The following is a 67,999-nucleotide window of genomic DNA, read 5'->3' as shown; positions in this document are numbered from 1 at the left end:
CATCTCGAAAACTGCGTATGACTGCGAAAGAAGCCTTGGCTCATGCTGAGAAGCTCTACACTGAAGGTAACGAGTTTTTGATTAGGGCCGTTTAGTTCTCGGCATTGAGGGAAGGAGGACCTTCCAGGTCCCATTCCCCCGGAAGTTCTCTCTGGGTTTTGGTAGCCGTCGAGATGCCCTCAAACAGCCAGGTCGTATTCAGCAATGATATGATACGCATTTTCACCCATCCTATCCTAAGTCCCGATGTTCTATCAGCTTGCGCTGGCTCCTTCTATCCTGGGATCTCGAGGGAGCGTCCCAGCTGGGAAAACGCAAAAGTGCTCCTCGATTGCCTCCTTTCAAGAGCGAGTGGTAATGCGCACTGATGGTATGGGATCAACTGAAGTGGAGTCTTATCTGCCTTAGCTTATCCAATGGATGGCTCCCGATGCAAGCTATCGCATTTAGATCGATATGTTTGTTCGGATCCTAGCTCGACTGACTGAGTCTACCTCATGGGATGGACGACCATCGAGGGATGAGCTCTCGATATGACTTTTTTGATCAGAGTAATCAAACGAGCTCGATCTGGGAAATACCGCAGCTCTTCCCTCTGAAGGGTTCGCCCCTGGAGTTTCTAACCTCGCGCGGGGTCGCCCTCCCATCGGAGCATGTCATTCAATCAGAGCATGCTCACCAAATCTTCAACGCCCCTAGACGATGCCCTTCGTAGAGCTTGCCTTATTATGGAGCAAATACATGATACGGTTTTGGAAGAAGCAGCGATGACCCCTCTGGAGAACGCCCCGTTCTACCCAACTAAGCTATGGAACGCGACCTTTTTTAGGTTTGATCAGTTATCCTAGGACAGAAACAAACAAATTCCCACCGGAAATTCAACTGCTGCCACTTGTTGAAGCGCAATGCCAGAGTCCTCAATGGGGTGATTTTGCGACGAGAATAGTCAACGAATGGGGCGGACCCCATCCTCGCAACGGTAACAAATCTGATCAGGCGCATCCGCCGATTCATCCTACAAAATACGCTCAACTTAATTTACAGGTAAGCGCAATCTTCTTTCCGAACACTGGTCACTCCGCTCACCAACACCTGCTGAATGGGTTGGAATTTCTTGCAGGACAACAAAGGCAAAGTATACGAATTGGTAGTCAGACATTTTTTGGCCTGTGTGTCACAAGATGCAAGAGGATCGGAGACCAACGTCAAGGCCGCAATAGACGAGGAACATTTCTCTCTCAACGGTCTTCAGATCATTGAAAGAAATTATTTAGATGTTTATCCTTACGAGAAATGGTCCGCCAAAGTCATACCGTCGTATCGAGAAGGAGAAACATTCACGCCGACGGAAATACTCGTGAGTACGCCATTCAGCTGAAGGCTCGACGGGGGCTCGGGCGGTCAGCGATGACGCTTGTTCGACCTCCTCAGATGAGCGAAGGACGGACCTCGGCTCCGAGTCTCCTCACCGAAGCGGATCTGATTGCTCTAATGGAGAAGCACGGAATCGGTACGGATGCTACCCACGCGGAACATATAGACAAGGTCAAACAAAGGGAATATATAGGGATGGCTGACCAGGTTCGTCAAGTTGTTTTCGTCACTACCTATTTCGGTTGACCGATTAGAATGCGAGGATAGCTTTTCGCTTCCATGTGGCGAAGACACGATTCCCTCGCTTGAGCCAGGACAAGCTGAATGACCTTTTTCGACAGATACATTTCGTTCCGGGACAAATCGGGATGGGACTCGTTGAAGGATACGATGACATGGGTTTCGAGATGAGCAAGCCGCGCCTTCGAGCATCACTCGAAAACGACTTGATGGACATCTGCGAAGGTCGGAAAAACCACCAGGAAGTCCTCGAGAATCAAATCCAAATTTATCGAAGGACCTTCCTCAATACCTTACAGCAGCTCAATAAACTCAGCGACGCCATGGGGAAGTATCTTCAGGTTCGTAGAAAGGCTCGTGATCAGTCCCCAAGGAAAGAGAGCGCATTATGGTTGGATCGGAGTCCGAGAACGCTGTTGCGTATCTTCCATCGAGATAGAGCTTGGCAGGCTCCACTATACGACTGGCGTCAACATGGGACCTCACATCGAACTGGAGGCATTTGCGGAATTTCAGCAACCTGTGCAAGAGATGCTCCCTGACTCGGTAGTTCGAGAAGTGCTGCCTTGTCCTCTGTGTCGACAGGGCAAAATGGGGCTCCGGAAGAATCGCGCCGGTGACAAGTGGTTCATCTCATGCATGTCAGGCTGCCAGGTCAGTGAGGCTGAGAAAGAATTCTCTCGGAAACCACTGGCGACCAGGTCTACGAGTCTAGTCAGACGAGCTAATACATTCTTTCTCTCAGGCTGTGATGTGGCTACCCAGCAACGCGCTCGATAATTGCGAAGTCGCTGCAACCCGCTGTCCATCCTGCACGGACACTTTCGAGATAAAGTTCTTCCTCAAAGAAGGGTAGATTGAATTATTTCCCCGGCTTTCGGGCTCGTTCTGACGCATCATTGTGGTTACCGGCAGGTTCGAGTTGTGGATCCATGATCTTTTCTATTTCCTCTGCACCTGATTATTTTTCCGTTCTTCCCTCAAGGAAGTACACATCCTTGCCCAGAGAATATGTTGCCTGTGTCTCTTGCAACGATACCGCAACGAACCTCTTCAACCTTCGAGTAGTCGCAGGGAACCCTCAAGCTCAGAGCAAGTCAGTATTATTGGTTTCTCCCATTGATGTCTCGAGTGCTTCTGGGGGGAAAATAGCGAGTTTCTCGAAAATCTGTTGCTGCTAATCAGCAACATGAATATTTCAGCCAGCAAGCTCCACGAGGAGGTGGACACGTCGCGAGAGGAGGAACGGCGATGAGGGGAAGGGGCGAGGCGGCCGCGAGCGGGACAGGCGGGACTGCAAGCAGGGGAAGAGGATCAGCGAGGAGATGTGGACTCTGCGGGAGACCGGGACACACGAGAACCAATTGCACACAAAGATAGGCGAGCCGCTGGATCGGAAGAACGTTTCCCCGCCTTTCGCTTGAGGGCGCGAAAGTCGAAATATTCTCGATTGAGAGTGACCTTCAGGGAATGCGGGTTTTCCTTAACTCATTGTGTGGGGAGCAATGTCTGTCGCAGCAAGACCGCAAGAAATCTTTGCCAGATTTCCAGTCAATAACTCGATCTCACGAATGAGAGTTCGCAACTCTGCCGAATCCGAGCACAAATGAAGAATCCCCCTACATGTACATATATCCTCCTATATAATGAAATCGCCATGTCTGTCTGGCACCGAACCAATTTTTGGCGCTTCCCTTCTCCGTACAGACCCCGAACCTTTCCCGATCGATGCGGAATCACCTCAGTGAGATCGAGGTATATTTCTCGAAGTGTTTGACCGCATGTTTTCCGTGAGAATTACGTTTTTGTCCAGGGATCGTTATTTTTTACAAAACGTAAGCCGCTTCACCATGATGTCATCACTCATCTCAGCTCTACTGGCACGACCCACAGGCTACATCCAATCGCCGGTGCCAACGGAGGATCCTCTACTTCATGTGTTTTAGCGTTCGGCGAGCATGCCGATCACCGATGTGGAGGCATCCGACCATTTAATTTGGGAACGTCCGACCCTTGATCCGAGAACCACCGCGACAGCGCGTGCGAGCGACCTAAGACAAGCATGCAACTAGGATAATCATGAATATAAATTCATGCCGATGAATTCGTCGTTCCCTAGTCACGGTGGAACAGGCGCCACCGGCTAGCAACCTTCCATGGTGACTGTGCCCCGTCGGGAGCCTCAATTATGAAGTCTGCCAGGAAGCGGTGTCGCTGATGGGTTCTCAAGGAGACGACTTCCACGGAAAGAGCTCTGATTCGACTATTCCCATCATCAGACTCTGTAAATCCCAGTGCAGAAATTAGGGTGGGCTAAGGATTGCTAGTTTTTCCAGAAGCCTGTCACCAAGAGACCGCTCCGAAGCTCAGCCAATCATCGTCGCATGTATCATTCCTCTCTCAACTCGTTGCGTAGGGATGATCTTCTTGCTCAGCACGGACGAATCTTTGTTGAGATCCTCAACAGGATTGGCCCCTGAACCTTATAGCAGCTCGAAAATCTGTTCACCGGTCATGGTTTATCGACGGAAGAGTCGGTTGAGCCGGTGGTCCTGAAGGCGATAGTTCCCTTGAGAGTGAACAACGCAAGACCCCCACCCTCAGAGAGACGACTAGACAAGTCGTGCTCCGACGAAGAGGTGGACGATACGATGGTAAGCGATTCCCGACTGTCTTGGGGAATCCAGACGAGAGAAGCTCCGGACTCGCTCATAGCGGTAGCGAGCTCGCTGACATGTGTGGTTGGAAGCGATTCGTGTCTCTTTGTCTCCGCTGATGGAGACGATGCTCACGGTACTTTCTGAACGGGGAACTCCTGGGACATTTCGAAAGAACCATTCCAGTCCGCCGTCCCGACCCGACGGAGTGCGTCTCACAATCAGAGATGGCACCTCGGATCTCTGCTTGGCTTTGAAGAATAATTGCTTCTTGCGTACAAACATTTTCATTTATCCACTTTATTTCCAATCTCAGGTACAATTACATATACTCATCAATTAAACAGGAAGTGTGAACTCGTTTGAACCTAAACCATGGCGTCGTCACCGGTATATTTGTTTGTTTCCAACGATCTCATTGTTTTTACATAGATGTTGTTGAACATTTTTTCATATAACTTATCGAAAGTCGCTCGATGCGAATTTTGATTCCAACGCATCCTGAGCGGCTCTCGTTGGCTGTAACGTCCGTCTGGTTGTAATCCAGAACAATAATATAAGTCGACGACTCGTGACCCTGTAAGAGTATTCGGTCTTCATCCCGAAGAACGCGTCTTGCCCGAGTCTTCCCCACTCGAGTCAGGATGTTTGGATTCACCGGAAATAGGATGCTAGACACCGATAACTAACCGTCTTTCTGGTTCCTGCGGAGCTCGAAGAAAATGGCACCCAGAAAGTTGGGTTTCGGCTCCCGCACCTCCGCCTCGAGTGCCAAGAGGGCGGATGACAAATTGAAGTCATGGAACGAATAGTCGCACCATTTTTGACCGGTCGTCAATTCACCTGCGGATATCCACCTGCCATTAATTCCGGGTCGCAATAAACTTCGTCCCGGAATTCTCATGGAGCCGCTCCGAATTCCGGGATCTCGAGAGAATTCCATCACCTCCCTGCGAAACTCGTCGGGACAAGCGTCTGTTCGGCCTCTCCCAGTGGCCTGATTCCATCGAACATGAAACGATGCAAGACTTACCGTCGAAAACTTGCTGCATTCTGCGCGCCATTCCTTGAAGCAGATGGAAGCCGTAGAATGGGGAGAATTCTTCTATCACTGTGTGATATGCGAAATGATAGAACTTCTTTAGAGCTGCCTCATTATCGGTGAAAAACTTGGGTTGTGGCAGACCTTCGTAGACGTTTGAAGTGACTCCTGCAACGGGTACAGCGGAAGGAGTCAGAACCTGGCGTGATGATGTTCATGCTTTTCGACGCCATGATCTCAGCTATATCCGACTTCGGATCCGGAAACCTACGATGGAGTTCGATATCGGACATTATTGCGCGGACAGTCTCCCCGGAAGCCTCGGCTCCCTGAGAATCGTGTGCGGAACACGACGGTGGAATATTCTACGGCGAAGTGCTGCCCAGCGCTTCCGCGTAGGAACCCGATAAAGTTTATCGATTGAGCCGCCGCCGTCGGCTTTTTCATCGATGTCAGTGCGACTAGCAAGAAATACGATACGACATCGTATGGAGTTCGGGCAACCGTAGGCTCCGAAGCATGCCACCACGAATTCCGGGCAACTAACACGTACCCATGCTCTCCGAGATACAAGATATATTATATATTATATGATTCATTGGCTACCGAGCGAAGTTCTACGAGGGAACGAGTCACGCTCAATTCTTCACCGGTGTCCAATGAATAGAGGGAAGTTGAACGGCTACAATTCACTCTAACTTCCGCTTGATAATCTGAGACAGTCTTCCTTGACCGAGCGTCCATCATGTTCCACTTTTGATTCGGGGAAGCCGCTTGGTCCGAACGCACCCGGATGTAATCAGGGCAAGAGCGCAGAACGTCATCAGTCATCAGGGAAGGTTGCGAACGCATGATTCTAGGGCGACTTATTCTCGACCAGGTTACACTATTTATGGAACAAAAATCGGTCGAAATACGACTCGGGTAGATATTCAATCCGCCTCTCCGCCTGTTTCCTCGTTCTCAATCAGCGCGTGAATTGAGCTTGAGGCTCCTCGCACAGGCTCATCATGAGGCCAGACCAGACTGGAGACGCAGAGCGAATCAACGATTGCGGATGCTCCGGAGCTCGTTCTGAGATCGAAAAGCCTCGCTTGTCCAGAGGTTCTCCCTTTAGTTCCATGAGGTGTGAAAGAATCGTGTTCTGCGCGAACGAATCCGAACTTCAAGATCTCTGCATCGTATTGAAGGGGAAGCTCACGAGCGTTTTGTCAACGTTTTAGATTCAGGGGAAAAATCCGTGGTATGAAGCGCCCCACAGACTCCAAGCTTCGCCGACATTCTCTCGTGGCCCACCGGGAGTCTCCCCTGGCCCAGCAAGGAAAGGTGACCCACTTCGAGATACACTGCGTTGGAGGAGCGATCTCGACGCACCTCCCGCGCAATTGGGAGTGAATCGCCTTGAGTTGCATCCACATTGTCAGCTAGAAGCTCATGAATGATAGCATTCAGCGGAGTCGTTTTCGTCGAATGATGAGTGTAGGAAGTGATGATTCTCGCGGTAAAACACCTAGCGCTTGAGAACGGCCCAATCTAGCTCGGGTTGACTGAAGCCCTTTGTCTCTCCGAAAATATCCACGCTGAGTGCGACATCTGATCCGGGAATTGGATCGACTGTCAGTGACCCCCGGGCGGAAAGGTCAAGGGTCCTCGTCGTTCCGTATGGTTGCCTGTTCCTGCCATGGAATGTCACCGCGATGATTGAGAAACGCTCCCTGAAGATCTTGTTACTCTTGTTATTCTCTCCACTCGGGCTTCTGTCGCTGCTGGCGGATCTAGTCAGAATGCCTTACCGCGGCTCCCGGAATTTGAGTGAACCGGCATTGCACTCTATCATGTACCTTACTGAGGAGACGATCGGCAGTCCTAAACACGGGCAACTGAAGACACTCACCGTCGATATAGACGAATGCATCATACTCGGAAGCATCCGGAGCCTTGAAGCAAGTTTTGATGAAGTCGTGCAATTCACTAACGGTTTTCGCGTTCGCAGAATTAGCCTCAAGAACAGGCTCCTGTCGAAAGAGGACGAGAAATTTCGTGACGACCCGCTTAAGCAACTCTCGTCGTTCGATGTCGACGAGGGCAAACTGTATGTTTCTCTCCTCCGAAATAGGTAGATCTTTCTCAAGTGATTGGTAGGTGACATAGATTCAATAGAGGAAGGAGATCACCTATTTCATCGAAGAAACAGCTAGGTAGAGGGAAAAATACGGAATTCGCGAACCTGGTAAACTTTCCTCATCCGAGAGCTGATGTCTCCGTCGAATCCAGCACAGGACACATACTTGTCGTATCCAGGTGGGGGACTGTAAATTGGTACGAGGTTCAAACCCTCCGGCCCAGAACTGAAGAGCGCGTGAAGTATCGCCGATATGGTCTCATTGCACCGAGGACTCTCCGACGAGCGAACGAATATCGTTCGATGATCAGACCCATTAATGTGCTCGGGATACCAAGAACGCCATGTCTCCGCTAGAATGGTGATCGAGGGTTAACATTCAAGTTCCGAAGCTCCAAATATCAAGCAATCGCGGCTTGCCGTTCGTCTGAATAAGACACTTACCCACGCTCAGACACAAATCGATGCCCCGTCGTGTCAAATACCCCGCTCCTCTGGGATACGATTTCGGATGAATTTCCTCGAAGTTCGGCGCATAATACGTAGGTGCTCGCACTGAATGTCTGTGAAGCACGAACACCGACTCCAAAGCAAACTCCGAAGTATCCAGATTGTCCTCGCTCTGAAAAGTCCAGAGTTTCAGGAAACTGTTCAACTTCATTTTCCCGATGGTTCGCGGTCGCCGCGAGAACAAGATAAGAGTTTCGAAGCTCAGCGGTAGAATCCTCAATCAAAATTTTACGATCGAGGCTCTAGAGGCGTAGGAACGGGTTAAGTTTGGAAGGTCGCCTCCATCCCGCCTCCGATATTATCGTTCGCCCTCAATATCGGAGTTGATATTACTAGTTACGAGCGCGTAAGGGAGATACTTTCGTTGTCGACGACAAGAACGGGTCTTTCTATTCAGAATCGGCCTCGCCGCCTCAGACGGGGGTCTCTCTGCAGCCGATGTAGTAATCAGAATTTGCTCCCTAATATTCGAGCAATATATCGATTTTGATCACTTAGATTGCGTAAGCGCGTATTCACGGAGCCCACTCAGAGGAACAGAAGTCGAAGAATGCGACGATAGCTTACTCGCAACGTGGGTTTTCGGCATGATAGGCTCTCAGCGGGAAAAATGTCTGCTAATCTGGCATCGACAGATCAGAAGGACCTTCTCTGTGGATGGCCCGAATACTCGCTATGTCCGCATCTTTAAACTCAAAATAAGAGTCGCCGTATTAGATGGAGATCGCGATCTTGGTTCGAGCCCACTGTACCGGTCTTTCCAAGAGGGAATCCTATGCTCGTATTTCAGAGAAAAATCATCAAGACTACGTTCACGGAGCCGACCTCCGGCCGACACGGAATCACTGCGAGGAACTGCATGCTACTCTCTGGTCGCGGAGCTGTGAAATATTCCGCGATTGACATCGATAGATGGGTCGAAGTCTCGGCGCGGCTTCATGTATCGAGAGAGATACGGCGAGACGTCATGGTCGGGAGTAGGAGGAGCGGGCTCCTCTAGACTCTAGATTACCAAAGGTTTTCAGAAACTCATGCACTACCTCGACCCGTGACATCTGACCTAATCGAACGATTTCCGTAAAGGGAGAGAAGCCTCATGGACCGCTCCTGGAGCCGTCCTTCCGGGCGAGCTACGCTCCGCTTCTCCTGGGTCAGATAATAGGCATAGTCAGAGACATAGACAGAGTTAATCTACGTACCATGATTCATGTAGTCGTTCGCTCTACGACCGTCCTACAGTGCGGCAGTGAATGAGACGGAGCTCAGTGTAAAGCAGACGATCTCGAGGGAGAGAAAGGGCGGCGCGACACCACAGCTCGTGGGCGAACCGTCGAGAGATGCTAGAGTCAACAGATTTTGCTGCTGGGGTAAAATTCCAGTCTACTCGATCCGTCAACACGGTGACATCGATGTTGATAGCGGAGAGAAGATTCCACAAGACGAGATTAGGAAACCTTCCTGTCATATTTCTCTACCCGTTTGCGGGAACACCGCAGCGACTATTCGATGGAGCAAAAAGGACCCCGGGATTCACCCTTTTCCGCGACAGGCCCATATTGGGATCCAATCCGCCCACTTTTTAGATTCAGATTCTCCTCGCTCGTCTCAAATTTCCGTGGTATGTGTTCGGTCCCACCTCAAAGCTTTCAGACATCGCGGCGCACCGCCGCGCCGATTGTTTGCGGAGATTCGGGCTTTCCATCGGCTATCGGGCTTTCGTCGGCGATATATGAGTGTAAAAGCGGTTTCGTCGCCAAGGCCAGTCGGTACGAGACAGGATTGAAAGACACATATGTCGTTCCGGAAAAAAATCCTCAAAAGAAGTAGGGTGGGAGGAACATCGACAAGGGCTTCTCTTTCGCGACGGACTTTCATTTCCGCTCAGAATGGATTAAGCGGGAGAAAGAATTGAGTGCCCGGCGTACCACCCGCCGCCTACCCTCGATCCTGAAGATCTCGTTTGACAGCTCACCATCGTGAACCCCGATCCCGGAATCAGTTTCCTACAAACGTCTTCGTTTGAATTACGTGCTGAACGGGGTACCGGAAAATTGGGTTGATTGACCGCATTCGACCCTATCCATATCCATACAGATGCCTCGTCCATGCGAAGCTGAGCTCAGCCTCTACGTGTTCTTTTCCCTCCGCATTCTCAGTAGGTATACATATCATATTCCTCCAAACCTTTTCTGAATGTCACGGGACACATGATAATTCGATATTCTATCGCGGTCATCACCGGATGATTCCAAGAGCACCGAGACAGCAATCGAGAGAGGCTCCGTCTTCGCTCCATCCGAGAAACACGGGATGGGCCACGGCTTCCCCAAAAAGTCAAAGAATGATCGTCATCATCAGGGCTTCCTGGCCCGAGGCCAAAGAATCGAGACTGGAGGATCCCAGAATGAAGGTGTAGTCGAAGTGAATCGAATCTTGACTAAAGCAGGGAATCGCTCTACTCTTGCTTGCTTCGTCTCGATTTTCGAAAGATCGATTCCGATGCGAGCCTCGGTCGTTAGCGAGAGTTTTGCGTCTCCTGACTGAGCCAGCCGTATGCTGTGAGAGTCTCTATTTTTACGCCAACGATACTCCTTCCGACATCCAAGCACATTTCACGGGCTTCTGGAACTCTCGAGGTTCCCAAATCACTGACTTCCCCTGTTCAAACCTGCCACTTGAGGCCCACACTGTTGACTGTTGGTCAAACGACGAATCGTAAAATCCTCCGAGAGACCTATAATTGCGTCAATCTCGTCCGAAGCGTGCTTGAAACAAAATATATCCCCCCCCCCCCCCGCGGACTTTGGCATAAGCTCGCATTCCGGACAGGGGAAGATAATTCCGTTTTTTCGAGGGTTATAGGGAATCCCTATGTGGAAGAAGCAAGGAGCAAAAATGTTCAGGAAAAAGGGGGAAGTTCGCTCCCCCCTTCCTCCCCGCTAATCTTCGTTTGTCTCACCCTCGACTGCTCCCGCAGGATCAGAAAATTTCACACCCAGGTCACCTCTGATCTGATGACTATCGAGTGGTCGGGCTGCGGGTGATGACTTCCCCTCCAGGCCTTCTTTGTTTCGAGGGTGGCTTTTTCTTTCAGAAAAGAACTACTATATTCATTGGGACCATCTGATGCTGTACTCTCCCAAATATTGGAGCGTTTCACCCGCTTCCAGTAGGATATTGAAGATTCTTGGTGAGTCACCGAGCATACCGTCCGACCGTGGCTGTTTCTCCCGCGAAGCTTACTTTTCTCTGGAAACTCTAGAACTTGTACGTAGCGCTCTTGGAAGGGGTTGGAAACCTCGGCACCGCCCTCTGGGAACATTCTTTCGATCATCGGCATTCGGATTAGACGTCGCAAACGAAACCGCACACCGTCCAATTTGTGATGACTGATTACCGGCACCGCTGACCCGCAAGCCACGAGGTCGCTGACGGAGGTCTCTTCTAGCTGCTTCGGAACTCGCGCGATTTGTGGTCGAACGAGAGCCGACCTCTCGGATTTTCCTTCCTTCGGGATCCCAAGAGAATGCCACAAAATGAAACATTTCGCATAGGCACTGAACACGTGTAGCCCATCCCTCACGACGCCGACGGTGAATGATATCCACAGTAAACATATTCCTGCTTAATTGATAACTATCTCGTGGATATGTCACGTCTGTTCCGTAATCGTTCACTTCATTTGTTCAGTGGTTCACGGGATCGATAAGGCATGAAGATCGAGATACACGAAGTAAACTTTGAGAAACTCTGTTTCAATGCTTACGCCTCACGCCCGTATTGGAGGTTCTTACCCAGACCGTTGCGTTGTTCTGCGGCAGCGACGTGCCGCAACCAGTGCCGTCACGCGAGGACGAGCTGCCAAAAGCAGTCGGTTCCTCCCATTCTGCTGTTTCGTCAGGCTTGCTCCGAGGAAAAATTCTCATAAAAGCAGAGACATGACGACCGCTCTAGCTATCGTTAGTCTGGTTTCCATTAGGATTCAGCATTAAGAGCTACGCCAGCGGTTCCTCGATCATTGGCGTGGAAGATGTTGCTGCGTTTCCTGACAGAGGATTTGGATATCCCCGCGAGGCTAACTTATATACTGAGAGATTCACGAACCGTTCTTGTGAACTCCATTGCGAGGAAAGATCCCCCACCCCTTGTCCCGAGACGGGTCAATCAAGAAAGACGGAACTCAGATTTTGATGCGAAGATGAGGATGCGACTCTTTGGGGTGCATATGAACGTTGCTCGGCTTACGCGTGGGTCTGCAGCAGTACATCACGGCGCAAGGTGCCAAAACATCGGGGTCCCTATCAAGCAATTAACAATCTTCTCCCAGACAATCATCGGCCGTATTCAGGAGAGCCATGAGTGGCTCCTCGGGATTACGAATAATGTTCTTCGCACCTTGGTGCTGACCCCAGGTTTGTGCGAATTCTTATGACCTGAACCGCGGAGTGCCCGTCATATATCATTGCGCAGTCTGGTCAAGTCCAGTCGGCCCAAACAAGTTTTCCGATTCGCAGATTTGGACCGCTCGAGGAGCTTCGTGAAACGTTGGCAAGGTTCCTCATGGGACAGAGTACGGGGCGACGTCGGCGTCGGTCTCAGCAATCGGGGGATGGGCGTTCTGGAGGTACGACCTAAAGAAAGCTCGGTGACTCCGCTTCGCATCTCAGTGCACCTATCACGGCGAGAATGATAGATACTCGTATATACGCGGAAAGAGCTCCCCTGGAAACTTTCGGGAAGGTTTTCCGCAGGCTCCCCAAATCTGTAGGCAGCGAACGAGCATACCTCCCCTGATCTTTCGCTCTGGTGAGTATTATTTCGCACAGCCTCCTTGAGCTCCTCGGCGGGGCAAGAAGAGCAAGGATGCCCAGAGCAATGATTGGCGATCGTTTGCAGCATCTGCGATTTGCGAAACCCTAATCAAGTATGTATAATGCATGAGCTTGATCACGATCTCCCGGGGGAAGAGAACCCAGGCGCCATCGCCGTCGTTCAAGAGGTCAACTACGAATGAACCTCGGAAAACTCAGCGGGAATTGTGGGCGTCCTGGGCGACGGTAAATCGGGACTTCTAGGTAACTCGCCTAAAATCAGTTTTTCCCGATGGTCCGAGTTCAAGAGTTCTCAGAAGAGAGTCGGAACTTCGAAATTAACCAAGGGAGCACTATAATTATTTCTTTGAGCATTTCGACGGTAATGTTGTTCGATCCTCGAATGAAGAGACGGTCTCAATGATGACGTTCTCGGGATGTCTTGCCTTTGTGCAGACCGACGTTCTGTTCAAGGAGTGAGGAGAGAGAGACTCCTGATGATTTATCGCCCCGTATTGGCTTCCGCGATAAGTCTGCGTGAAACGGGGGGAGCTCAATTGCCAGAGGAACGACCTGACAATATGATAAAGTCTATGCGATCTCGGGCATGGCGCCAGTGAGCGGAAGAGTGTTTGCTCCTCCATGTACTCCTGAGACAATCCCAAATCAATCTTAGAGTCAGTCATAACAGAGCTCTGATCATGGTACGGACGAAGGAAGGAGTGCGGATGACTCCGGCACAAGCGTTGAATCCCTAATTAAGTACGTTTGCAGAACTCTTTCGGACGACGTACTTGCGAATGCGTTTTCGTGGAGACGCCTCCGAGGAGAGCGCAGAAAAAGCTTCCACCCTCGCGCAGGAATGATAAATTGTAGATGCAGACGCTCCTTGTTCGTCGGGAGATGAGGGAACTCCGGCTGATTGTGTCGGAGACGGGGGTTGCTGAGTCGTTGAAAGTCAGCGCAATCAAGGTCGTTAGACATTGCCTACACAGCGGATCGCTGGCTATGCTATTTCCCAAACACGCTCGTCCCGAGTAATCCTCTATTCTTGAACGGGAAGCGGATTCTCGCTCGGACCCGCGACGCTTGCGGGTAAGTACCTAGGTACATGTCATCGATTAACATGACTGAGTATCTCCACCTTGATCATATCGCAGTTCGGCCACTCTGTAATCCGGCAGTGTATCCAACGTGTCATATGAGCCAATTACATGATGCGATGGCCTCTCTAAGCTGGGGGAAAGAGCTATTTAGCGCGAGCGTCTCTCCTACCCCCTTTGCCGATCGAGTGGACCCCGGAACCGGGATCGTCATTAGCGTTGGTACGGATCGCTCCCTTTAGAGGCTTCTCTATTGATGAATCCTTGCCCAACATTCTCCCTCATTACTTAATTGAGGCTTCTCTTACATCATGTTCGAGCCCAGTCTTAGAGGACGATGTCTGCAGAATGATTCCCCTCGCACAAGATCCAACGACCGGACGGATTCCGCCCGATGCGGTGGAATAGCGAATCACGGAGATCCGATTCGCTCGAGCCATCTCGCTCTGAATATCGCCTCTCCACGCATCCCGTCGAGGGCAGTGAGACATCACTCTGCATCTCTCGGGTAGGGCGATGCATCATTAGCAGTGGTCTCCGAACTTTTCTCTCGCTCAGAGCGCTAATCATCGAAACAGTGGACTCCTTGGACCCCTGTCCCCCGGATACTGAGGAAGTCGCGGCACGCGCCGTTCTCAGGCATACAGGCCCCTTCGGGAAGCACGAGTCATAGCGTCCGGCTGAACCATATCTGATGCGCCTACCACGACGTAAGGACTATCGGTCGGCTGCGCTCAACGCCAGAACACGTCGACGGGAATCGAGCGCTTCAACGTTGTGGAGCTTCACAAGAAATGAATTCCAAATATCAGAATTCTTCAGTCCGTAAGATTGGAGGAAAAGAAAAAGTAAGAAAGGAACGCCTCTGTTAACACAATGACGGCGCCGGAGCCTCGGGCTCCGGGCGCTGTCGAAAGGGAAGAATGGATACCTCTCACGAGGAAGGGTAATTAAATCTAGCGGTATGGCCTTCACTCTTTGAGCAGCCGGGCCTGTGTTATCCTGAACAAGTTTTTTTGACATCGTGCGAGAATGTTCCCTTTCGGAGTCGGTGATCCTCGACAGCTCGGCGCCAAATCACACGTCCCAGAGTATCGGTACTGACTGAGTGAGACTAAGCCTGCCAGAGTTATGGGAAGGAGACCGAAACTGAGCCCGGTTACGGAGGCGGGAATCACTACTGTACGTTTCGCGGAAGGAGGGGCGGAATCATTCGTGATAAGATTAATACATCCTCGTTGCTTTCCAGCGACTTGCCTCGATCAAGGAAACCTGATCGGCCCGCTGTTCGGAGCGGTAATCAATGACATGTCGACGTGATTTTGTTTCGTATCGTGAGCGCCTGGCTCCGTCTTGGCACACCTGTGACCGTTGTCTCGCTACAAGATTGATGACACGATGCCTACCGTCAACCGAGAACTCGCATGCAAGGACGAATCCTGCGACTCCTAAAACAGCTGTTCCAGTATCACGGTGATGGATGAAGCTGTCCGCGTCGATTCTGTCCGAGCCCAGGAAGGGAAGCACTCTCTTGGCGCCAAACGAAGCTACGTAAATACTGTTCCTCTCTCTCATCCGAGCAACGGTGTACGCCCGTGCCCCCCACCTCCCGAGCGAAAACACATCCTCGAGCTCTGGCGATCTTTGAGCCGTGACTAGAACCTTCAGCCTGTGGTTCCCGCCTCGGAGGTCCACTCGGCTTCGTGGAAGGGCAGTGGGCCTGGAAACGCTCCGATCTGCGATCGATCACTCTCAATCGTTTCGCAGCATCACTGGATTTCCGATTTTGAGCGAAACTTCTCGACATCCCCATACGTCGGTTTACTCAAATATGGATTAGAATATTGTTCTCATTTCGGCCTAGAATTGACCTGAGAAGGAGGACGCCACACAGGCGCTCTCTTCGTTTCGGCCCTAGCTTAGTTAATTCAGATCCTTACATGCCGTCGGCTCTTGTACCCGATGTCTGCTTTCACCGTCGCACTTGCTGCTCCCGCACATGTCCCACAGTGCTGTACTGATGAGATGTCAGCGAAAAGCAGATCATATGGCTGGAGAAGACAGGCGGCGCGAAACCTCGGTCCGAGAAAAGCTCATCGAGTAAGCCTACCGATTCTGCTGCTGGAAAAAAGTTTCAGTCGACTCGATTCGGCGGAATCTTGACATGGGTGCTGATTGCGGGAACGAGGTCCGGCAAAACGGGATTCGGGAACTTCTCTGTCATTGTTTCTTTCCGCAGGGACACCACGGAGCGTATACAGTGGCGAACAGTGCGTCCGAGAACCCAGAACTATAGCGTGCTACATAAATAATCCGATGAACTATGCTCGTCGATATATTCATGGCCGACCTGGCTCTGTAGAGTCTCAGATTCACGAGCTCCCTTTTTCTCGTTTGGTATCCGCGCTCCGACCGTTTTTGGACTTTTCAGGGGCGGGCCGGGGTCCGACGGGGATCCGGCACTTGATCGGCTATCGAGCTGCCGCCGGCAGATAAGAGAAGTGTGATCGAAAGAGAGAGAAAGAAACGCCTCTGCCGCCAAGAGCCGGTTCGAACCATCATTGTATGTTTACTACGCAGAAATTGAAGTTCGAAGACCCCAGACAAGCTCTCGGAAAAGAAGGAGGGCATCGACGTCGATGAGAATGTTCCGATCGAGGGAAGACTCGGGTCCAATGAATGCTTTGCGCAACTTGACCGAAAAATAAAGTCCTGAAGAGGTAGTGCTCAAGCACTACCGTTGGTGGGGCGTGAAAACGTCCCGGTTACGCAACAAACTCTTGGAAATCTGCGGAATAATTGTGTTGCCTATGAAGAAATAAACTCGCGGTGATCTAATGTGATTTATGCGGATTCTGTGATTTTTGAAGCCTTTCTGCTTCGGCATCGCCTGCCGCTTCACGGATGATTGTGTTTAAGGTTGTGGACAGTTGTCTTGTGCCGTTGTAATCTCGCACTTGGAGGTTCTGTAGAATGACTGCATCACCTTCTTTTCCATCTAATTTGCCGACAAACTCCGACCAGAGGCCAAGATTCACCATTTTCATACTGTCGTCGAGTACAGTAACCGTTTGTTTTTCGCGGTTGATACCATCTCGACTGTTGAAAGTTTGTGGTAGCCTCACGTCGAATACCACTACAGGATATCGACCGTCGTCTTCACGGGCTTTGATAGCAGTTCAATGAGAACTGTGGTTTGCGCCTGAGTCTTCGGGAGATCGTTTCCCACGATCGGAACGAGTTTACTCAGCTTGAAATAGAGATTTCGATTAAATCCCGAATTTTCTATTGGCCTATGATGATTTTTGCCCTGCGATTGTTATTCATGATTTCATCTGACCAATGATATGTGGAATACCTTCGTGAGCTGAAGCTTGCATTCATGTTCTGTCGCTCGGTACTGGGGATTCACGGCTTCGACCTTGTATGCATTTATCTTGTAGCATTGTCCAACCGTGATCATTCCAAAGATCTCCTCCGTTGAATCCCCTACCTAATCGGATTAATTATCGAGAAACATGTGTCGGAAGTGTTGTGTCGCGCGCCCCCATACCTGCTCATACCTGGAACATCGCACTATCTCCGGCTCCATTTCATGTGAAGCGCCGTGGCTTATGTCCTCAACAGATCCGAGACTCCCACTCTTCCCATTGCGAGCATGGTTCGTAGCTTGAGAATGTAGCAATGAAGCCTCCCGACGTCGCTTCCGATACAGAGCAGATAGCTCAGCTGCGCTCTTTGGCTTCTTGGCTGGCCCACAAGCCGAACTTTGGGCTTTTCGCTTGAGACGCCTCCTACTAGCATTTTTCGGCCTCATCTGGACGGTCGCTTAATCAAAGTAGATCAGTATGCGAACGCAGACACCGCGATGATCAAAAGGGATATCGCTGGATAACGACGCCCGCAGAAGATTTGATGAGTTCTGATGATCGCCTGAATTCTCCTGAAAATCTCTTTCGCGACGGCTCCTCAAAATGATATAAGTAGCGTCGGTGACGGCACACATCGTCGCCTTTGCCGGGCAAGCAATTCCGATCAATCCAGCGTCTGAGCACTGAGAAAAGCGATTATTCATGCAAGAATCGAGGTATCTCAGAGGGTTGCACGAATTACGCTGAACGGGAGCTCTGAGGACTCCAATCGGCTCCAAAATCGCGTGGAAGCTCGTGCCGTGAATTTTCGATACTATGGCACACACCGCGAAGATCTAGGTGTTCAAGGAACAAAGTTATGAAGCGTCAAAAGCGGATCACTTTCGTGACGCTGAGGACGAAGTACCCTTGGTCTGTATGCGCGATGAACTTAAAGACGTTTTCACGTCAAAAGCTTGAGGAAATTGATATTTACGAATTTGTTGTTCTTCTTCATGGCTTTCAAAGAACTCTGAGGTTCATTTCCTTCGAAAGTGAAGTCGCTCCGGCGCCGTAGTACGTGGTGTTAGATGCAATGCATAAGATTCCGCTCGAAACAATAGGCCGAGAATGGCGGTGGCCTCGTTGTGGGTATTTGCGGCACACAGACGTTTCCCGTCAGACTCCTAAATCAGACCACGTCTTCTCGGCACTCTGCTCAGGAGACAGGATAGTTTTCCCTCGAGGCGGTCCAAGCCCGGACCCTGTTGACGATTCAGAAGTACCCCGGGCTATTTGACAGTCAGACAGCCTAACCGAGAGTCGCCGTTTGTGCTGTCTGAAAGACGACACCGAGTTTCCGCCAATTGCTCACCCGCTTACTTCGTAGTGGATATCGACGCTCGCATTTGACTTTCCCCATATTATCCTGAAGTATCGGTTAGAGAAGCTCCCCACAGATAATAATATTAATATGCTGGAGACAGTTCGGCAGATGTTACGCCGGTGCCGCGCCGGTCTGACATTCGTTGTTTCGGAAACTGTGTCACAGCTTGCCGAAGCAGAAGGAGCGAATAACAAGGCTCACATAAAACAGCACTACAAAAAAAGTACTTCATATTCAGAAGATACCACTCTGGGCAGGTGGAACAATAACTCTTATTCTGTCTCCAATGAGTGTGGCTCACCGCAACGCGACTTTCGTCTCGGCCCTCCACGGCACGATGCCCATTTGTCACACGAATGCGATCTATAGGGAAGTTCTCGCTTCGCTTTCGGTTCTACGGGCGCCATCCCGAGCCTTGGATTGACCTCCGTAAATAATTACGCGGACAAACTCGGTAATATACTGCACCCTCCACAGATTGTGTGTCACCTTGAGAAAAAGGGGAAATATTCCATCTCCTCAATCGAGTACGGAGTCTCGACGGCCTCTCCCTCCCATCGGTGGCTCAGACGGCTCGAAGGGAGCCGGGTAACTTGCGAGATGATCTTTAAACGAACAATTCGCAATCGTCGATCGAACGACGCGTCATTGCCGACGGTGAGCAGAGTCCGGAATAAGGCGGGAGCGAGAAAGATCACGAGAGCTCAAACAACATGAAGTACTCGCTCGCCAGTCGTCATCCGTATATTTAAGAGGTTTATTTCCGATCGTCGAGCCCAACGATGTTTCGGCTCGGTTCCAATTACGGGAGAAGAGGTTTCCCTCATGTATGAGTCGATTGGTTCCGGAGATCCACCCTCGATCCACAACAGAGGAAATTGCCGGAGTGAGCCGCGATGTGGAAAGCGAGGTGCAGTGTCAGACAGACCACATATTGTTGCTTACCGTCAACGGCGATACCAACAGCAGAACTCCCCGGAAGGACCGTAAGTGCGGCAATCGCCGGTCAAGTCTTCAGCTGTGACAAAATATCTCGCTCTCACCGAAAGAGTGTCGGAGAAGTCAAGCGACGGAACGATTCCCTTCTCTCGGGACTGGAAGCGATCGCGGGTCTCAGGAAAACGGAGCATGAATATCCGGGAATGTCTGCCGAACTAGACCCTGTGCGACACAAAGCTTAATTCATCGATCCCGAGGGGAGAGAAACATATTCCGCTTGCCAAAAGCAGACTTTGAATCAATTAGATCTCGGGCGGTCAGAAGCTGTGGTTGATGACTTCTCCCTGGCTTCCGGCTTCCTTCTCAAGCGTAGCCGATTCAACAAAGGAAAAAAACGCATCCATTCTCCAGTCCGACCATCCAACCAGTCGTTGTGGTCGACGCCTACACTGGAGCACTTTACTGAGACCGCCGCGTCGTCCTGCCGCATCGTCATGCCGCAACCAGTGCCGTCACGCGTCGACGAGCTGCCAAAAGTCGACGGGTCTTCCTGTTCTCCTGCGTCGTCGCCGGGTTTCCTCATAGGGAAGACTTTCATAAAGACGGGGGAAACTTAACTGTTCTGGCTTTCGTTCGCCTGTTTTCCATTAGAAATCGCCATTGAGCAGCCCGCTCGCGGTCTCGAGATTCTTCGCGTTAACGATGTCTTGTCTCTCGCCACGCTAGCTCTCGATGCAATCGCCGATTCTCCCTCTTTTTCGCTTCCGTTAAGAACCTTGACAAAAATCCGTCGCGCCCCCTCACGACTCGTATAGCCGAACGACGGGCATACCTCCCCAGAGCTCTGGCAGCGTTCTGATGGACGTTGCCCAGGTTACGCGTGAGTCTGTTGCGACTCGGCACGGCCTGACATGTCTGCCATTGCCATGGATGTCATGACACCCGGGAATCGATACAACGGCGGAGAGGCAAGTCCTCAGACAATCATCACCCGTGTCCAAGATTTGCCCCCGCCTTGAACCTTGGCCCGACCTTTGTACGCACCACATATGGATGTCACCACATCGAGTCTAGGTGCCGAGTGCGGGTTCGCCGGAATTGAGAGACGCTAAGAGATCATTGTCATGACAACCCTTCACTCCTTGTATGCACAGAACACTACGGGTGGAGCCACTCCCCCCTTACCTGAGAGCAGTTTTCAGTCAGCGGGGTCTCGGGAATTTCCACAGCAAGTGACGGTTCAGGCAATTAAGCCCGGCTCTCCACCGTTCCTGCTTCCAGCGAGCTTATCGCGAAAAGAGATAATTATCTGTTTGTATTTACGCGCACAGAGCTCTCCTGAGAACCTAGAGAACATTGTGTGTGAGCTCGTCATAATTATTGCTGAGCGAGCTTCCCCTGTCGGATCCTTCGCTTCCGTGGTTACTTCGCACAGCTTTCGCGAGCTGCAGTATAGAACGAAGGGAATCGGTGCTTCTGCTTCGCCCTATCAACGGCGATCGTTCGCACTTCCGCAGCATCTGTTCGATCGTTACAGGGAGAACTCCTCATTGAGTATAGTGCATTTACGCAATCACGAGCCCAAGACAAACACGATGAAAGTCTCGTCGGAGTAGGTCAACCACCGATGAACCTCCGAGAACCCAGCACAACCTGTGAACCCTTCGACCGACAGGGAATTAGGTCCATTGAGTGCCGACTCATGAATTATGGATAGTTCCATTCCGCGGGTCATCAAACACTCCGCATACCGTTCGGAGCGACTCTCGGATGCGGAATCTCTACCCGCAATCCCTCCCGAGCCGTCCGTGATTCCCGATGTTGTTCACGACATCGCTCGTCTCCTGCATCGAATCACCTCCTCTCGCGCTGTCTCGATGCATCGCGAACTAGACCATCGCCCAGGAATCCGGCGTTGGAGAAACGCCGAACGAGGTCGGCGTTGGAGACGCTCCCGAGGGGAGCACTTCATCGAGCCGGGCGACTCAGGTAGAATTTCACCCCTACGAGATGGGTCTCGGGCATTCTCCGGAGAGCCTTTGCCGACGCTCGAATCCTGATGCTCATCATCTCGGACTCCCCGCGCGGTCGAGACTTGCTTCTCCTCCAGTGCATGATGATAGTGAGGAGTAAACGGAGCAACTCTTGAGGGGATCAACTCAGACGGCGCGGCGGGAAAATCTATTTTGGCAGTGATTCTCACGATTATATCGGACATTTTTCGCAAACATGCTATTGTGAGATTGTTTCGCATTCGCAGTCGAGTATAGCTCACAACATCATCGTCTCAATTCCATCCTGGGCACGACGCCAGGCCGGAAAATATACCGCCTCCTCCTCACTCACATAACGCTCTGAAGTCTAGAGTATCCAGAGTAAGTACCGAAACGGACGAATTTCCGAATCGGAAACGGCCAGACTCCATCCGAGGCAACGACTCGCGGAACGAGATTGTTTGAGGCAAACAACTTATGCGAACACTCTGCAGCAAGGCCGGTGGAGCAAACACGCATCGAGTCCGATAGGTACGATAAGACTATCTGAGTATACTGGTCGCGCATGCATGAAAAGGGCCGGAGTAATGACAAACTTTCCGTTCGACAGAGTCTCGTATTTCCCGCGATGATCGACACCACGATTCGGCATTCTTCCGCTTCAGCGTGGTGGTATCCTCGACCAACAAACTGCTCCCTTGATGCGAGACAGAGAAGACTATCGAGAAGACCCTGGAACTTGCGATATTCGGTTTTCGCTCCCTGAGAGGAAATATCGAATCCCCATGTTTATGTGTGGAATTTTATCTCGCTCAGCGAGGGAATTGATCGGCTTCTTCCTGTTTGGCGCGACTCGGGACTCTCGAGACTAAAGCCCGTCGCAACGAAACTTTCTTAGCCTTAATCAAGCTATTGACAGCCTATGTCTCACATCGTTCAACTTCTCTTTCCAGGAAAGATCAGAAGACAGACCTCCAAGGAGCAGGGAGCGAGGAGGACTTAGGGGTTTAAAAGTTCTCGGAGGAGATTTGCTCGCGGTAAGGGAGGAAGCGCGGCTTATCCCCAGCAGGTTCAACCTTCTCCCATGAGGAGCGCGTGCGATCTTCGGGTTGAATGTTAACGACTGCCCTTTATAAAATCGCGACGACGCGTAGTATCCCGGGAAACGGGCTCGATCTGTGTCGCGGCCTGTGCCCGCCCCCCTCCCTTCCCTGAGAGGTCATATCCCTCATCCCGGATTTTTTTCCAGCATCATCGTCCCTAACAGCGATCCGATCCATGATCGATCCGGGTCCGCGCATCCAGCAGAAGGCATAATGAGGATGCGCGCGGAGGGCACGCTAGAGAGATCTAGAGGCCGACCGGTTTTTTTCTGAGGTCGAGAAGCAAACACGAGCAAGAATTTTTTCCTTCTGACCGCGGACGTCTGCGAACCGCAGGAGCTCTATTCAGTAAGAATGGACGGGCTTTGAAGCAATTGCGTCTCCTGCAAGACGAGCACGGACTCTCCTCCGCCTTCGACTGACTCAGTGCCACACAGACAAAGTTCCCTGATTGCTGCGGTTTGGGCCGAGGTTGCATCAAAAAGTTTGGTACCGCTCGGCAAAAAGTCGTTCTGGAAGCGCTTCAATTCCAGACCAGGCGGAAACCCGAGAGACATATCCCTTTTCTCCCAGAGACACAGCGATAAATCTAGGCCAGAGCATTCACATAGAACGATTCGATTTGCGCGACGTGGGACCGGTATATGTGCCCGTCAGGGATCCACGGAAAAACCGAATGGGAAGAGCCGCGAAACTTTGTCAAGGTCATTTTCGTTCTGGAAATCGTCTTCGTGGGAACGAGCGCGGCGCCGATCGACGTCGCGTGAAGACCGAAATCATCTCCGCTGAGGTAGAAGCGGAAGGGCCCGAAGAATTATGAGCCCGACGACGACTGGGGCACGGCGATTCCGATCTCCTTCAAGATCTAAATGTGCACCCAACGGAATTTTATGCGCTCAAAGAGGAAACGGTCAGAGCTCCGCGCTCATCAGAGGAAGAGAAAAGTAAATCACTCGTAATGGTTCCCGCTATCAGAGCCTGTATTCGTGTTGCTGCGAAATGGAAGGGCCCACTCGAGGTATTCCGCCGACCACGGTTCTCCCTGCGATACAAACGAACACATTAATAAAGCGAGCCGCTGTCCGCGACATCATTGTTCCGCAGGTCGTTTTCCGCAGCTCTTCGTTCCTGGGAAAAGCCTCGGTCAGACGATACGGTTTTCTCGGATCTGGAGCAGGGTTATCTCGAGAGCGGCGAGACATTGTTGCTAGGTGCTCGATCAATAACTCGAAGCGCGTGGAAAAACATGCAACGTGCATCGGACGATCACTGTATCTACAGGAGGGTCCCGCCGACCTAGCAAGGAATAAAAATGGATCCTTGTTCTCCGTCGCTGTTCTCCGCATCCTCGAGAGGGCGCTCGGGTCGACTCCTCCTCGTGCTCAGCCGCAAGCTCGGCCCGAGAGAGGCTTCAGAGGTCCAATGCTGAGCAGTGCAGACGAGCAGGCCACGATTTGGAGAAGTTTCCGTGCTCCCACCGACCGTTCGAATTGAGTCAATGATTTTGTACGTTTTTGCATCGGACGTCACCTGTATGTTCACGGATATTCGATGACGCTCGCCACTGGAGCTCGAGATCCGCTGGGTTCCGTGTCATCTGCCCAGACCTGGCTGCAGAAGCGAAGTGAAGTTTCGGACTTGAAAAATCCGCTCCCAGAATGTAGAGGAATAATCATTGCGAATTCCGTTCTGGCACAAAGCACTCGGTGCGTCAAGTCTGAGCGAATAAATCCGAGCCGAGTGGACTCACTCGAGCGTCGGACGTTCAGCGGGGCGCTAGTCGCCTGACGTTTTGATTTTGAGCAACGATCATCGATGATTCAGAGGTGCTATTTTCTCGGCCCGTCCGCCCGTCCGTTTATTCGTTCGTCCGATCGAACGTCCACTCAACAGTCCAGGCCGTCTCGGAGTCGCGTTCGCGCGGGCAGGATAGGCAATGTGCTCAGGACGCAATGTACTGGAGTCCTGGTCATGCGATGACGGACATAGTTGTTCACCTTGATTGTTCTCCGCCGGGAAAGATTTCTTCAAACAAATGTGACCTTCGGTGAGTTCCACAGCATTGGGTGAGTTCCAGGGTCGTAAACATGAGAGCGAATAGCTATAGAGACCGCTAGATTTCACGAACCCGCTTCTCACGCTGCAATGTCCCTGTCGTTCCCTCCGACTCCCGATGAGTGCTCTGAGGAAAATCGACGGCTGTCGCACCGGTTCGTGAGCGTGACGAGAAATGAGACCTCTCCGCGACATCAGATCCCTTGATGCTTTGTCCTGTCGCATCGCTCGGCTCGAGTGATCTATGCTGCGAGACTTCCAAACTTCCTAAGTGCCCAAATGTTTCTCCATCCGGGGATCTTCGCCTTGGGAGCATCAAGCCGGGACAGGATATATAGGTCAGTGACTCTGTCTCACTGGGTCCACACGACTCGGATCTCTCCGAGAGCAGGGCCGTCCAGCCGGGTCTCTGGATATAGGGCCGAATCACAGGTCTTCCTAATGGTCTTTTGCACTTTGGCTCGTTCTGATATACGCGGGTTATCCAAGATCTCTAATCTCTTCCTCTTTCGATGCCTGTACGTAGGCTGCCGAAACTTGGGGATCTCTCCTTCGGCAATGTGCTTGAATAACCCCCAGATCACGCACATGGTCGGAGTTTCGCAAAAACACCGACGAGCTCTGGTCGCACGAGAGCCACTCATACTCTCATTTTCGCCCGGGGGAAAAACAGACGCGTGATCTCGAGCTCGAGTGGATATTCGGCACTTTCATGAGATATACTATCTCGCCTAGCTCGCTCAGAGTCGCGATATAAATCTTCAATTCCGCCCTACTTCGGAGCGTTCTCATGGCTCCCGGGCAGAAATCGGCATGTTTTGCGTACACAGTTCGAGAGGAAACCATCGAATTAAAACGAGAAACGTCGGACGTCTTACGCTCTTGAGCGATGCGGACGGTTTAGTTTCTCTGTACGTCAACTCGAACATCGCTGGTGGTTGTGCTGCTGCTGCTGCTACTGCCACCGAAGCAGCTACCGCCACGACTGCTGGTGGTGGTGGTGCTGCTGATTGTGGGAGTCGTCGACGTCGTCGTCAAGGTCAAACAGATGAAAGGAGAGATCGCTTTTGTCCAGCCTGCTTCCTTTCGGTGTAAGTTCGAGAACTACCCAGAATCGGCTGCCTTTTGGCTGGACAAGCCTTATTCTCTTACGTCAATCCGAACGTCGCTTATATCAGCTCTCCATGTGATTGTTTCTCTAAATAGAAAGCGACGAGCCGACCAGTCAAGCCGCCAGTCGAGCAGACGGACGGACGGACGGCAAATGCGGAGCCGAGTGACTGAGTGTCGAGGGGGGCGAAGGAGCTCGCTAACATCTATGAAAACACGAGAGCGTTAGCTAACAGGCCCGGCTCGGATTACAGACAAACGGACATACGGACGGATGGTCGTTCGGACGGCTGAACGAACAGAGGGGTGGACTAGCCCCAGAGTCCGCGGAGATTGTGAAAATTTTGCCTTTAGATTCCCTGTTCCCTTTATACTCCGACATGCGGCCGACTCTTTCCAAAAATGTCATTGCTCGCCCGTCGTTTAAGACCGGGAAGTGAAAGGAGGGGCCGGGGCGAGACTCCGCACGAGAACGGACAGGCCCGTTCCGCTCGCGAGACTGTCAAGGAAGCATTCCGGACGAATGGCAGATCTCTCGGAGCGAGGGACGGTGCGTTGCGGTTTTCTCTGCCAAGAGATGGAATTCCGGGGTATTCTTCTCGTTGGTCCCTCCGAATCCTCTATGTCAGAGGGACCGTCCATCGATTTTCAGCTCATGAGCTGAAAAAAGGCTGGAACCACCCCCTAATTTGTCCTCCCTCGACGACCGCGGAATCCGCGGATGATTACAGAACTCCCCGACTTCAATCTATGTAGAGTGATTCGCCTCTCGAGGAGACCTTTTGTTCCTTTTCTTGTCGTACAGCTCAATCAGTCTATCGGAGACGATCGTACGCTCGCGGAGAGAGAGAGAAAGATCAGCAGATGTGGCCTAGATTTTCCGGCCTGTGGCAACAAACCGGCTATCTGTCAGATGTAATTCGTGGTTCGCGTCCGGCAGTGCGTTATTTGCTCTAGGGAGACTGGCGAGGCTCTTCTTGTTTGATTCGAGGAGTACTCCCCTGAGGATCATTCACAAGCCGTTTTGGAGACGCAGAAAAAAAAGCTTCCCTGAAGGAGAAGCAAGGCAATAGATATACGTCCCGTCGTCCCCCATAAGTGTCGGAGGCCCCCTGCGGTATCGATCTCAGGTTCCTCGTCGGAGCGCGACTCTTTTGCAGCACGATTCCAGTAGAGGAGGTCTGTGTTCGTATCGCACAAATTTTTTGGGCAGCCGACAACGCGACGCTTCCCAGCAAGCATGGGGATAATGAAGAATTAGCTAGTCAAATTCACGGCGACAGAAGATGAGGGGCCTTGCCGCAAACCATCGCATCGTCCCCAGCGGACATCAACTCCAACCAATCAAGTGGATTGAAGTGTTATTAGGTACAAGCATCATACCAGCACTCAGATATCGTTTCCATCGACCACCCGACCGCCGTTCGGTTCGGATAGGCGGCTTGTTTTGCCACCAAAGGCAACGCTGGCGAGAGGCGAAAAAATTTCAAAACTCTCCATCCAGAGCCACTGGAGAGATGAGCCTCTGAGCTGAATCATTCGCTTGTGACTCTCTATCCGAGACCCACGGTCCGGTCAAGGATCGCGGGAGCGACTCCTTCGGCAATTAAATGCTAATTCCAATGGTCGGATTCGGGCGCGAGCCGTCGAACTTGTTTTCAGAGACGTGGTCGGAGCGAAGAGAACGGTGCCGAGTCGACTCCAGTGACGACGGAATAAAGGAGCAACAACGGCGACGGAGACACTTTGTCATGGACCCTTGGGATTGATTAACGTCTTTTGCGGACAGCAGCGAACGTCTTCCCAGGCCGTCTTTTCCGTCAATTAGGCGACTCAGGCGCGTGATCAACTTGTTAACTAAACAAGCCCGACGACAGGATATTCATTTCCATTAGGTCCGCGGGAGCCGTTCTCGATCCGATGGATCGCACAAGTCATATATGACCTGACGCGGTCTAACCCTCGGGTTTTTAGAGAGATTTACTTGAGTGACAACCTTGAGCCTCAACAAACACTCCGTATGCGGCTCTGAAGCGCTGGAAATCCGCAGAAGATTGATTGTTGACTCGACGGCGATGCCCGGGATCGAATGCGTCCGAGCTACGCGAAATATGTGCGCATAGTCAATCCGGATCCAGAAAACGCCTGCGGAAGCGTCGTTCAGCCTCTGCGGAGACCGACTGAGTCCTCGAGAGGAGCGATTATCCTCGTTCCCGAGCGATTTCACACATACCAGCCTCAGAATGCTATTTGCCATGCAGGCGAGAGGGGGGGGGGACGATGGGCCCTTTCGTCAGAAGAATAATCCCTGATCTCGTACCTGATGGTCGAATTTCACAAAAGCCTTAGAACACAGAATTCTGTGTTCCTCGTGACTCCTTACCGAAAACTTCCCTAAAACTGTGCGATGGAACACGGCGAAATCGCTCCATATCGTATCGCGGCGGCTATCTAAGCGATTTCTCCATCGGTCGTCCTCGAGAACCTCTTTCAAAATGAGATCGAAATTCGTAACGAGCCGATCGAGGTTCAAGTGTGTTGAACTCCGCATTTGCGAAGATTTTCCGCTTCGATCACCGTAAGACACTCTCGTCCGGGGAGAGAAAGCACTTCAGTTTGACGCCTTTCTCGAGACTCGGACGGAAGGTCTCCTAGGCCGAGAACGGGAACTCTTTGACGTGAAATAACGGCAACACGGGAATCCCGGGCCTGACTTTCTGGAAAGACGGTGGAGGAGTTTTTGGACGAAATCTTCGAGTTTTCAATCCTTCAGATGAGAAGATCGTTGCGTTCGGGACAAGCGAATAGCGGGGGATCGGGTCGCTGCAGCTCCGGGAGGCATTTTCTGATTGGTCTCATCCTCTTGATTCCGAGGATCGGGCTCTGCCCGATCGGTTGCTGGTGAAACGGTCGTCGACCGACTGGAGCACAGTCAGCACTAGCTGCTTGCGCTCTTGCATCTTGATGAGATGGGACTCACGGAGCGCAACATAAAGCTCTTCAAGGAGCCAGCGCTACAAGCTCCGAATGATCATTTCAGACCTGCTCTGCGCTTCCGCACGCAAGGGCGTTTCCGCAAGCAGAGCCTCCCGGGTAGCATCATCTTTCAAAACCCTCATACATTTTGGTTGCAAGTGAATTATTCCTTTATTCAACCAAATCGAAGTATCATGTGCCGAATGTGCACATAGACGCAGTTAAGGCTAAGGAAGTTCATCTGCGCTCCACGATCGATAAGTTTGGAGAGAAACCCAGTTTGACAGTCGGAAATCTCTCGGGTTCGCCGACGTCACGGGAGGATTCCTGTCGCTTGACACCAACGGTGGGGTATGAAGGCGCTGGAAACCTTTTATACCGATAATACGGGCCACAGCTGAGTGAGGTGTTCCGTGGAGAAGAGCTCCTATAGTGGGCGGCGCTACTTTTGTAGAGTAGTGGCGCCTGCCCCTGAAGATAAAACTACTCGAGAACTTCCAACTAGTGACGTGACTGAGAGGGAGCTTATCAGACTGATTGAGAATCGCTTACATGCCCGTTTGCCCTCCGTCTGCAAACCCAGGAAACAACAGCGCAGCGTTGCGCGGGAGTATGGCTGATTGCCAAGTTGTTCGTGCCATTCTTCAGCAAGATGGAAACTTTCGGTTGGTTCTCTTAAACGCAGTTCCAAAACGACTTGCCCATCCCGGTCGGGGATGTTCGCTGATAAAAGCTAAGCTAGCTCTCGCGGACACGGAATTCCCGATCACTTGGGAAAGTCTAGCTCTGAGGTGATTGGTTGACGCTCTGATGAGTCGCTTTGTCTCCCGACATACCATACATATGTGTGTCTGGCAGGGAACGCTCTCCTGCCTAGCTCTAGGGATCCCTCGAGAACGATTCTACAAACGTAGAGAGTCCTGCGCCTGACATCCGAGCGATTCAGGACTCCTTTCAAAGTCCGGTGGCGTAATCCTCGCCGGATGTCGAGGAAATCCACGTCGCCATCTGATCGTGCTCTCGAACTCGCTCGGGACTCACTGTTATTCTTCCTTAATGCACTCGGAAAATAGCTGCAGCGCACACCGCAACCGAGCACACGCATGAACTCACGATCGGTAAGGAAACCCAAGCGCTACATGCTCAACAGCAGCTGTGGGAACACTCAAGTCTATTCCTCATTTGGGAAAATTTCCATCTGAATGCACGGTCGAGTTCCTTCTGGTGACATTGGCAGTTGTCTGCTGCGCGACCGAAAAATTGCTCATCCCGGCTGATTCAGTCTTGTGAGGATTCGAAACGATCTCGAGCGAAGTATTCTCCGTTCCTAGGAATTGGAGGACGAGCGAGACTTTGCATCGATATCCTGATCCCCTCCGAGTTGGCTCCGCTAGTTCCTCCCTCGATGGACGATATTCGCGATTGTTGAATCTGCAAGTATCGCAGCGAGGGAGAAGACTTGTTCGAGAGAAGGATTTCCGAGCGAAGAATCCCCCAGAAATCTCAATTAGAAGCAAAGATAAATTCGAATCCCCCGAGTGGAAGATAGATTGGCGAACGATCATTCCCTGCAGAGGGTTTTCTAAAGACCGGCGGGAGCTCTGCGTAAATTGGCCGCATCCAACTACCCTCGGCATGGGACGGTAAAGGATAATTTGAATGAGCTTCCCAGACCTTCAAAAACAGACTCCTTTCACAAGCTAGAGTGACACTCTGTGCCTGTTTGTGCCTCTGAACGGTCAGCTGTCGAAAATCGAAGAAGATGAGCGCGCCCAAAAAGCCAGGTCGACAACGAGCCGGACGAACGCTCGGTGACGAGGATGTTTCAACTTCCGCAAACACAAACCCCGCCCTCCCGTGTTTGAGTTTCCTGGATTCGGCTTACCCCGCTGATGCTCGTCGGTCATTCGTGATATCCTTGATCGAAGTCAGTTATCGATGGACGATCCTGCGTCGATTTCGATCAACTCGGCCATTCGAGAAGGAAACTCAGGGTCCACAGAGCGCGTCCCGAAGCCCTCTTTTCGGAAGCCATCACAATCATATCGATCATTGTCTTTTCGGGAAAATAATGGTGGGCGGAACGAAAGCGAATGCATTCAGAAGGTCACCCGGGACTCCAACGATTCACAGACGTAGAATGGGATATTTCACAGACACTGCGTACCGAGGAAGAATCGTGGAAGAGCGGCGGCATCCTCCGGGAACAGACGGAGATGAGACAATGCGACGCAACTGACTTTCAACATGGTTCTGACATGTCGCACTGCCTGCCGGATGATTCTCGCGGATGAATGAATGAGGAAGATTCCACAAAGCTCCAGGGCTCGAATTGGAATTACGTCCTCCGCCAGCAGGCAAGTCGAGTTGTTAGGACAAGTCGTGGTTCACATTCTCGGCGTGGTCTTCATTACAAAGTCTGAACGGCTCCTCCACGTTTCATCCAATGCGAGCGGTGAGAATACCAATTTTCCCAGACGGCGTGAGCGAGCCCACGGGAGCACCCGCCTCCAGTGCGAACCGAATCTTCCCTCTACCCCCGCGAAACTGGAAAATATTTCCGCGTTCTCCAATGGCTTCTTTGGCCTTCTCTGTTTGCCTCGCATCGGCGGTGCGTATTAGGAAGTTGCAAAGGAAAATTTCGTTTCACGGGATTGGCTCCTAGAATCGCTACTCCCTACGAAAGTTCGCGGATGTGTTCGAACTCTAAGAGCACGAAACATTCTCGATTCTCCGGGTTGAAGGAATTTCCCATTCAGCGACGTTTCTATGCGAACCATTCAAGGAGGAGAAACTTTCCTCCATACTTCTTACGAATCAACGTCTATGCGTTCCCTCCGCGGTTACGCTCGCTATCGCATTTGTGACGGGTTTCCGGATCGATGGCCCCCTCTGGCATTCGGGAGATACAGAGGCTTGACGGCTGCGTTGGAGCGGGACAATCTCGACGTATATTAGAGTCTCTGGATCTCTCTCTCTTTGATGAGCGCAGAGCACACGTTCCCCCCGGCAGAATATTGGTCGGAGATCTCTCAAAATTGCAGGAAAAGCGCATGAGTGTATCTCGAAATTTGTGAGAGCCATCTGTTCTCGATCAGCTTATTCCACGTCGTTTTTTGTCGCGTGCTCCTCATGGGTATAGCTCGATAGACGCAGCTCCAGTGCTATTTCGAAGTCTGCAACTTGTGAGTCACTGAATTCTCGAACGACGACTCACGAATTATCACCGCCAGATTGATCGCGTAGTTAGCGCCATGCCACCAGAAATCGGAATTCGGGCGTGCTGGAGCAATTTCAGGGTAAATGAGTGTCCAAACGCGAATTTCCTCAGACAATCATTTCGAATTCCCCGAGAACACGCGATCGGAGTCAGCAGCCGGAGAATTGTGCTCAGCGCTTCCACGATGTCCTCTCAGGCGGGCTGTTCTTGCGTATCGATTCCCAATGCTAGGCGAATCTTCTTCCCGGTTACAGACATGTTTTAAATACTTCGTTCCATGATGCTCCCTGGCGAATCTACAAGACCCACCGACTAAGTGATGGAGAATTTTTCTGAATGCTTGTTTCGAGATTGATTGAGAAATTCTTTGTTTTGTTGGACTCGAAGAGCGGTAGACGGGATCGACAATCGATGAATCCCAGCTTCTGCTCGGCGTAGCGTAATATCCTCTCTTATGGTATTTTCATGTTAGTCGACTTGTGTACGTGCGCGCAGGCGTGCGACAGCGCCAGTGTGTCTGCGTCGTGTGTAGAAGAGCAGGGCTCGGTTTCTAGGGGAAAATAAATTTAGTCACTGTGTTGAAACGGAGTCGGAGTCGGCGTCGTCCTCTTCGAGCAAATCCGGGGTGAGATCCGTCCTCGGCTTCCGGCAGTTCAGACATGCATTTGACCACTGTTTTCCGGTGAATTCGAAGGTTAGTCAGAATTATTTCCTTCGTATGCGGACCACCCCACGTTTTCGAGGGGTCTTTCCGTCCCGGATCGTGTTATCCCTCGTCCGAATCATACGGACTCGGGACATTATTGAAGAGAATCCAGCGGGTGAATTTCTTCGGAAGCCATCCCCCAGAGTGGACCCTCGCTGTCACGATATTAAAGTCCACTGTTCCCAAGGAGTTCGAGTCCTCTTCCTTCTCGAGCAGCTCCCGGATATCGCCTAGCCTGGATTCCTTCGAACCCGAGCTCATTCAACCTTTGAATTTAATCTGAAGCTTAGGCGATAATGTCGATATAAGAGATGCGCCGAGGTCGGAGCGATAATGTCTCGAATCCGGAAGGGTGTCAGTTTCTCTCTTCCCTCTGATCGCACAGGTGACTGACGTTTGATGGAAGCAGGGCGATTTTCCCACGCCCAGGATGGATCGGCGAGGAGGGCCAGACTCTGCTGGCCGTCATACAGTTTGACGAAGCGGAAGCAAGAACATTCACGCCTACCAATAATTCTCTTATCCAGCCCCTGGGAGACAGATGTCTCTTTCCACCCTCGATCCGAGCGCGGTCTTCGCTCGAAGCCTGTATCCGTTCCCGCTGGTCATCCACCCATCTAAGAATCCCGCTTCTCCAGCAGTCGCCCTCCCTCTCGCCCGCGATCGGGAAACGATCAGGTCGCGATGATTCGGTAAACAAACACATCTCATCGACGAATCGTCCATCTGCCGTGTTGAGGAGAAAACACCGCGGTGAGATGACTGCATGAGATTCTACCAGAAGTCTATGGCGGTGTTTATGATTCCTATGCGGATAATCCGCAGAGAACAACGCCTCCCTTGGCCTCGCCACAGCCAGAGACTGCGGTGCTGAGTCCGGGATAAATTTACATCGGATGGGCAAGCACTCAGGCTGATTCACTATGTGAGCCTCGGCGAATCTCTCGCAATCAGTGATTTCTCTCCGTGGATATACGGTTTGCTTCAGAGCCCCATCTGGCAGAACTAGTACCAACTTCTTTCGGATACGAATCGTGGGAATCTCGGTGGTTTGACGCGCCCCGGTCAAACATGTCGAGGGAATCCCTCGTGGAAAGAAGAACTCGATCCGGTCGAGATGCCGGGATTTTTCGCTTCGATTCAGTTTTAGTTTTCCCGTCGACGCATTCCGGGAGAATACTGCGAGTCGCTCGGTAGCTGAGGAGAATGAAGCCAAGAAGGGGCGAATACAACAGATGATAATACGCGCCGCCTCAATAGTTTATCCCTCTCTGACCCTCTCTATAATCAGTCGCTTCCCGGGCGTACTGCTCCCGGAGTTGAGCTCCCGGAGTTGAGCTCCCGTATGAAGAAATCCGCGGAAGCGGTCGGGACATCTTTCGAAGCTGTCCAATGCCATCAGTTCCGGACATTACCTCGAGGATAATTTTGAGATACGAAGAGTCTGTCTGAGATAATTCTTCGTCCTTCCGCTGCGCTTCGGTTGTTCCTTTGATTTGGATTCCCAAAGATTGCGTGCGTCACGCAGGCTAGCGCCTCCGAAAGTCTTGCCGACGGCTTTGTCGTTGATTCGATGTGCTGTCACTCGAGTCTGTCCAATGTTTGCACTAGGACTGACTGCTTTTCCGGGACAACAAAACCACAAAGGGATGCTCAAGAAGCTCCCACTCTCGGATTCGAATTTTCGAGCTGAGGCGTCGAGCCTTCGGGAACTTGGCAGTTGTCGGGCGACGATATTGGCTCGATGGTCATCAGAAGGTCATGTTCGGAAATTTGATCTCTGAGTCGACGATTTGCTGAATTATGAACCGAACGGGAAAAGGAGCTTCTGGAATATTCTAATGCTCTTGGTTGAAACGGAGGCGAGAGAGCTTCTTCGATGAGTGAAGTTTGATTGACAGCCGATTCTGAGAAGCGACCCGAGCTTGACCTCATTTTTTACCCATTCTCGAACTAGATGGGATTTTCCATTTAGAGCAGCTCGTCAGTTCTTTGATAAGTCAAGACATCTGTCTCCATACCGAGACGAAGTCCTCTCCTCGTATATTCAAAGCGGAGTGGGTTTCCGATACCTTTTTCGAACGATTTCACAGCGATCACTCCCGCCGAGGCAATATATGCTCCAGTAGAACCGGTGACGGGCGTCCGACTCCAGAAACGTCCTGATCAATTAGAAGTTCTCCTTTGACGCTACAAGCTCAGAGGCTCGGGACAGGCCTGATACATAGCACCACCTCTGCACACGGATCCCAATCGCAATTATTCTCAGAGCGAAGTACCTGTGTGACGGGCTCATTAGGCAGTGAGGGGATCTGATCCATTCGACATCTTTGAACGCCAGGCGTTGAAACCCAGAAGCTACTCCAGGAAAGGCTTTCAATGAACCTCCGCTGGGACCCGCATTCCTCGCAGCACTTAGCGGCAGTAGCACTCAGTCTTACGTCTCATTGTCTCAAGAGAGGAAATTACTCTCGCCTACTGAGCATAAAGCGGCACTCGCTACAAAAATTCGCCCCGTGTGTCTCCTTGACTCAGCAATATCTGAGGCTCCTTGTATGTAGTTCCTTATAAGAGAGCACATGCTGAGGTCATTAGGCGGGTAGTGGTATTCAAGCCGTGGCCAGAGCTCTCGGCATGAATTTTCGGTGAATATTTTCGGCGGGAGTCGCTCATAGTCACTTCTGTCGGATTCTCCGTTGGGGGGGTTCAACCCGCAGTCAGATCCAGTCTTTGAGAGCCTGCTCCGGATCCAGAATTTCCTCGATTCGAAGTCATTCATGGGTTGGTGAAGAGGGGGGATTCTTTTCTGCTCGGCTACATGCGAGCCCTCGTTCTCACAACGTCAGACTCCGACAGCGTCGATATCTAATCGTGATATGTCAGCGAAAATCCAATAGTTCCAGCGGGATTCTAACGTTTCGAGTAGCAAGGGGCAACATTCCACCAGCCTCCCGTGGGATCTGAATCGATGCTACGAAGAGGCGTTTTGATGCCCTCCGGTTGTGCTCGACGTACCATCACCACCCCCTCGACAATCTCGACGTGTATTCCGATACTTGCTCTGTAGATTAAAACACTTTCGGGAGACGCGAGCTATCAACTTTGTCGGACAATCGCTCCTTGAAACTAAGCCGATCAGTATGTATCCTGCACTCGACACAGGAACGAGACCTGCTGGGAAGTCAGCTAACAGGAGACAAATGAATCTCGCAAGCTCCTGAGCCGCACCAACCCAATTGTTATCTTTTGTGTTCTCGTGTTCGTTGTCGGTCCCTTTGAGTGCGTCGCGCTAGAGCCTGCGCTTGGCTCTCCGGGGAAATACGCGAGGCAATTATTCAAGAGCGAATCGTAATCCCGAACACGTATGACACAGCCTGGTCCATGCAACTGCGGAGAACGGCTTCAGCCTCCGATCAAAGAATAGCATGCTTGCCGACCGCTTCCGGAGAGTCGTGAGACGTGGGCTCAGACGCGCAAGGAAATTTCCGAATCGTGGAAGTTTGACAAGGCGATGGCGAGTCAATGCATGTGCATTAACAGTGCTCGCGTACTCCGCTTCCTCCTCCTTCGAGGGAACAATTTCTCATATCCGTCCGAGCTCTCAAGTAGAACGTGTGAGGAGAAGAGAGAAGAGAATTCCCGACCCGCATCCGAGCAGCTATCCCGCGAGAGAGTTCCGGTTTCTCGGGAGCGCGAATGACGTCCCCCTTCCCATGTCCACTGGTCGTCGCATGATAGGAACTCGGGAAAATTCGCTTTCATACAGCTGTGCTCCGTTGACACCGAAACAAGCGAGACTGATCGTGAATTCTTCCTCTTCCTCAGGACATACTACCGATGATGTTCCCGAAGCGCTTCCGGGAAATGCGAATCGGATTCGAGATAAGACAGACACAGAAATGCTTCATTATATTTGAACTCAAATTCGAACCCATCATCAAAAGTTCGTTACGGGTTCGAATTCCCAGCCTTTCTTTCCAAAAAGGCAAACGTGTCTCGAAGAAGTCTTCTATCGTGACTGGCGAAAACACACCTTCATCGCACACTGACGTCAGGCGAGCGGAGAAAACTTTCGATAAACGAATCGGATTGGAGAGCCAGAGGGTGAGCCCGGAATACGAAAAGAAAGCTCCCGATCCTTATTCCTTTTCTCTGATTCGCCGTCCAAGACTTAAACCAGATGAACAATGAATTCATCAGTAGGATGGCATAGAAGATACTCGTCATTCTCTCTTCCTCAAACTGACTTCCTCGCGGAATTTCAGGCCAAGTCAGGTTTTCATTGTTGTCTCTTGAGGCAGATCAACGGAATCCTGTCGGCTAAGCGCAGCTAAATCATGGCGGACGAGTTAGAAAAAGGTCTCGGACCTTCTTCCGACCGACCACCGTACTTCCCAACGCACCGCACTCCGAACTCAAATACCTTGTTTTCATTGGATGCCGGGAATGCGCCCGCAGCGTCAGCAACACCACTACAGAGATTTCTCAACGATAATCCGCCGCCCCGGGAGTACGGCAGGGATTTCGCTGGTTCGGGTCTCCACATTATGGATGTCAGTCAGAGAGCTTCCTCGACATCCCTGGCTCTATCCCCACGCGGGAGCATCACTTCGCCTCGCAGAGAGAAAGTTGCAACATTTGACCTCAACGCTCCAGGTAAGACGCTCCACCCGCTTCGGAAATCTGGTCTATTCGCTCGGTCGAGGGCGCCCACTTGGGCTCCTTCGTGGGCGACGCGTGGAAGTTCCGCACGCGTAATTTCCGAGCATCTCTCTTCCGCGCCACAGTTCCCCCTTTCCCTAAAACATGATTATTTCGCCCGAAGGACTGACCGACTCGCTCCGCGATTCTGTAGTGTCGACTGAAACTACCATGCCTCGGCAAGAAGGCGTGCTCACTATTCCGGAGAAGAAGTTCCTGCTAGCCGTTGAACGGGGTGACCTCGCAGGATCGAAAGCGTGAGTCTACTTTCCGCGTCTTCTCGCCCGAAATCGGGGATAAATCGTTGGAGCTAGAGCAGAGCTCGGACGCAGCGTTCGTAAAGACGACGATCCAAAGAGCCTAAAGTCTAGTTTTCTGTTCCAGTATTATCGCCGAGACTAAGCCATCGCTGCTGAATATTAACTGTACGGACCCGTTGGGCAGGTCTGCTCTGCTTATGGCCATCGACAATGAGAATCTTGAGATGATAGAATTGTTACTCCATTACAAGGTGAACTTTCTCCCGGGAGTCTATCCTTAGACGCATTTTTCACGCCCCGCGCCTATTAGCCGAAAACATACGGTGGCAACAAAAATTGTTAGTTCGGTCTCTCTGGTAGTCGAGACGGCCTTCTACTGTCTCCATCCCTCGTTGCGAGCAGACAGGCGATCAGAAAAGATCTCGTGATTATCTCAGGTTGAAACTAAGGACGCGCTGCTACATGCAATACACGAAGAGTATGTTGAGGCTGTTGAAGTCCTACTTGACCACGAAGAAGCGACCAAGAAGATTGGTGAACTACATGTGAGTAGCCCTAATATTAAGAACTGGACGAACGGAGCGTCCTCAGTATGTTTTAACGAGTCACATCGATCTTCCTGCCGTGTTCTCTCAGAGCTGGGAAGCAGTCGGAAGAGAGACCGCTACATTCACACCTGATATCACCCCGCTGATCTTGGCGGCGCACCGTGATAATTATGAGATACTGAAAATACTGCTCGACCGGGGATACACATTCTCCGCCCCCCATGGAGTGCGATGCGGCTGCAGTGACTGCGTCCGGTCTCGGTGAGTAGCGAAATCCCCTCCCTCAGATGTCCTCCGGCTCTTCGACTCGGTAACAATGGACAGGTTTTCCAAGACCGAATTCCAATCCCCAGATATGAAGACAGTCTTCGGCATTCGCACTCCAGAATAAATTCCTTCAAAGCTCTCTCATCTCCAAGTCTGATCGCGCTATCGAGTAAAGACCCTATACTCACTGCGTTCGAACTGAGCGGTGAAGCGCGGAGATTGAGTTTCCTCGAGCATGAATTCAAGGCGGAATACATGGTGAGTACGGAATCCGACTGTGCTGTGAACTGCATGGCGAGGAATCAGGAGCATACGGAGCTCCAAGCGGCTCTCATTCGGATGTGGAAACCTCGGGCGTCGGTTGCGGAAGATACCGTGATCTCTGATCAGAGAAAAGACCTCATCCGACCACGCGGAGTCTCGAGAGCGCGGATCGGGAGGGGAGATAGAGACCTGATCTTCTAACATCGATCTGGGCATTGATATGCTTATCGGTAAAGGTTCAGAGAAGTTTGTTTCGTACAGGAAGTGCGCCGGAAATGCCAAGACTTTGCGACAGCTCTGCTCGATCACACGCGCACGTCCTACGAGCTCGAAGTTATGCTCAATTATGACCCATCGGGACCAGCATTCGAACATGGAGACCGGATGCATTTATCACGATTGAAAATGGCTATTAAATACAAGCAGAAAAAGGTAATTCATCGATTTCGTTCTGGGGCTCAGGGATTCCGTCACTGAAGAGAATCATGACTTTTCCCTCATGGGGAAGAAGCCTTATCGCACGTGTGTATTCCTCTCGAACAGTTCTGTGCTCACCCAAACGTGCAACAATTACTGGCGTCCATCTGGTACGAAGGACTCCCGGGCTTCCGGAGGAAGAATATTGTTCTGCAAATGTTCGAAATCCTACGGATCGGTCTTCTGTTCCCAATTTACTCTGTGGCCTATATCATGGCTCCGCACTCTGAGCTCGGAAGAACCCTGCGGAAGCCATTCATCAAGTTTATTTGTCATTCTGCTTCTTATATCAGTTTCCTATGTGAGTATTCTAGCGGATAAAATTCGGCGAATTGACCGCTGACGTCACGACACTCCAGGCGGCACTCCATCATTTTCATTTTCCAGTTCTACTGATACTCGCTTCACAACGAATAGAAACTGTTATGGTAGAATGGTTCGGCACAGAGGAGATGAAGAAAGAAATAAGAAGTGACATAACCACGAAGAGAGGCGCTCCGCCCTCGATTGTCGAATGGATCATCTTGACTTGGGTGGCAGGTAATCTATAGAGTACTCGAAGCTACGTCCAGCTTTCGATCCAGCGGCACGATCTCAATCTTCGAGGAAATTATTCATCCCGGGCGATTTTGTCCACTCCAGGCCTCATATGGAGTGAAATGAAACAATTGTGGGATCTAGGCCTCATGGGATACGTCAGTGACATGTGGAACATCATAGATTTCGTCACGAACTCTCTTTACGTGTCGACCGTAGCGCTGCGTATCATAGCCTACATGCAGGTAAATCAGCGGCTATGGGGGTGGGGAGCGGGAGTGAGGGAATTCGTTATGAAGAATTTCGAGTCTAAGGAAAGCTTCCGTTTCCTGGCGTCCACAGGTACAAAAAGAAATCGCCTTGAACACAGGAACGGCCTACCTGCCTCGTGAAAAATGGGACGCTTGGGATCCGATCCTAATAGCCGAAGGACTCTTCGCAACCGCCAACATCTTCAGCTCCCTGAGACTCGTTTACATCTTTTCTGTAAATCCTCACTTGGGTCCTCTACAGATCTCTCTTGGTCGCATGGTTATCGATATTGTGAAATTCTTCTTCGTCTACACGCTAGTTCTCTTCGCGTTCGCATGTGGGATGAACCAACTCCTCTGGTAATCAATCTCTGCCTGAAATTCAATCAACGTCTATCTTGAGCGACAAGATTCATTAATGCAAATGAATAACATCGAGAGTTTCCCACGATCTAAATGAAGATTATCCCATCGATGCCCGGAATCTCGGACATCCATGTACCGTTCTCTCTCCGATCCATTACATGAGTCGATGTTTTGACAGAACGAAATTCCGTCCGATTCGGTCGGTGGTGCTGTCACCGAGATGGAATGTTTTCCGCTCGTGTTTCGGACGAAGTCGTTCCGGAACCCTGGAGTTCTGCGAAATCCATCCTCGACATTCGGGTGTTTCTCTCTTTCCAGGTACTATGCTGACAACGAACGTCAGCTGTGCCAAACCCTATCGGCAAACAACTCCAATCCCACTAGCGGTAAAAGCGAACACAGTGTGTGTTTTACTTGGAGGCGCTTCTCCAAGTGAGTACACCCAGCTAGAGCGGGGGATATAGAGAGAATGTTTCTAATTATAGAGCGGCAGCGCTGATGCGGGCGCGAAGACCCGTCGATGATAATAATCGATAACTCTATTTTGCAGCCTCTTCGAATCATCTCAAACGCTATTTTGGGCCAGTTTTGGTCTTATCGACTTGGACAATTTCGAACTTGTAGGAATTCAGAGTTATACTCGCTTTTGGGGCCTTTTAATGTTTGGCTGTTATTGCGCGATCAACGTAGTTGTGCTGCTGAATCTGCTTATTGCTATGATGAACCACTCATATCAAATGATCTCTGTGAGTATTGACCTCGATCGAAATGCCTTCAGATCTCCTATCGAATCGGCTCGCCTCTCGAGCGGCGAAACGACTCTGATTGTGAATATGGAATCATTTAGGAACACGCGGATGTCGAATGGAAATTCGCGCGTTGTAAGCTATGGATGAGCTATTTTGAAGACGGAGGGACCGTGCCACCTCCGTTCAACATTATTCCAACACCTAAAAGTCTTGGATATCTGTGCTCATGGATCTGGCGAAAATTCTGTGGACACTCAAGGAGCGCCAAGAAGGAGCACCTTAAGACGATACGGCGGAAGGCTCGCCAGGCGAGCGAACGTGATCTCAAGTATCAGAGCATAATGCGCGATTTGGTCAAGAGGCAAGTTCGGCTGTATGGGCTGCATGCCGACTGATCGATCAAGCAATGCTTCTCCGCTCTCAATGACATCTTCTCGTCGCAGATACGTGACGAGCGAGCAGCGACGTGCGGACAACCAAGGGGTGACCGAAGACGACGTGAACGAAATCAAGCAAGAAATCTCATCGTTCAGATATGAATTGTTAGAGGTTTTGCGTACAAGCGGGTTCGACACCACTCGAACCACGGGTGAGTTTCGCTTGGCATCCTTTGTCAGTAGACGCCGCGATCCTTGCGCGGCTGGTATCTTTCTTCAAGAGAATTCGGAGCATTTCTCAAGGAATCTCCCCCGAGGAAATTCTCCCGGTATAGACTCCGGCGTCTCCACCCACCTATTTAGTTTCCCGGTTTTCTCTCCAGCGTTCAGCTGTTTTTTTTTGCCGCACGGAGCAACGGCTCAGACGATTGCTCATTTTCAGGTGCGGCTGGAGGTTTAGGAGGAGGTAAGAGAGGTCGACAGCGCGAAAGGAGACTCATGAAAGGATTCAACATCGGCCTGATCGACAGTTCGGTTCCGAGCCCCCCGGAAATAAACGTTGAAGAAATAGTTACGTCGCGGAAGCCACCTGGCTCTCGGTTGGCCCGCCTCGCCCGACTCGCGAGCAAGAAGAGTAAATTGCGTAGGAGCCGCTGGGGACATCTCGTGGAGGCCACTCGCAATGCACGGGCAGCCTTCTCGCGTAGTCGCTCAGAAGAATCTGTAAGCAGCCAGACAAGCTACGAGCTTCGATCGCATCATCACCACCATCGCCACCATCATCATCATCCACAGCAGCAGCAGCATCATCATGATCAAGAGCAGCAGTCCAGGCAGCACGAGCAACAGAATCTCGACCAGAACTTATCTTCGGGTTCTTCTGACAACGACCTGCACCACGCGGGCACTTCGCGTTCCGAGGCTGCGCTGTCAATGAGGAATCGTTTCTCGAAGAAACTCAAAAACTTCAGTCGATCCAAATTGAAACTCGCTTTCTCGGCGGAAACTCATCTACATCACAGAGGTAAAGGCGACAAAAAATCCGCGTCGAGAACGTTCAGCGCACCGCCCGCTTCTCTGCTGTGTCAATCTCAGCATTCTCTCGCGCGACGGAGGCCACTGGACCACAGTGAATCCTTCGGGCAGCACCCCGATGAGGAGTCGCTATCAAAGCCGTTGTCATCTGCTCTTCACGAAGCCATGCATGAGTTCATAGATGACGATGACGACGATGACGCCGGCGGCGGCGGCGTGCGTGGTAACAACCGAGACGACGATAAAAACAATAATCATAATGACGACGATAACAATAACATCAACGACGATGAGGACGACAACAGCAGTAGCGTCGCAACGACTAGCACGTATAACATAAATGGCGGGGGTGGCGGTAGCAGCAGCAGTAGCCAATCAGGTAGCGCGCTCATCAATCTTATGGCTTCTCATAGCTTACCAACGCCTGGATTATCACCGATCCCGAGCTGTGCCAGTTCGAAGGTCCCCTCTCCGCGGAATTCGATAAATAGCACTCATCTTGAGCAATTGCCAATGATAAATAATCAACCGACCCCGGCGGTCATTGTTGTCGAGCCGTCCGCAGCCGACGACAACCAAATGCAACAGCGACGGAGCAGCGCCTCGGGTTCGGCATCGGGTAGCCGCCATACGTTCCAGTCTGGCAGCATGACTCCCGCAATAGATAACCCCGCTGCGGCCGCTGCCGTGGTGAGTCCCCATCAGCTCGTTGTGCCATCGACGACTCCGCCAAATAATTTTGATATAGGGGCCCATGGACTCCCGATACTGGTTCGAATGTATGGCATAGAACCTGCGAACAAACCAATGAACGTCGAATGGATATAGTTGTCAGGATCGTCTGAAAAATCTCAGATCGTCAAAACGTTTGAAGTTTCTCCCGTATTGTTCGGGAGCGATTCGACCAACTAATCGATTGGATCCGCTGATCCCGGCGGGCGAGCATGTGGAACAACCTCGGGAAAGAACAAATCAAATGACTACCATGAGGGTTGAATAATTTCTCTCGTACTCTACATCAATCGTCGTTAATGATCCTATAAGATTGATTATTAACGTTATTATAAAGGTTATTATGGTATTCAAAATTATTGCGAGGCAAGTCGAAAGATACCTGGTGCTGACACTTCCAAAGAAATGATAAGGTTATCCTTAGCGGAGGGCAACACGATTTCCGAAATTACTCGACTGAGAGGCTGAGTAGCTGTTTATTATAGGCAGCGACTCGAATCGGCACAACGAGATGGATTTCAGCGGTGGATCCCAAGCGGACCACATGTTCTTCCTCTCGGAAATTATTCTTCGCATTATTCCCTAGCTTCCTCTATTCTGCGTGATCTTCTCGGAATCACTAGGGAGCCCGTGCCTTTTCCGCGAAGTGGATTCACCTTATAGTATTTGGAATTTCAAAAATATGCAATAACGGAACGGCTGTCCGGTCCCTTCCGGATGTTATTATTGATTGCCGAAAACGCTGCCGTTTCCGTACAGGCGTCAACTGAGATCCGTTACCACTGCAGCTATCATATTTAATATTTACCCACCTCGACCTCGGTCTACCCACACGACTAGAATATGGAATATAGTGTAGGACATTCTTTTAGCCGTACCAGCTTGTTCCTTCCGCTGTCGAGCGAGGGCATCCGTTGCGAGGGACTAGTCAAGTTGGGCTGAATCCATCCAAGAAATATCATCGTTGTAAGAGTCTTTCTTCGGACCTGACGAGCAGGCAGCGAACACTCTCGATAAGACTACTACCTGAAAACAAGCGACTTGTCAGCGAATATTTGATTACACGTCGATGCTTGGATTTTGTACTTGTAAATGGCGTCTTCATGGGACATCAGGTACCCAGATTCCTCCCCCATGAGCTGCATGCGTTGCGCGCTGCCGTTCAGTGCCAGCCGTGTGCAGAGTCGGCTGTGGGTGTCTCCAGGTTAGGTGCTTCATTCGAATTCAATGACAATAGAAGATCCGACGCTCTCGGGTCAAAGCACGGAAATTTCCTCTACTGGAGCATCCGCATTCCGATACGATATCCGGCAGGGAACGCGACTCAAGATGGGGGAATTCGCATCATTCAGCTCAATAATTGGAGTTTGCTGGGAAGGAATAATTCTCCCCTCGAGGTAGGGGGCAAGGGTCGCTGATCTGTGGCTAATCGCACGATGGAGCGACCATGAGGAAACGCAGCTGATTGTGAATCGCATTGTCTCTGTCACGCTCAACGAGTTCTCTACTGTGTAGGCGGATTTTCCGCTTGTCGATACTTGATTGCCATCTCATTAGGATATCTCGAGTCGGCCGGTGGGTGACATTCCCTTCTTATTGGCTCGAGATTGACGTCCAATCGGTGTGAACATAGGAGGGCAAAAATATTCAATGTGATCTAGCCAGGTTCGAAATTCTGCTCATACAATACTCTTCTCGACGACGCACTCAGAACAGAGCGTTCTTTAGGGCGGATCTATGGTGTTGTCCGTCCGGGACCGAAAAGAACTCGGTTCTAGAAGAAAGATCACCGTAGTTCAGGGTTAATTAGACCGTATCTCGTTAAGGTTTGAAAGCTACCTGTCGCATTTACCCTGATCGAATCCATAGACTACCTACATATAGTTAATTACTTTCCACTTCTCCTCAATAATTCCTCCTCGTCGCTTCTTTAGCAGTGAGTCCGAAGGCTACAAGAGCAGGCGTGGTAACCGCCACTGTGGGAGTTACGGGAGAACTGTCCATGATACTCGATGACCCGTAACGCTCTCACATCTAGCTAGAACGTGTACAATCCTGTATTTATTAATAAAATGCATTGTTTATAAAATTTGACAGAACAGCATCATTCCTCCTGCGTGGTCTCGATGAGAATCCTCCCCAAGCCAACGAAAGTTCTCGGCCCTGTAAACTCTCGTGGAAGCTGATTTCGGACGTGGAGGTCCTATCTACTTGATATTCAGAAAATACTGCGGGATCTCCGTCGGCGTTAGCTGAACTATCCGTACTCCCGCTACCCTGATCGAGCGCTCCGATTTCTCGCACATGCGGGAGAATATTCGGGGAAGGAAATTCGAATCGCGACGTGCTCACGTTACGGTGTCAGAAGCTATGATGGCGCATCTTTTGTTTGAAGAGCCAATCGTTTTCATTATCTGCGTTCGCCGAGAGTCGTGCAAAGCTGGTGATGAAAGTCTTCCGAAGATCGATGTTCTGATAAAGACTATAAATCAGTGTTATCCCGAGAACAGGTTTCATTCTCCCCAAAAAGAATGTCTTGGAGGACAGTGGCATTCTAAGGTTCCCATCGATTCATACATCGACGTCGATGGAACGTTTGCAAGGCTCCCGGGGCGCTTTGAATCTCTCCCCGACAGGCTACCGCGTTTCTCGATTAAAGATTCATGAGCGGTGACACGCGATTGAGACATCCTTCCTTCGTCCCATGGATCGAGCGCATTCTCCGCGAAACCCACTTGAAGCGGAGTTGGAGCATCTGAGCATCAAGCCAACAAATCGTCCAGCATGGCGAGAATCCACTTCAACTCAATCAAGGAAAAAGCGTCCAGCCCTGCGAGCCTGCTTTTGACAGCCGCCGGCTTGCGAGACCGAGCCAGATCCTGCAACTTGTCGTTCGACATTCGTTCGAGCAGATATGAGAAAGGAGCAATACAAAAACGGAACGAAGCGTCTTCGCGGATCCTCGTGCTCGGGAGGGGAGGACTCGAAGCTCCTTCAGGGTCTCTGAGGCGGGCCCGGGAAATCCTGGCTTGCCGTCAAGATTTCCGTCATGATTACCGTCAGGGCTTCCGCCAAGGTTTCCGCCGCGTTTCAGACTTTCTCTGAGCCGAACGATCATCGGGAGGAAGGGAATGATTGGGCAGTCCATTGAGATTGCTGAAAATGCTCGAATCTATAAACTCCTGCGAATGACTCCGAACGACTGCAGAGAGGAGTCAGCCCTCATTGCGCCAACAACAGTCTGAGGAGATCGTGATCCCTTGGGCGCCGACCAAGGCGAACCAAATCCGAACGTTCTGACAAGATCTGTTTTTTGTCTCACCGATGCGTCTTCTCCAGACATGTTGTGTCTGATGGGGCACTGTGCTCTTTCTCCGAGACGATTCAGGAGGCGTAAAACGATTTGCATTCTCCGTTCTCGTTCGACAGCGTTCCCCCAACGATGTCACTCGGCGCGGAATCGACTTTCGAACCACGCCCAGAGCGTCGAGAATGTCGACACCATTCGAGACATGCGTTTTGATGACAGCGGGTTGAAGTCGCGACAATCAGCGGGGGTATATGCGTTACGTAACGGAACAGATCCCGACGAGTTTCAAATCATATCGAATCGCATTTTGTCCGGCAAGCATCCGCCGAGTCATCGGTCACTCGCAACGTTGTTCGTCTTATACGTACGACGAAGATTGGCGGTTTTCTGCGAAGGCGTATCTTGCTATCATGATTGGCAAGAACGTATTGATGCAGCGCCGTCTGACACGTTCCAGGAAACTTCCTTCGATAGTGAAAGGCAGCCTCCCATTCGCTTCGAATCCACTTGATCCGCAAGGCAGCTGGAGCCTCTCCCGAGGGCGTCGTCGCTCCTGGATGAAGGTATTCGCAATCCGTCTTCAAGGAGTTGGTTCCGGCGGAGGAAACATGGGGGGAGCTTCCGAACTCCGAGTCGTTCGACCTCGAGTCTTTGAGGATGCCAGCCTATATCTGTTGTCTCGATGTGAGGCACCATTATCAGAGGGAGGAACTTCTTTACGAATAATTAGCCGCAGATACGATAGGATTGACATTTTGGCGTGAAAACGTCTTTGTCGCAGGCTTTGCTGACCAATGCGATGTATTTCGTCCTTCAAGCATCGAAATCCTGTCCGCTTACGAGCCTCATAGTTCAGAAACTGCGGAGTTTCGGAATATCTGAATCGCATCACTGGGTTGTAAAACGGCAAAGTCTCCAGGTGCAATCGTTCGCGAGGCGGATCTGTCATTCGATTTCTACGGTTGATTTTCCACATACCCCTGGATTCAGCACGAAAGCGTAAAAATAAGCGTAAAAATAAATTATGGCATGGTCCGACAGTCTTTCGAAGGCAATACTTCAAGGCGAGGTCGGCGAGTGAGAGTCCGACAGAAGGCAGCAGACATAAGAGCGAGAACCTAAGGGTTTCTGATTGTTCGAATAAAACTGCCTAAATCGAGATCGAGTCGGCCTTCGATCATGGTCATGATTCGCTGGGGTGAACAACGGGACACCAAGTAGTTCTTCAAACCTGAGGCGAATCGAGCTTATCGACGATAGATGAGAACCTTTAAAGAAGCTCCTGGCGACAGAAGCGGCACGGCGAAGCACCTTCAAGCTCAGCGAGTGCGCGTGTCAACAGATTCAGGCTGTCATCGGGAGGATCTCTTCATGGGACGACTCGCTAAGAGCCGAGTTCGGCCCCGGCTCCGAAGGTCGCCGTTGTCAGAAATGCCGCGGTCGCGATCGAATCCGGTACGCGTTCCCTGGAAGATGACGACTACGCGCTATACGTCGAACTGAAGACCAACAACATTCTCCAATCATAGCGGGTTCGTCGAGGAAGCAGCAGTGAGAGTCCTTACTTCGGCGGCCCAAGGACTACAATGGGTAGATCAGTGTGGCTTCCGATTCCAGAATCGTGAAGCAGAAAAATTTCCGAAACTCGATTGCTGACGCAGTTTTTTATGATTATGCCGACGGAATCCAGAAGAAGTATCGATGCCTTCGAGCCACGGTAACCATCTCTCGAAGAATGACTAAATATCGCAGCCCCGTCGGGCAATCAGTGGGCTCTAACCTAGTTACCACGAAAACTATTACCCCAATTCAATCGAACAGTGGGCCGATAGAGAGATAGGTCTATTTGCCATGATTTGATACCTCGGCAAGCCGACTGCTTGCCGGAAAAATCGTCGATTAACGTTTTCACGTGAATCTACGGTAATGTCATTGACACTACCTAGCTTTTTGCTTTTTTCGAGACCATGCTATTCGGAGCTTCCCAAGATGAGAGAATATGATGAATGATAAGAATGCTGGCTGAAACTCCCAGAGCGAGTTCATCAATTGGAGTTTGAACCAGAGGCTCCCTACTCTCGTCAACCCTCCGAGTACCGTTCGGGACGCCACGTAACGGTTGGCGACACACCGAGGCACTCGGAGTGATCGCCAGCTTGGGAGGGGCGGTTTGAATCACAGGCGTCTGGAAGGTATGGGAGTCTCCAAAACGATCGCGCCCGTGAGAAAGCCGATCGGATGACTTTCCAAGGCTCTAGTCTTCCCGGAGACGGATGCTCGAAGCAGGCGTCCCGAGGTGAGACGTATGATGATGTGTAGAGGAAGTGCGAAGCTCTACCGTATGCGAGCGGAATTCTCCATCTCATTTTATTACATTCGGAGTTCATCGAACGGTCTCCCATCGTTGTACAAGGTCAACAATGCATCACGTTTTGATTCTCGATCGGAAGAACGAACAAGACTCCTCCGTTCGATCTAGTCAGACGGAACAACTTGCAATGAAATAAGAAAGGACGAACGTCCGAGACAAGTCGATGACACGGAACGATTAAGCATCCATACCCAAATCATCAACGTTGTGTTCATTCGTCGAGAATTCGTCCCTGATCAGGTGCGTGACTACTCTATGCCCTAGCGACTCAACTCTTTCAGAAGCTCAGCGTCAATCGATCACTCTACGTCCTCTTCCATATGAGCCGACAGTTGTTGAGTCACAGCAGGTATTTTTTTGACAAGTTGGTTGTAAATCGGAGCAGGAATCGACTGCTTGAGCACCTGAAGCAGTTGGTGCGGCTGGCCGCAGACGGCGACAGCGGCTGCGAGATGCTCGAGAGCACTCTCGATTTCACCTTGGCTCAAGAGTTCTTCACCGATTTGCATTTCTTGGAAGAAGAACTTCTGAACGGCCTCGACGTCCTTGAAATCCGGAGCGATGATGGTGCCGCGTTTTTTTGCTTTAGAATCCCGTAGTCTCCTTTCACGTACTCTCTGTTTGTACATCGGATCCGAGCGTCGTTTTTTATCGAAATAAATGCAGTACCCTAGGAGAAGAAGAAGACGTTGCTTGGTCAGTGGGGCGGATGGGAATCTTCCGATGGAAGGACTTCGAGGTCCAGGTGGGATTCCGTTCTGAACTCACCTATGAACAGAGTCCCGGCTATGCCGGCAGCAACCAAGGCTGTGTTCGAAGTCCCATTCAACATGATCCACACTCTGTCCGAGGATTGGTCGGTTCAAGTGTGGTCTTACCGGCACACGTCGAGTGTTTTCCGTCGGGGGAAGTTGGTTCCCCACGCGGCTGCTCTGGAAAGGGAAGCTGTGATTCAAAACAAGGAAGCATCGAGCGTGATTATTGGAATAACTTGGCGCTTCCGGTACTCGCGGACGCCGCTTCCAGGGGTCGCGGACTACGATACGGGAAGAATCACTTGCCACCTCCCCCGCTCCATCGCGAAACGGATGCGAAACCATAATTCTCCACAGTTCGATTCTTGCGGCTCTTGAGCAGTGTGAAAAACCACATCGGAACCGAACTCGGAGAGTGGTGGAAAGAGCACAGGGAGCCGCTTCGCTCTTCCGAAACCTCGCGGATTTCCGGGGATGAGATTTTCGAACTCGGTCAGTAAGACTAGGAACCGTACCGAGCATAGGAACCAGGAGCACGTCCTAGGATATCACCAAGTCGAGCAAGATTTCATTTTCTTTCCTCGGAATTTTCCTCGGGAAGTAAATGGAATTTAGCTCAATCCCTACCTGAGTTGTTGTTGGATCTTTTCGGTCGGGCTGTAGACTGGATTCTTATTGGGGGTGCTCTTCCGGAGGTTGACCTTCAACGATAGGCACGATTAACACTCCGGCGAGAGATCATCCGAACGCGAACAACAGGGAATATGACGACTCTGTATAATGGGCACGAGGCCTCCAGATTATTAAGCGCAGCACGCGTTAGAGAAAATTTAGAAGTGTTGCTGATTGAGGAGAGAGGAAAGCATGATGAGGGGAGAACCTTAGAAGCAGCTCACAGATCAGCGGTAGTGTGTGGTTATTCTGTGTACGAGCCGCGCACACATGCGGAATCTCGACTGAAGGATCGAGCGACCGGTCGATCGATCAATTCGAGGATTGGAGAAGACCGACGGCGAGCTGGGAGGCTACATGAAGGGTTCGAGAGCCCTGTGAAGGGCTCCTGGAGCGGTGGGGCGTACTGAATTTTCAGCGGTGTTTCGTAGAACACGAATCCAAGGAGATGATCTCTGCTGAAGACAAGCGGGATCGCTCGGGCGGATGAGAGCAACGATACCGCACGCGACTGACCGGAACATCCGCAGAGCTTCGGCTATCACTTAGGTTGGATGATGGTTGTCAAAACGAAATCACTCAGAAAATAAGCCGTTTTGGCTCTCTCGCACGTACGCCGCCCTGCCGAGGACTCGAACATCCAAGCGCTGAGTATCTGGTCGATGTTCCCGACCATTTTCTCTTCATTTCTGCACCGTCTTCCTAACCCCTGCATCATTGGCGATCTGCGAGAGTGCCCGTGTCACAACGGAGCCAGCCCCGATTCTTGCCTCCCTCGCGACTCGAGCATCCGGTTCCTAGTTTGAGGTATTTCATCTGAACAGTTTCGGTAGGGCTCTGTATGGGTGGATTCCTCAGGTCGTAGTCTTCAAGGCACTTCGTGCGCGTTCTCAATTCTCTTTTTCCCTTCTAGAGGAAAATGACGATCCAGGGCGCACGCCATCCTCTGGAACTTATTTGTAGGGTTCCAGATCGAGTTCCTGTCGTCCGAGGATCTTATGGTTATGGTTATAACCATCAGGTCATCTTGTCAGGGAAGGCATCGAGGTCTCTCAGGTGGCTCCTCATCATTGTGGAAGCGTCACCGGAACTCCTACCCTCGATGATCTTCTGCGCTCGAACCTCAAAGAAGAAAGATCTCTCTGCTCCACATGGCCTCCCTCAAAAAGGATTCTTCATCTATCACGCAGCGCGAACTCGGACCGACCATCCTATGAGATTTTCAACATCCAGCGCGCGGGGGACGGCTCGACGATTGCTTTCCACCGATTCCCCTATTCAGCACCCCACGAGGTCGTCGGGGCAGTGGCCGATCGTACGAGTATAACCGTGATTCTCGAAATACGAAATTCTGCCCGGTGAATTCGGTCAGGCAACGTAAATCCCCCAGTTTTGCTTCTCTCAGAGAAGATCGTCACAAGAGTTAGCAAGGCCAGCTGGTAAGAGTCAGCCCATAAAGGCCTCGATTCCCCGAGGCTAGGGGACAGCCGGAGAAAATCGTTGGCCAGGCTAGGGTTTCTCTCATTGTCAGTTGCGGTCCCCGACTCAAGATGAGCACCATGGTCTCCCTGACGGGCACAGTGATGTGTCTCCTCGATAGTCGCCGCGGGACAAGTCCGCCCTTCAGCAGAGATCAAAATCACCGTCATCCATGACAAACCGCCGAAAAGTCCCCGAGATTCCTGGATCGGCGATTCGGAAGCCGGTTCCGATCTTCCCGACTCTGCCCGAACCTGAACGAAACCCAAACATTGCTCCGCACGCCCTTGTCATCGTTCCCAGCTTCACAATCAATGTATATGCTCTGACGATGTCGTCTGCAGACCGAAGTAACGGCATGGCTGCTGTCGCCGTCCCTTCCCCTGCGATCTCCAGGAAAGACGAACGCGGCTGGAGTAATTCGCCGCTTAAGGACATAGTCTTACAAATGAAATGCCTACGAGGGGGAACAGAGAGCGGTCTTGAAGCGAAAAACTTCTCGCTGCGGAGATCGGTTTCTGCCGAAATCGAACACTAAAATAGACCGCCATTCCAGTAGCAGCAGCCGATGCTGCTCAGTGGAGACGAGAGGCAAAACATGGCGGTGTGTTTCGCACGTTCACGCGTTTTGAGCGCGCTAGAAAATCCAGTGGTTTTGAGGCGAATCCTCCCTCTTCGCGACTCGCACTCCGCTCAAGGCTCAGTCAGAGATCTGCTGATCTGCAGAAAAATACACAGTGTCCACAGTTCGGTCAAGATCCACTCCCAGCTCAGCCCGCGCGGACAGAAAGTTCGACAAAGTCTTCTCCAGAGACCTTCAGCACGAAGATGGCAGAGTCAGGATGCAGCTCCGTCAGAGGAAACTCTCCTGAAAGCCAAAAGAGTTCGACAGGCTTCGTACGCTATGGGTGCTATATTCGCTCTCGGTGGAGTTGTGTTGATCCAAGAATACGGTGAGTCCCTCGGAAATCCGTCTCGAGGACACCCATGGAGACACTACCCGAATTCCCCGAACTCGACGCAGTTCATGCAAGCTCCCTAGGCTCATTCACAGACCTGTTCCAGGGGCTCCGAAACGCGATGATGAGGGCAATCCAATCGAGGATGAATATTCGAAGTATTCCATCTTGCCTCAATACCTCCTCAGATTCTATAAGGAAGCACTCGCTTTCAAGAAGGTCATTGAAGAACCCTCGAGAACCAAACTTCTGCCGGATCCCGTACCGGAGCCGTACATACAGCCTCCGTATACGCTATCGCTCGAGATCACGGGGGTTCTCGTACATCCGGAATGGTCGTACTATACGGGATGGCGTTTCAAAAAGAGACCGGCGGTAGACTTTTTCTTGCAGCAAGTCGGTCCACCGTTGTTTGAAGTTATAGTGTATACCAAAGAGAACGGATACACCGCGTATCCGATTGTCAACAGTCTCGACCCTCAGGGCTATGTCATGTACAGGTTATTCAGAGATGCTACACGCTATCAAGACGGACATCACATGAAAGACTTGCAAGCTCTCAATAGGCCAATCAAAAGGGTAAATACAGATGATTGCTGGAAAATCTCTTCAGATAATCCTTCTTTCGATCCGTTGATTCTCGGCATGCTCAGTAAATCGATTCCGCTCCCTTCAGGTGATTCATGTGGATTGGGATGAGAATGCAATCAAGCTGAATCCTCACAACTCGGTTCGTTTGCGGAAATGGGAAGGCGAGATGAACGATAGGACGCTCATGGATCTCGCTGTTTTCCTGAAGACGATAGCCGAATCAGGTGTCGACGACGTCCGAGGTGTACTGGAATACTATTCCCAGTTCGAAGATCCGCTGGCGATGTTCAGAGAAAACCAACGGAAACTGGCCGAGCAGGAGATGATCGCACAGCAAGCTGCAAAAGAAAGAGTGACCCCGGCTTGGAGTGCGTTCAAAGCACGAGTCTAGACATTGGCATTTGACTCACTCAGAAAAGTAAATCACATGCTCACACGAATTGTCTCCCGGGGAACTGGTTCTAGAAGCTGCTTGGGGATGAGTGCCTATATAAATGTTTATTTGAGGAGTGGATGCCAATGAAAAGATGTAGTTGAATTCATTATGTACCTTCGAAATCCGTATTGTTTTCCTTCTCGACTGGGATCCGCCGAATCGCGGGCATAAGCACAAACCATTGAAGCGATTCCACATATGTAGGGGAAAAGTACCAGTTATGGAACTATACTTTTTACATGGGGCTCCCCATAAACTTCCGTGGAGTGTTCCATAACTGGTACCCCCTCAAATAATATGGGGGTTTATGGGGATTTCCCTCAGGTGTTCCGTAACAGGTACTTTTCCCCTACTGTCGAATCTCATGAGGGGACCGCCCGTATGCGGAATCTCGCGGAGAGCTGGCGCGGAAGAGCTTCCAAAGTCAGAGACCCGAGACTTCGAGCAGGTGCTCCCGGAATTTATTCAGGGCGAGCTCCAAAGGTATTTGCCTCTTCTCTGCGGCGGGCCTCCCCTCGGAATTTGTGAAAGCATCCTCAATAGAGTCCCGACCGAATTCTGGAAAATAAAAACTTGGAGTAACTGCCTAAAGCAGGATAGGATGCATTGCCGTGAGCCGAGCGCTCGATGCTCTCTCCCCTCCTCAGATTCTCGAATTGACTGATGCTTACATCAGTCAATCTTTGCGTGTCCGAGCAAAAACATTTTCATTTGAGTCGAGTCAACCGTAGCCTGAACCCCTCGAAAGGGAAGCCTCCAGCACCGGTCTGGCTCGATGCTGAGTGCTGAGTCAATTCAATTCGGGCTGCTAAAGAGCTGCCGGTGGTGATCCGCTCCCCTCTCCAGCAGAGGGTTCACTACAACGTGGCCAGGCCGGACTGACTGATGTTGTGTGTTGGCAGTAGCCGGAGTAGCGGATACACAAGTCGGCCCCGCTGCTCGTCAAACTGCGACAGGAATAAAACGGTGCGTTAGCCACGTCTTGGTCTCTGCGGTTCCACAATTCGAATTCCAGTGAGTAAGAACTCTTCCTTGAGGGACGATAGACGCTCTTCTCATTTTTCCGGGAAACGTCCCAGCCTGATAATCTCGGCCGGCTTGTAACAATGTATGGCTCGATATTTGACGTTCTCTGACTAAACATGCATAGCCTACATGATTTGAGTGAGATATTTTCCTGAAATGCTTTACTTGAGGCTGGGACACGAAAGCTCACGACTGGCTTTTTTTGAGCGGAAAGCCCCAGATCCATTGGTTGTGCACGTTCTCAGTGTCGGTCCTACGTCATTTCGTGAAGAGTGAGGAACTTTTTTCTTCAAAATTTCAGCGATGAGACTGTTTGTTCTGCTAGCGTGTGTTTGCTTCACATATGCTGAAGAGCAGAAACTTCCTGAAGCACGTCTATTGAGTCTGAAGAAGGTGCTCAACCGATACCTGGTCGAAAATCGGGACGTCTCAGTGGACTATGAGCTTTTCAACGTTGGAGATGCACCGGCGCTCAACGTGAAGCTCACGGATCGCACGTTCCCTCCTTCGGACTTTGATGTCGTCTCTGGCTCGCTGGATGCGAAATTCGAGAAGATCCTGCCGGGGGCCAACGTGAGCCACTCTCTGGTTGTTCGGCCAAATAAGTATGGTCTCTTCAACTTCACAAGCGCCGAGGTCACATACCGAATCAGCGAGGACAGCACAGAGGTAAGAATACGTCCTCTGCTGCCAGGAGTCGTCGGCTCCTCGGTTTTTCTACGGACCTATTCAGACTAGTTCGACCAGAAAGGTGATCACATCTGACAATGTGACTTGCAGGAAAGGATTTCTTTCACGACCGAACCGGGACAGGGAGGGATCATGCCGGAGGTGGAATACGAACGCCGTTTCTCGCCGCACTACTTAGACTGGGCTGTTTTCGCTCTGGTCTCGATGCCTTCCATCCTCCTGCCGTACTTCCTGTACCATTCGTCGAAGAGCAGATACGAGGGTTTGGTGAAGAGCAAAGCGAAATGAGCTAGAGAGTGGAAGTTGACTTCCCGGTCAAAATGTCCCGGTATAGAGCGAAGGCTACAAAATCACGCTGTGTTTATCCTCAAGTTTGTCAACTACCATAAGGATTTTATATTTATCGATCAATGAAACAAAAAGCGAGAACAATGATTGAACCAGCGGAATCGGGAGAAGATCAAGACAGCGGGAGAGAGTGCCAGCTACATCCTCCGCTCTCAGACGACGGTCATGGACGAATGAAACGATGACGATGATGATGAGGAGTGGTTTTTCGTCGGCATGAATGTTGAGAAAGGAAGGTAGGAGTGTGATGAAATAAAGTGCTCATATGTTTACATACGAGGACGTTGGTTTTTCGAAAGCCAGTAGACGGACCGACTGTTTGTCGAGAGAGAGAGTCATCTCATACGAATGTCGTACGTAAAATTTATTAGCTACGTAGAAATTGTTACCTATACTCGTTGCGGTACGATAGAAGAAATAATGTAGAAATTTCCACTTCAGAATACCTAGTACTTATGAGCGGGTCGTAGCTTTACACTCCTGACAACTAATTCTTGTACGTAGAGCTAACATTCTGGTGACCCAAGACATCATCTAGCATGTTAAGGGCACTTGAAGCTGTATCAAAATTCATCAGTTCATTCGTTGTTTCCACTCCGGTCAAGAACTCCAGGTTGTTGAAATCGATCGAAGAACCGCTGTTCCCCAAGTTCCTCTGTTCCATCGGTCCAGATAAGAACTGTCCACCATGCGCTCCTTGATCGTGATTTTCCGCAGCGGGACGATTGATCATCATCGGATCTGGGGGGAAGATATTGAACCTTATTATCACATTATTCTAGCTCCATGACGATTGAGACTCGAGAGATAATTATCGAGTCATGCAGTCTCTGGGAATGCACAAGGACTCACTGTTGGTAACGCCTGCGCCACCATTCCGAATCTGTTGCATGTTCATCATGGGATGGCCAGGTGTAGGAGAACAGTGTTCGGGATAGGACCGCCACTGGTTTGCCACGGGTTGCTGAGCGTACATCGGCCTTTGTTGCACCCTGAAAGTCGAATAATTCTCGTGAGCTCCAATTTATTGGGGTGCGTCAATGTTTTCCCGTGCAGCTCGTAGCGGAAAAGATTGTGGAGCTCACCGTTGACTCAGGCCTGGAGGTGGCTCTCTCGAGTTCGGCTCGGCCGCACTTTGGTAAGCATGATTCGGATCACTGCCCATGGGGCGGAACTGGTTGCACTGCTGTGGGTGTCGGAGAAGATGCTGCTGCTGCTGCTGCTGTTGCATTATCGGGTGTGGGCCCGGTGCCGTCCTCTGCGATTCATTCGGATTGAACGCATGAGTATCGCCGAATGGGGGGTTCGATGGAACATTCGACGGTAGGACTTTCGGATCATTCTGATGCAAGCGATGATGTTGTTGCTGCTGCTGCTGTTGTTGTTGTTGCTGCTGCTGCTGCCGCAGATGCTGCATGTGATGCTGCTGTTGTTGGTTATGCATGTGTATCGGTGAATGGTTCATGTTGTCGTTCACCGGTAAACGTCGCTGATAGGCGGCCGCGGGTTGGGATTTGGTCAGCTCAAGATGCTGCTGCTGCTGTTGTGCGCACATGATTCCAGCTTGTTGCGCGAATACAGGAGTGCGTTGCGCAGTCATCGTCAGATCTCGGCGATTCATTTGGAGTTGCTGTTGTTGTTGTTGTTGCTGCTGCTGCTGTATTCTATTGTTGTGGTTCATTTCCTGGAAGTGAGCGTTGATCGCCATGGACCGGGCGTTGTGTGGCATATTCGCCGGCGGCGCTTGTGCATTCATGTACGTTGATTGTTGTCCCGGCTGAGCTTGGCTTTGGGAATATCCTATCGTGGGAGCTATGTTCTTGTTCTCGAATCGACTTTGATTGGGGCTGGTCCTGAGAGCAGCGTTCGGGTTCACGAGCTTCGATTGCGAGACAGCGTGTTGAGCTTGACTCGATGGCGTTTGCTGTGAGCTCGTCGCTACGGGTATAGCCGTGACTCCGACCAGTGTATTAGGACTCGGTCGCGGGTTCTCGGACGACATCATCGCGGCATTGGGATTCGACGTCTGGTTCGCCATGGTACTTAACGGACTTCGTATCATTGTGTACGGCGGAGGAGTGGGGACCGAAGGCACAGAGGATGAAGATACCGTAGGGGAAGGTGAGGGGATGACGTTCGGCTTCTGCTGGTGGCTCTGATTCGGTGATTCAGTACACCGGCCACGTTTCGTCAGGGGTGGTAGAGACCCTTGGGGACTATTCCGAAACGGTGAAATGCTACTTTGGCACGAACTTTCATTTGACGTCATCATCGGTATTGTACAATTCAACATCGGAAGTGATTTTTGTTGTTGTTGTGGCTGAGGTGGTTGTTGTTGTTGTTGCTGCTGCTGCGGCGGCATCTGTTGCTTCTGTTGCTGATGATGGAGTTTCATTTGCTCCGAAGATGTCATGGCGTCCTGACGATTCGGACTGGACTTGACTTCGTCGAAGGTGAATTCAGCCATGAGATCATTGGCGTTCTTCGCAACATCAGCGATTAGATCCCTCAACATATCGGGATTGAGGGATCCGTCCGTGAAGTTGAATGAGCCAGAAAGCGAATCTGCCGAGTGCGGCGCACAATTTGTCGCGTTCCGGAGTTCTTGCTTGAATTGCTGATTGTGGCCGTGGTTGTATTCCCGGCAGTCGTCGCTTCTGCAGGACGATTCTTGTTTAATGTGCGCGAAGGGTACGTTGTTGCTCTTCATTGGACCGTCGAACGACGACTTCTCGTCTCTCGAGTCCGCAACCGAATTCGATGCTGTGCCGTTTGAGGAATTCAGAGGCGACGTGAGCCGATCCTCCTGCGGAACTTGACGCATCTGCTGCGGTTGTGGATGCTGTGAGATCGGAGATACCGCGCCCTGCGAGGGGAAGAAAGTTTCTGATTTAGAGCTTGGTCTCACACGGTCAGAATGAAAGTATCTAATAGGCGAACATAAGTTGAAGTTGGATTCGCGAAACCGCACGCACCACGAGACGAACATTGCTCTCCTGGCTGTACTGTAGCGATTGTTGGTGCTGTTGATGAGTGACTGCGTGAGCATGGTGAACTGTACGAGGCTGACTCGCCGCTACAGAGCCCTTATCTTTCTTCGACTTTTTCGACTTCGACTCCAGGAATCGCTGCTGGAGTTGCTGGGTATGATCTCTCCCAAGACTGTTGAGATTCTCCGTATACTCTTGATGCCGCGGGAGAACCTACGGGAGCGAGTCGGAAAGTTTTCATCAATGAACCTCTCACATCTCAGAGGGTGATCAGACAACTTGCGCAGAGGCATCTGAGATAATGGTGTCGGAAAAACTAACCTGCGCATGGTGAGCTCTGTAGCCATCGACCCTCCGTTTCAATCGATTGAGCAGGAAATCGCGCTGATGGAGCTCATTGCTTACGACGTCATGGCAGGAGTCCATCCTCAAAGAAAGCTCTTTGGAACTCATTACGACTGAAGCGGACCTCTCAGTGGATTCGATCTCATCTTTGAGCTTGATGCTGGAAAGAAAATGTTTCGTTTCGTTCATGTTCTTCATGTTCATGTTTTTTCCGTTTCGCGGATGCTAATATCGAGTGATGCTGTTCTAAATACCAAAATCAACGAACTGACCCCTCATTTGAAGCGGGGCTGCAAATTATTCGAGAGGACCCCCATCGGGACCATGGAGACTAAGGAAAGGGAGCGCGAATTTCTCTGATTCTCTAGGAGAAGTCCTGATTCGATGGGTCATCTCTTCCATGTAGCGCACGATTCTCCGAATGAGAAGGTGTGGAATACTATATGCTCAGCCGGTCGGGAAGAGCGTTCGTCCACAGATTCGACCTTATGAATCACCCTATGCGGCCGATATGTCAACATTCCCGAAGCCACTTCCATGTCGCGATTGTACATCAAATAATCTGGGACAGAGGGAGCATGCGAAGAGGAAAGAATCTGGCACTCCCAGAGTGATACATACATGCATCACGAGCGTGACGAAATCATCCATGAACTCCGAATCCGTCTGTGTCATTTCTAGTCGCTACAGAATCGATAAGACAAGGATCGTGACCGGATAAATCTTAAGAAGTCAGCGAGAAACGCAACAAACTCCTGTCAGGCCAGGGATCATAAGCTTGGACCTTCTGGGAGAAAATCTTGGAAAACTCAGCGCTTGATATCGTCAGCTTCTATTCATTGCTGACCTGTCATCGCTCCGCCAAAGCCTTTCAGGCCTGATGAAAATGAACCTCGTCGAGTTCTGGTACGACACGCACTCATATCTGCCTTCAAAGAAACTGAATCGCTGAGCGAAAATGCGATGAGCGATAAGCGGTCGATCGGTTCCTCAAGGCAGACGATTACCGCCTGATCGTCCAGGCTTCTCTCGGACTGTCCGAAACGACTCAAATCGGAATCCCTCGTTCGAAGATTGACCGAGCCATGTTCCGTAAGCGGAGGCATCTTTTCGAGAAACGCGGCTGGAATTCATACAGTCGAAAGATGCGAGACATCGATAGTGCGATCGCCGATCACGCAAGAAGTTCAACAACTTCAGTTTACGCGAAGAAAATTCCCGGATCGGCACTTCCTTCTGCAACCGGGAAGTGATGAAAGAAGCGGCTTTCATTCCGAGTTCTCATTGTTGCGTTATCGCCCGCGATGATGACGAATCTGGGATGTTGTATGTTTCCCTTCCGTTACTCACTCAGTAATTCGCGGAGAAACGCTGAGCAGCCAATAGGGAAATTAATTGCGCAATCGATCGGTATTTTGTATTCGCCCACTCTACGATCTCAATTGGACAAAATCTCTATAGGGGAAAATTGGTACTCACATCTAGATGGCACGTTGATCTCATTCCCCCTACGGGGCTGATCCGGCAATGTAAAAAGTTATTGAACTTTCTCAGTTCGGCCGACAGCTGTGCTTTCACATGAGCATTTATGCTTCCACGCTCACACGCACTCACTCAGTCACACACACTCACACCCACGGTCTCGAACACGCCTGTGGCAGCGTGATTTTCGAACGTCCTCGCGTACGAAGCGGATTCGAACCAGGAACCAACGGAGACAATGGCTGCAGGTATTGGTACCCAGCCGTGTTGAATGCTTATTTCTAACAGGCTATTGACATCCAAGTGTAAACACACGTTTACGATAATGTCATCGATTCGATCGTGGAACCGTTAATCCCAACTGGTTTTCACAGATGCTTTGAGCAGCAAGTTCAAGCGGCGCTTTTGTACAGATTGACAAAATCAATCCTACACACGGAGACAACACACAGCAAGCTTACAGCACCAATCACACAACACAATCCTGGTCGTCGTCGTCGTCTTGGATTGTTGTTGTGGTGTGTTGCTAAACCAGACAGACGCCTGCTTCTTCCTCCAATGCTGCTGCTGCTGCTGTTGCCGATGATGATGATGTTGGTGGTTGATGCCGCTGCTGGTGCTGCTGTTGTGATCGCGGCCGCTGCCTATGCGCTGTGCGGCGGTGGCGGTGATATGCTGCTCGCCTGTTGTAGTGGAGTAGTGTGATGGTGCAGGAGGAGGCAGGCAGGCAGGCGGCTGGCTAGCTCGAAGGATCTATAGCGGCGGCAGGCAGGCAGGCGGGCTGACTGACTGACTGGCGGTTGGGATGCTGATATGCTTGCCGGTGGTGGAGTTGTTCTCAATACACTTTTGTCTGCTCGCTAGGAGGCGCTTGATCGGAAGCGGCAGCGTTGGTTTCATCTGTAGCCTCTTGACTTCTCTTCACTGTTCCTCCATTGTCATCGCATGGACGGCGAGAAGATCGAGAAATCGAGAGGGGAATCGATGCGCACGAGACGCTTAATTGGATTATGAAAACGAGGATCAATATCGAGACTTCATTGGCTCTCGCCCTTCCTGGACTCTCCCGTTCGATATATTCCCGAATCCGATCGAGAGTCACTGATTCCGGACAGGAGAGCAGCAACCCTCCGGAGGAACGTCGGGTGAGAGCGGTGTTCTAATTCCGGCACAGATGCTGTTCGAGCACAGATCTAGAAGGAGGCGGAACACGCTCTGCAGAGAACATTTATGGACTGACGTCAACCAGGACATTTGCCTACGCTTTTGCTAATTCCGATAATGGATATATTCTGGCTACCGCTCCGAACTGTTTCCGAGTTGGAGTTTGGAGCGGCGGAAAATCCCGGTAGCTTATACTGTACATCTTGTGGTGCTCATTTCGCATATCTGGAGTCTCATATGTGTCGCAGAATTCCGAGCTAGTATGTGGATGGAAAAATTTTGCGCGCGTCTCCTTGCTTGGATTCCATCCGAAAATACCCTCCGAATCTGCGATCTCCAATCCGAAAAATCCTCCACTGTCGTCTACCGCGGGAATTTGCCGGTTCCCGCATGGGAGAGGCGAAACCCTGCGGAATCTCTTTCACAAGAGGTTCAGGTCGGGCAAACTTCGGAATCCCTGTTATAGAGTCACCCACGGGACGGACTTCGGGTGTAGAGTTGAGCGACAGGAAAAAACAAGGGAAATGCCCGCCGAGACAATCATATCGCCGTTATCACAGCAGTCAGCGACCTTACGGTATATCAATCGTAGGCGTTCAGTTTATTTCACTCGCCCTGGAATGCTCCGCGATGAACCGGAAGGGCTCGAGCTCCAGCGAATATCATGGAGCATGAGGATGTCATGGAGAATACGCACATCATTGCAGAACTTCGCATGGGGAACTCGTCCGTCCAAACTAGATCATGTACCGAGAGCTTCCACGGCGGCATCGACGTGCTCAATGCCATCGATCGGTGTGCATCCTTGCATGTGGAGCTAAGCTCGCAAGCGGAGATATCTTCGATGGCAAGTGGTGGGCTGAACTTCTCTCAACAAGTCGAGGATGGATAAAGACGCTCTGAGACACTTATGTCTGGGACGATGTCCTGGGACGGCTACAGTCGGTATCTGCCGTCGAATTTTTTAAGCGCAGCCCTCGGTCGCTCGATAAGACATTGGAATCAGATTCTTATCCTGACTGTGCCTCGGACTGCCCAGCTGTCGGATCCAGGATGCTCCGCTGCAGATCATTCCACGCGATGGGATCTCGTCGAGTAATGAGCATGAAAGCATCCGAGAAAACGATGAATGAATCCGGGAAATGAGATCATATAGAATTCTCTCGATCATCGCCGTCGGCCTGATCAGGCGTAGGGATGTGTTCGCGGCATCTCCTGCCGCTCGGACGGCGGGTGAGTACCTATTCGGGAGCGCTTCGGCGCCCCAGAGATGACGCTCAGAGGCTCGGTGGCTTGTCTTTCAATTAGATTCAGAAGACAGTGCCGTTGAGGGGTACGTGTCGAGTGGACCTTTCGAATCGCTACGCTCCCGGGTCCATGAGACGGAGGAGCGCTGTGGAAAAATCGAATAAAGTGGCCAAGCCGTGCCGAGTCTCGTGACATGCGAGCGAGCGGCTCTCTTGGAAGGCGCTGATGGGGACGCAGCTCTGAGCGACCCTCACAGCGGGAGAGCTGGAGGTGGAGGGCCATCCACGATGGATGGGCGTCAGATTAGAGTTTCAATTCGGGCTTGTTTGCGGCACCAATAGTCATCCAACGGGTGCGAGCAGAGCTTCGATCCCGGAATCAGGGGGGAGCAGGTCTGCGGGAATGCTTCAATAACGATCCCGATCGGCAGTCTTCAATTCGTACACTACAATTCATTCCCCTTATCGATGAATACGTCCTTCATGTGGACTGTCCGAACCGCGATTCGTGATCGTAGTCAAGACGACCCAATAGGCGCTGGTGCCGGAGTGACTCTAGGCATTTGCGATATCTTTCGGAGTCGATCTTAGATTTTTCGGACCGGGTGATCCCCATCGAAGAAAGATTTGTCCAGAGTCGATTCCGAGCGGCACCGATATTTATGAAGGCAATCGGAGTAAATTTCTCTTGTTCATGAGCTTCACTCCCACCCCTTCCCGATTCTTAGGAATTCACATGAAACTTCCGCAGCGCAGCTCGGATAGACTCTCACAATGTCAGTCAGGGAGGAGCATAAGCTTGCTTCACCCTGACTGCCTCCCATGAGAACCGAATTTCGCGAATAAGTTGGAGTTCGACGGGTCGCATGGCTCTCATTAATCAGGGTCTCTCTTCTGCGCCTCATCGAGCAAACGATTCGCTCATGGGGCCGAGCGGGATATCCTCCGTATTACCTTGGACAAGGCGGATGGGCGTCCCAGACCCGAGGTTTCTCTAACCATGTGCAACCAAGCTCCGCTTTCGGGCTTGTGCGGAGAGGGAAACGAATCACTTTCCTGAAATCTTGGGCGGCGGACGATTTGGAAAGCCTACCAATGTGGAGGGAGAGACTGGAGATCTCACTGGAGTGCTCGTCAAGACCAACCTAGAGCTCGGGCAGATTATGGAAAGGGACTGATCGGACCACGGCCTCCACGGACTTTGACAGTCAGTGGGCGGCGAAGAGGAGGGCAGCCGTGTCTGATTTGGACGGAGATCCCATCCCGGAGCGCAGGATCCGCTGGACCGAACCGCTGTGTCCGAAGAGACATGTCTTCGCCAGATACCTCGTGCACGGATATCATCACATGCTCTGTGTAACGGTCGGGTTTCACCTTCCGACCGAGGAATGTATCTGTAAATACTGTAAACAAGGAAGCCCAAGATCCCATGCAATGAGTTGTCAGTCGGGACCCGGTCTTGACACACTAGCGAGCGCATAAGCGATATTGTACAATGTACGCAAATAAAAGTATTTGATTATGATGAAGAATATGGAAGGGGGCCGAGGGCAAGCCGGATGCATAGTGTAGCGGAATAACGAAGACCGGTAGTGATGGACTAATTTATTCTGAACTCGAGCAACCTTTTATAGAGGACTAGCCGTGAGGGCGCTTCGCGCCCCCACAGCCTTAAGAAAATCGAGTGTTGCTTTTCGTTGTCCAAGGGGAAGGGTATGCGAGCTATAGATGATGAGTACTGATGACATCATAGAAGCGGCTTTGCATTTCGTGAAAAACAACGATCACTGGAGAAACACGTGAATTTCACGGAAAACATGCGGTTAAGCAGTTAGAAAAGTATGACTCGACCTCACTGGAGTGATTGTGCATCGATCGGGTAAATTTGGGGTCCGTTCGTAGGTGGAGAGCGCTAAAAAGTGGTCCGGTGTCAGACAGACATAGTGCTTTTATTATATAGGGGGATGACTCGGCGACAGCAGCGCCGCTTCAATAGATAGCAATTTTTTACCGGTCGAAGGACAGGCTAGAACTCCGCACTTCGCGCCTGCTGAATCACGGCGCTCAGGCCGAAGCTCGCAAGAGCTCTGAAGGGCGGCCGATCAGAAACTAGACAGTTCTCAATGGACAGTTCGAAACATCGGTTCGCGTGATCCCAAACAGCCACTCCCCATCCCTACTTATTCAGTCGGGGAACATTCGAGACAAGAACCACATTCGAAGTATGGGTCGGGTCGCGAAGATGCATGAAACCCATAAAATGGAAACGCATTCAATCCAGGAGTCATCCTCTCTCAACGGGTTGAGGCTTGCTGAGATCGAATTTCCGAGTGCTCCGCCTCTCTACGGATTCCATGGGAGAGAGAGATGACGATCTGCTGAGAAATCGCCCCTGAAACAGGGTCTCAAGCCTATATGTATATATAGGCTCGAGAGGATCAATAAATACCATACCATACCATACGAGACCGAGTCTTGACAACGAGCGAAAAACCCGTAGGAGTCTCCAGGCTGCAACTACGTGCAGTACGGATACCGGCGAGGGCTCCGCAGCGGATGAGTGCCATATGCGGAGTAGATCTCTCGCTGACGCATTGGGAAGCGTGAATCTCCCGAAATTCCGGGTGTCTGGAGGGAAACTCTACATTTTCGGCGATTTTGCGCCTGGGAAATGAGTTCAAGAGGCTACGTGATGGCGCATCGTCCGAATGAGATTGCGTCCTCGTATTAAGAGCCGTGATACCTCTCGGTCATCAATGCCTCTCTTCTCCGTCAACACAGGGGGCTCTCTTCATGTTTTCCTCCGAGATAAATTGATGAACGTCAGGCGGAGACTCAACGAATGAAGATGCTTCATATGGCGCTGTCGGTGTCGGTTTTCTCGGAAATCGAAGGCACCCCAAATCGTGGTGAACGAGTCTGAGCCGGGAGACAGCCGTTTCCTTTTTTTAATCACTCTTGGATGAGACTCAGGACCCGTGAAGCGGCCGCAGATGAGGAAACCTCGGGAAGGCTGAGAAGTGGTGAATTCGATTTGAAATTGCAGCCTACCGGTTTCCTCAAAAATCGGGCACCTTCTCACGGGGCTCCTGCGACACCTTGTTCTCACTCAGACTTTCCCTCGTACACGTCAGATTTCTCGATTACTCCCCTTAGAAGTACTAGACGCTGAATAGGTGGAATTCATTTTCTTGCGAAAGCATACGAACCCAATATATTGTATTTACATTTTACACATTATGTATCTGAATGATTTTTACATCTCAGCTGGCGATTCACTTGCTGAGCTTCGACTCAATTACTTGTTTGAATTGATTTAGGATGGTAGATTCCCTCTTCTGGCGCTCCTCCTTGTTGAACATTGCTAGAGCTCGTTTCTCGTCCGCTGAATACAATTGCGATTCTTTCCGCAGACGAACGGCTTCCATCCTCCGATGTCGAGATCCGGACATTACGTAGCCCACGTTCTCGAACTGATCGATTTCATCCGACGTGAGACCGATCTCACCTCTTCGAGGTATGCGTTTGCCTTCGGCGATGAACGCCGCCATCGCAGCGCCTAGATTCGAAATCATCCACGTTAGTAGAGAGACGTGATAAGACGTCGAAATGAGAAAAGTGCGAGGAAATCGATATGAGGCTCACCCTCTCCGGGAAGCAAAGCTTTTCCCATCTCTTTTTGAGTTAGGAGTACTCTGTGGGGAAGGGGTCCGATTTCGTCGTCGTCCTCGGCCTCCATGAGGCGGTTGTTGCTCTGCTTCTTGCGCGTCTCCTCAATCCAATCTAGCTGTTCTTTATCCAGTACCAGCGGTTTCGGTGCCGGAGGCTTCTCAGCTTCTTCCCATTCGCTGTCCGACGATGATTCATCGGAAGACGATGTACTCCTGCGTGACTTCTTCTTGCTCTTTGCTTTCTTCGACTTCTTTGCCTGAATCCGGACGAGAACTCCCTGATTATCTGGCTCGCACCGGTCTTGGCACGAATAATCTGACGTATCGCGTGGCCCGTTCTCCGATATCCGAATGTGCGTCCGGTCGTATCGTCGATTCATCGAGTCACAGAACAAACTAACCTTTTTGGACTTCTTCGATGAGCTTCGTTTCACGGAAGTCTCTTCGGCTGTCACTTCGTCGATATCATCGTCGGAACTACGGTCACGTTTTGTTTTCTTCTGCTTCTCTCGCTTTCTGCTTCGTTTGACGCCTCGGGCATCGTCACCTGTGTCCTCTTCGCTCTCGGAATCGGACCGATCCCGTTTCCTGTGCTTAGTCTTTTTCGATTTCTTTGAACGCTTCTTCTTGTGGTGTTTCTTCTTCCGCGAGGACTTCTCTTTGCCAGATTTGTCTGTGGAGAACTTGTCGGCTCTAGTCGAACGACTGATGCTCGGATCTCACAACACGACCTCCGGTCTCAGCAATGTCAACGTTTAGCTTACCTTTCTTGCGATGTGAGTCCTCGTCCGGATCCTCCGACGACGATGGTTCATCGGGAGATGATGACCAAATACCAGGAACACCGGTTTCGCTGATCTCCTCCCGCAGCCGGCGCTTGTAGGCGGCGAAATCCTCGCTCTGGTTGTCTCCTCGACGATGGCTCCGACCGTGATCTCTGCGCGGAGACGACATGGTTCTCGCTTTCCAATCCTTCTGAAAACGTTTTTAGAATAAGAACGCACAGAGTGCAGACATCTTTGTTTGCGAGGTGTCGTAGATGAATGGGAGAGCGACCGTGGGGGACCGTGGTCGGGTCCGTGGCGGAGGGAGACTCAGTTGGGTGTGAAAAGGATGTCCGGGGTCGTTAAGGATTCAATGTACTCCGTTCCCACATTGAACGATTTCGCATTTCGGCAGGAATCGCTTCGTTGCTTTGTT

General features: G+C 51.1%; 8 protein-coding genes across 8 annotated transcripts in view; 4 read left to right on the top strand and 4 right to left on the bottom strand.

Annotated features, from left to right (window-relative positions):
- Window positions 1–2,869, top strand: part of Top3alpha (topoisomerase 3-alpha) — an 8,136-nt gene extending 5,267 nt beyond the window's left edge. The window contains exons 7-15 of the mRNA XM_003738845.2: window positions 1–66; window positions 830–1,044; window positions 1,121–1,357; window positions 1,432–1,581; window positions 1,716–1,955; window positions 2,131–2,268; window positions 2,360–2,466; window positions 2,600–2,706; window positions 2,817–2,869. The exon at window positions 1–66 is cut by the window's left edge and continues 91 nt beyond it. Of these exons, the coding sequence (XP_003738893.2) occupies window positions 1–66; window positions 830–1,044; window positions 1,121–1,357; window positions 1,432–1,581; window positions 1,716–1,955; window positions 2,131–2,268; window positions 2,360–2,466; window positions 2,600–2,706; window positions 2,817–2,869 (1,313 nt within the window). The remainder of the gene's footprint in view (window positions 67–829; window positions 1,045–1,120; window positions 1,358–1,431; window positions 1,582–1,715; window positions 1,956–2,130; window positions 2,269–2,359; window positions 2,467–2,599; window positions 2,707–2,816) is intronic.
- Window positions 2,870–4,550: 1,681 nt separating this feature from the next.
- Window positions 4,551–9,197, bottom strand: LOC100908628 (uncharacterized). The gene is made up of 7 exons (XM_003738812.2): window positions 9,145–9,197; window positions 7,880–8,057; window positions 7,541–7,788; window positions 7,208–7,328; window positions 5,305–5,481; window positions 4,962–5,114; window positions 4,551–4,848 (listed from the first exon to the last, which is right to left on the bottom strand). Exons 1-7 carry the CDS (start codon window positions 9,145–9,147, stop codon window positions 4,640–4,642), a joined length of 1,089 nt encoding a protein of 362 aa, XP_003738860.1. The 5' UTR covers window positions 9,148–9,197; the 3' UTR covers window positions 4,551–4,639.
- Window positions 9,198–37,036: 27,839 nt separating this feature from the next.
- Trpgamma (Transient receptor potential cation channel gamma) lies at window positions 37,037–43,359 on the top strand. The gene is made up of 16 exons (XM_029113122.1): window positions 37,037–37,355; window positions 37,525–37,657; window positions 37,785–37,911; window positions 38,098–38,205; window positions 38,297–38,469; window positions 38,562–38,733; window positions 39,001–39,171; window positions 39,283–39,517; window positions 39,604–39,756; window positions 39,859–39,998; window positions 40,096–40,364; window positions 40,689–40,802; window positions 40,921–41,116; window positions 41,218–41,480; window positions 41,563–41,708; window positions 41,939–43,359. Exons 1-16 carry the CDS (start codon window positions 37,037–37,039, stop codon window positions 43,357–43,359), a joined length of 4,140 nt encoding a protein of 1,379 aa, XP_028968955.1.
- A 5,583-nt stretch (window positions 43,360–48,942) lies between these two features.
- LOC100908489 (mitochondrial import receptor subunit TOM20 homolog) lies at window positions 48,943–50,563 on the bottom strand. Its single transcript, XM_003738811.2, has 3 exons — window positions 50,327–50,563; window positions 49,713–49,876; window positions 48,943–49,614 (listed from the first exon to the last, which is right to left on the bottom strand). The coding sequence occupies exons 2-3, from the start codon at window positions 49,774–49,776 to the stop codon at window positions 49,244–49,246; spliced, it is 435 nt and encodes a 144-aa protein (XP_003738859.1). The 5' UTR covers window positions 49,777–49,876; window positions 50,327–50,563; the 3' UTR covers window positions 48,943–49,243.
- A 1,891-nt stretch (window positions 50,564–52,454) lies between these two features.
- On the top strand, window positions 52,455–53,953 carry LOC100901189 (mitochondrial import inner membrane translocase subunit TIM50-C). Its single transcript, XM_003738843.2, has 3 exons — window positions 52,455–52,803; window positions 52,916–53,388; window positions 53,486–53,953. Exons 1-3 carry the CDS (start codon window positions 52,755–52,757, stop codon window positions 53,789–53,791), a joined length of 828 nt encoding a protein of 275 aa, XP_003738891.2. The 5' UTR covers window positions 52,455–52,754; the 3' UTR covers window positions 53,792–53,953.
- Window positions 53,954–54,711: 758 nt separating this feature from the next.
- SsRbeta (signal sequence receptor beta) lies at window positions 54,712–56,174 on the top strand. The gene is made up of 3 exons (XM_003738809.2): window positions 54,712–54,850; window positions 55,164–55,531; window positions 55,643–56,174. Exons 2-3 carry the CDS (start codon window positions 55,166–55,168, stop codon window positions 55,838–55,840), a joined length of 564 nt encoding a protein of 187 aa, XP_003738857.1. The 5' UTR covers window positions 54,712–54,850; window positions 55,164–55,165; the 3' UTR covers window positions 55,841–56,174.
- A 213-nt stretch (window positions 56,175–56,387) lies between these two features.
- On the bottom strand, window positions 56,388–61,057 carry LOC100901051 (transcription factor SPT20 homolog). The gene is made up of 8 exons (XM_029113141.1): window positions 60,715–61,057; window positions 59,212–59,395; window positions 58,876–59,103; window positions 58,246–58,766; window positions 57,378–58,116; window positions 56,986–57,158; window positions 56,753–56,892; window positions 56,388–56,641 (listed from the first exon to the last, which is right to left on the bottom strand). Exons 2-8 carry the CDS (start codon window positions 59,341–59,343, stop codon window positions 56,388–56,390), a joined length of 2,187 nt encoding a protein of 728 aa, XP_028968974.1. The 5' UTR covers window positions 59,344–59,395; window positions 60,715–61,057.
- Window positions 61,058–66,308: 5,251 nt separating this feature from the next.
- LOC100908111 (NKAP family protein CG6066-like) lies at window positions 66,309–67,840 on the bottom strand. Its single transcript, XM_003738808.1, has 4 exons — window positions 67,564–67,840; window positions 67,201–67,472; window positions 66,774–67,056; window positions 66,309–66,687 (listed from the first exon to the last, which is right to left on the bottom strand). The coding sequence occupies exons 1-4, from the start codon at window positions 67,751–67,753 to the stop codon at window positions 66,404–66,406; spliced, it is 1,029 nt and encodes a 342-aa protein (XP_003738856.1). The 5' UTR covers window positions 67,754–67,840; the 3' UTR covers window positions 66,309–66,403.
- Window positions 67,841–67,999: the final 159 nt, after the last annotated feature.

This window comes from Galendromus occidentalis, unplaced genomic scaffold (assembly GCF_000255335.2).
Source record: "Galendromus occidentalis unplaced genomic scaffold, Mocc_1.1 scf7180000076336, whole genome shotgun sequence".
NCBI classification, from domain to species: domain Eukaryota; kingdom Metazoa; phylum Arthropoda; class Arachnida; order Mesostigmata; family Phytoseiidae; genus Galendromus; species Galendromus occidentalis.
Note: the sequence above shows the minus strand (reverse complement) of the source record. Positions and strands in the feature narration are given on the sequence as shown.

Coding starts and splice junctions, on each gene's coding strand:
- SsRbeta (XM_003738809.2), top strand. CDS start 55,166: ATGAGACTGTTTGTTCTGCTAGCGTGTGTTTGCTTCACATATGCTGAA. Junction 55,532..55,642: donor TCAGCGAGGACAGCACAGAG/GTAAGAATACGT, acceptor TGTGACTTGCAG/GAAAGGATTTCTTTCACGAC.
- LOC100908628 (XM_003738812.2), bottom strand. Junction 5,482..7,207: donor TGCATTCGTCTATATCGACG/GTGAGTGTCTTC, acceptor TACCCGTTGCAG/GAGTCACTTCAAACGTCTAC. Junction 4,849..4,961: donor CCGCAGGAACCAGAAAGACG/GTTAGTTATCGG, acceptor ATACTCTTACAG/GGTCACGAGTCGTCGACTTA.
- LOC100908489 (XM_003738811.2), bottom strand. CDS start 49,776: ATGTTGAATGGGACTTCGAACACAGCCTTGGTTGCTGCCGGCATAGCC. Junction 49,615..49,712: donor AGCCGGGACTCTGTTCATAG/GTGAGTTCAGAA, acceptor TTCTTCTCCTAG/GGTACTGCATTTATTTCGAT.
- LOC100901051 (XM_029113141.1), bottom strand. CDS start 59,343: ATGAGTTCCAAAGAGCTTTCTTTGAGGATGGACTCCTGCCATGACGTC. Junction 58,767..58,875: donor AGAGCAATGTTCGTCTCGTG/GTGCGTGCGGTT, acceptor TTCCCCTCGCAG/GGCGCGGTATCTCCGATCTC. Junction 57,159..57,377: donor CCTATCAGCGACGTTTACCG/GTGAACGACAAC, acceptor AATGAATCGCAG/AGGACGGCACCGGGCCCACA.
- Trpgamma (XM_029113122.1), top strand. CDS start 37,037: ATGGCGGACGAGTTAGAAAAAGGTCTCGGACCTTCTTCCGACCGACCA. Junction 38,734..39,000: donor AATTCAAGGCGGAATACATG/GTGAGTACGGAA, acceptor TGTTTCGTACAG/GAAGTGCGCCGGAAATGCCA. Junction 41,117..41,217: donor ACTCATATCAAATGATCTCT/GTGAGTATTGAC, acceptor GGAATCATTTAG/GAACACGCGGATGTCGAATG.
- LOC100901189 (XM_003738843.2), top strand. CDS start 52,755: ATGGGTGCTATATTCGCTCTCGGTGGAGTTGTGTTGATCCAAGAATAC. Junction 52,804..52,915: donor TGTGTTGATCCAAGAATACG/GTGAGTCCCTCG, acceptor GACCTGTTCCAG/GGGCTCCGAAACGCGATGAT. Junction 53,389..53,485: donor TCAATAGGCCAATCAAAAGG/GTAAATACAGAT, acceptor CGCTCCCTTCAG/GTGATTCATGTGGATTGGGA.
- LOC100908111 (XM_003738808.1), bottom strand. CDS start 67,753: ATGTCGTCTCCGCGCAGAGATCACGGTCGGAGCCATCGTCGAGGAGAC. Junction 67,473..67,563: donor GGACTCACATCGCAAGAAAG/GTAAGCTAAACG, acceptor AGTTCTCCACAG/ACAAATCTGGCAAAGAGAAG. Junction 66,688..66,773: donor AGCTTTGCTTCCCGGAGAGG/GTGAGCCTCATA, acceptor TTTCGAATCTAG/GCGCTGCGATGGCGGCGTTC.